Source organism: Callithrix jacchus, chromosome 13, assembly GCF_049354715.1.
Source record: "Callithrix jacchus isolate 240 chromosome 13, calJac240_pri, whole genome shotgun sequence".
Taxonomy (NCBI): Eukaryota; Metazoa; Chordata; class Mammalia; order Primates; family Cebidae; genus Callithrix; species Callithrix jacchus.
Window position 1 is genome coordinate 121,843,115 of NC_133514.1, and position 71,567 is coordinate 121,914,681.

General features: G+C 54.4%; 1 protein-coding gene across 8 annotated transcripts; it reads right to left on the minus strand.

Annotated features, from left to right (window-relative positions):
- Positions 1–4,119: 4,119 nt before the first annotated feature.
- Positions 4,120–32,508, minus strand: LOC118142817 (uncharacterized). 8 transcript variants are annotated; one of them, XR_013525964.1, is made up of 4 exons: positions 32,448–32,508; positions 23,188–23,331; positions 9,382–9,484; positions 4,120–4,608 (listed from the first exon to the last, which is right to left on the minus strand). XR_013525964.1 is itself a non-coding variant. In XM_078348305.1 (4 exons), the coding sequence occupies exons 1-3, from the start codon at positions 26,642–26,644 to the stop codon at positions 9,417–9,419; spliced, it is 231 nt and encodes a 76-aa protein (XP_078204431.1). In that variant the 5' UTR covers positions 26,645–26,924; the 3' UTR covers positions 4,120–4,608; positions 9,386–9,416. The 8 variants fall into 8 exon arrangements, 5 of the variants coding, with proteins under 5 accessions (XP_078204431.1, XP_078204430.1, XP_078204428.1 ...); XR_013525966.1 differs by lacking the exon at positions 32,448–32,508 and adding an exon at positions 26,754–26,924; XR_013525965.1 differs by lacking the exon at positions 32,448–32,508 and adding an exon at positions 26,487–26,619.
- Positions 32,509–71,567: the final 39,059 nt, after the last annotated feature.

Genomic DNA, 71,567 nt, shown 5'->3' on the forward strand with positions numbered 1-71,567 from the left:
CCCCTCGCGATGACACAGCTGCTGTGAGCACAGGTCCGTGGCCAGTGCTGGGACCCACATCTCCTGCCTCCAGCTGCGTGACTCAGGGAAGCAGGAGCCTCTCCCTCCTACTGTCCGTCCACACACCCAAGGTCACCCATGTGCACCCATGCTGTGCACTCGCTGTGTCTGTTAAGAACGCGGCGTCCTCTGCCCCTGATTTCCCAGGAAAGCTTGACCGTGGCGGTGTTCCCCCCAGGTACATGGGAATATGCGGGGCGGCAGTGGGGGGCACACGGAGACTGCACGCTGGGTCCTGAGGCTGCCTACAAAAAAGAATCCAAAATATCCATTAATTGTTTACGTTGATTGCAGATTTGAATAGTATTTTTTATAGGTTGGGTTAAACAAAATATGAAAACTAATGACACCTACTTCTTTTTCCTTTTCTAATGTGGCCACTGGAAACCTCAGACTCACATCTGTGGTTCCCATTAGGTTCCGTCAGACGGTGCGTGTCTAGAAAGTGGCTGTGAAGTGCCGCCCCTCCCGCTGGTTTTACTAGAATCGCGTCTGACCCGCAGGACTGAACATGTGGTCGGGAATTGTCCGCGCTGCGGCAGTAGAGCTGCTGGGGAGTGCGCTGGATGTTTCTTTCGTTTTGTTTCTCATTTTTGAAAATTTAATATGGAAAGACTTTGAGGTCATGCATGGTCTGCAAATGACTTCTCTGTCCTTACTCAGGACGGGCACCCACACAGGCCTATGAGGAGCATGCACGTGTTGCCTGGGCACGTGTGTATGTGAGCACGTGTGTCCACGAGCACGTATGTGGGCTTGCGTGTACCTGAGCACGCCTGCTGGCACCAGCATGGGTATAAGCTGCGGCCTCACAGGCTTGTCACTGTGCAGCTGGAAGTCCCTCTGCAGAGAGTCGGGGCAGGGCCCCGTGGCCTCATGCTGGTGTGTGGCAGCCACAGGTCCAGTGCCTATAGCCTCAGTTTGGCGCCCAGAACTGCTGCCTGTGGTGAGTGAGCTCTGCTGGAGAAAATGGAGAACCGCAAGGGGGACGGGGACGGGGCTGCTGGCTGCCTGCTCCCTCAGTAGGAGGGCCTGGGGGATGGGGACTGGCTGCTGGCTGCCTGCTCCCTCAGTAGGAGGGCCTGGGGGACTGGGACAGGGACGGGGACAGGCTGCCGGCTCCCTGCTCCCTCAGTGGGAGGGCCTGGGGGACAGGGACGGGGACGGGGCTGCCAGCTGCCTGCTCCCTCAGTTGGAGGGTCTGGGAGACGGGGACGTGGATGGGCTGCCAGCTACCAGCTCCCTCAGTGGGAGGGCCTGGCCTGTGCCGAGCTGCACTGCTGCCTTCACCCCAGGGCCTCCCGGAGAGGACAGAGCCATCAGCAGACAGCTTCTCCCTTACAGCCTAGGCAGCATCTGCACCCAGCAAGGGTATGCACCCGTGCAGGAGCCTTGGTCATCCCCATTTCGAAGTGCCCCACCACAGGCAGCCCTTAGAAGCCCCTGTGTATCAGCCACCACCATGGAGGACTGGGCATGGACAGGAGACAATGGTGGGGACAGCTGGGGTGTCCCACGGGGACTGTGTGGGGCTATCTGCCCCACAACATGGGCTGACTCCTCCCTCCCCCCCACGTCTTGAAGTTCGCACTTCATTAAGCCCCTGGGATGCAACTGCTTAGAGACCCACTTGGGTTAAATGAGATGCATCTGGATTATTTAAAGGCCCTCGGTCACTCACACGTTCATCTGAATAAGTTTGGTCTGCTTGATTTTACTTCTCTCAGTCTGACTTCTGGATGGGGATTTGGGAAGGAGCTTCTGGGGTTCAGGCAGCCCCAGGGGACGGGCCAAGGCTCTGTACTCCGGCCACCTACTTGTTCCTGCCTCTCAAAGTCTCCCTGAGCCCCAGGCTGGTGTGGACATAGGAAAGTCCCCCTGAAGGGCCCTCTTTGCATGGAGAAGCCTGAGCCCTGAGCAGCCAAGGAGGTTGTGGAAACAGGCAGCCACGGCTGGAGAAAGCATTTCTCCTCCTGCTCCTGCCTGGGCAGCGCCATTCAGATCCGAAGCCCGTCCACGTGACAGCATCCTCCGGGGCCAGATGTGAAGAGCTACTCCATGAAGGCCAGAGGTGAGCACCTGGGGACTTCTCTCCAAAGAGACAGCAGCAGGTACAGACGTGGTGGGTACTGACACTAAGCACAGCACACACACCACACGCACTGTCCTCACGCATAGCACACACGTGCACACACACCACACGCAATGTACTCACGCACAGCACACACGTGTACACACACCACAGGCACTGTACTCAAACAGCAAACACACCACACGCACTGTACTCAAACAGCACACACACCACACGCACTGTCCTCACACACAGCACACACGTGCACACACACCACATGCACTGTACTCACAAACAGTACACACACCACACGCAGTCCTCACACACAGCACACATGTACACACACGTACTGTACTCATGCACAGCACACACCACACGCACTGTCCTCATGCACAGCACACACGTGCACACACACCACACGCACTGTACTCACACACAGCACATATGTACACACCACACGCACTGTCCTCATGCACAGCACACACCACACGCACTGTCCTCATGCACAGCACACACGTGCACACACACCACACACACTGTACTCACGCACAGTACACCACATGCACTGTCCTCATGCACAGCACACATGTACACACCACATGCACTGTCCTCATGCACAGCACACATGTACACACCACATGCACTGTCCTCATGCACAGCACACACGTGCACACACAGCACACACATTGTCCTCACGCCCGGCACACACACACACACACACTACTCAGCACACACGTGCACACCGCGCACTGTCCTCACACACAGCACACACGTGCACACACACATGCACTGTCCTCATGCACAGCACACATGTGCACTCACCACACGCAGTCATGCACAGCACACACGTGCACTCACTACACGCACTGTCATGCACAGCACACACGTGCACACCACACATACTGTCCTCATGCACAGCATACACTACACGCACTGTCCTCATGCACAGCACATGTGCACACACCACACGCACTGTTCTCACGCACAGCACACACGTGCACACACCACATGCACTGTACTCAGGCACAGCACATACCATGCACTGTCCTCATGCACAGCACACGTGCACACACCACACGCACTGTCCTCACACACAGCACACACATGCACACGCACTGTACTCAGCACAGCACATGTGCACACACAACACACTGTACTCACGCACAGCACACATGTGCATACACGCACTGTACTCACGCACAGCACACGCACATATGTGCACACACGCACTGTACTCATGCACAGCACACGTGCACACACATGCACTGTCCTCATGCACAGCACATACATGCACACACACCAGACGCATTGACCTCACGCACAGCACACCACACGCACTGTACTCATGCACAGCACACACACCACATGCACTGTACTCACAACACACGTGCACACACATGCACTGTCCTCATGCACAGCACATGCATGCACACACACCACACACATTGTCCTCACGCACAGCACACGCACATATGTGCACACACGCACTGTACTCATGCACAGCACACGTGCACACACATGCACTGTCCTCATGCACAGCACATACATGCACACACACCAGACGCATTGACCTCACGCACAGCACACCACACGCACTGTACTCATGCACAGCACACACACCACATGCACTGTACTCACAACACACGTGCACACACATGCACTGTACTCACACAACACTCACCACATTCACTGTCCTCACGCACAGCACAAACATGCACACGCACCACACTGTCCTCACACACAGCAGATGTGCCCACACACTGTCCTCACGCACAGCACACACACATACTGTACTCACGCACACATCCACCTGGGTGCTTGCTGCATGCACACAGGTGCACATTCGTGTGGTCGCCGCGCCAGCCTCCCTCCCTGGGGCACTCCTGTCCATCTGTATTGTGGTTGTCCCTGGGAGCTGAGAAGGTCTGGCCTGTTTTCACTGGGATTCAGAGACACTGTTGGCGGCAGAACTGTTTCACCCCCACCTGTTTTCTCCACAAATATTCTTTATTAAGAGAACTGTAATTGAGAGCGTTAGGCAGAACCTGAAGAGACTGTGGCCTTAGTGGTGGGAACGCCTGGTGCAGCTCTGAGGCCTGGGGCGAGTCATCAGGCTTCCGCCTTGGCTTCCCCTCTGTGGGCCGACAGTGCGGCCTGCGTGGGCTCCTCAGGTGAATGCTGTGCACCCCACAGGAAAGGCTTCTCCTCAGGTGAATGCTGTGCACCCCACGGGAAAGGCTTCTCCTCGGGCGAATGCTGTGCACCCCACAGGAAAGGCTTCTCCTCGGGCGAATGCTGTGCGCCCCACGGGAAGGGCTTGTCCTTGGGTGAATGCTGTGCACCCCACGGGAAGGGCTTCTCCTCGGGCGAATGCTGTGTGCCCCACAGGAAGGGCTTGTCCTTGGGTGAATGCTGTGCGTCCCATGGGAAGGGCTTCTCTGTGCTGTTTAGCAGGTTTTTCATCACCTCTCAAGGGCCTGGAGTTGGAAGAGAAAGAGCAAAATGAAAAGGCGCCTCCGACAGCAGCCGCCACCCCGAGCCCTTCTCTCTGGGTGCAGTCAGCAGCTCTCCACAGCCCGGCCCCGGGCCCTGCACGGAGCTCAGCAGGGACCCCATCTTCTAGAGCAGATGCCAGCCCCACAGACATGCCCTGGAATCCCCCTCGGAACTCACAGGAACCACTTTTTTCTGCTTAACCCATTGTTTTAGGGTCCTGGGGCTGCCAGGTCAATGTCCCACAAACTGAGGGACTTAAAGCAAAAATTTCTCCTCTCCCTGGCCTGGATGCCAAAGTTCAAAACAGGGACAAGGTAGGCCATGGGCAGGGAGTGCTCCCCAGGTGTTCCTGGATGTGGACAGGGTGTGCTCCCCGGGTGCTCCTGGATGTGGGCAGGGAGTGCTCCCCGGGTGCTCCTGGATGTGGACAGGGTGTGCTCCCCGGGTGCTCCTGGATGTGGGCAGGGAGTGCTCCCCGGGTGCTCCTGGATGTGGGCAGGGAGTGCTCCCCGGGTGTTCCTGGGCATGGGCAGGGAGTGTTCCCTGGGTGCTCCTCCTGGGCATGGGCAGGGAGTGCTCCCTGGGTGCTCCTCCTGGGCATGGGCAGGGAGTGCTCCCTGGGTGCTCCTCCTGGGCATGGGCAGGGCTTGCTCCTGGGTGTTCCTGGGCATGGGCAGGGTGTGCTCCCCCTGTGCTCCTGGGCATGGGCAGGGTGTGCTCCCCCTGTGCTCCTGGGCATGGGCAGGGTGTGCTCCCTGGGTGCTCCTGGGCATGGGCGGGGTGTGTTCTCCAGGTGCTCCTTGGCGTGGGCAGGACGTGTAGCTCTGTCCATGCAGCGGGGTTTGGAGGAGGGGGTCCAGGGCATGGAGAGACAGGGCCCCCCTTTGACGCTGGCCACCTCTCTGTCCCTGCCCTTCCCTGCCCCGAGATGGCTGTTTGGGCCCCCCAGAAGCAGGCCCAGAGCATTTGCTGTATCTGCTTTATTTGGGGCATTAGGGAAGACAGGATGTTGGCAGCATTAACCAGGTCCCCTGCTGGCTCCTGGACTGGGCCTTGGCCCCCCTGGGCTGTTCCCACTGGCTGCTCCTGGTGGCCCCTGCTCTGGCTGATCCCCAGACAGGTTCAGTGAGGGTGGCGGGAGGCACTGCCAGAGGCACCTTGTAAACAAGTGAACCTGCCTAGGGATTTGTGGGTTGCGGGGGGTGGGTGTGGGTTTAGCATTTGCGAGCTGCCACATCTGGTGGCCCAGACAAACTGAGACACCCAGGTCCCACCCAGCCAACAAGCCCCTGTGCCCCCCAGTCCCACAGTGGCTTGGGGAGAGCATGCCTGCAGCACACTGCCTCTGAGGGCCCACTGGTGTCCAGGCAGCAAGTGGGAATTCTTTCTGCACCTAAATCAGTCTGTGCCCCGGGATCTGCCCCCCAACAGCAGGTCTCTCCTCACAGCTGCCGGGAGGTATGACCTGAGGTACACCTGGAGGAACATTCTGGAAATGAGAACAGCAGTGCAGCCCAAGAGGAGCAGCAGGTCAGCCTCGCCTCACCCCAGCAGAAGCTGGGCAGGCGCAGACCCTGGGGGCCTCAGGGCAGGACTCCATCCATCCTGGGCTGGGAAGAGCAACTCAGGTCCTGCCTGGAAACCCGAGGCCTCCGGTCCAGGGAACTCAGCAGGAAATGAAAGCCAAGGATGAAACCAGGACCCCAAAGGGCTGGTTCCCAGGCTGGAGCTGCACCCCCTGCAGAAGCTTGGATAGCAAGTGACAGTCAGCAGCCAGGTAGGAAACTCAGGGGCTCTGCACTTGGAGGGAAGCCCTGCCCATATGGAAATGCTTTTGAAGCTCGTGGTGGTGCACTGGGCCACCAGACGGCTCCGTGAGGACGGTCATCAGCCCCGTTTCTCAGGTAAGAAAACCAGGCTCAGATTTTCAGCAACTTGTGCACAGCGGCAGGTGGGTCACCCTCAGCGGCAGAACCAGCACAACACCAGCAGGTCCAGGCCTGGAGGTGCTCCCGCACCTCCCCACTGCACCCCAAACTCCCCACACCTCCCCCATAGGCTCTCACCCCACACAACTTCTCACCATACACCCAGAAACCTGGCATCCCACACGCTCCCCCCCGAACACCCCATGCCCCACACACCACACAGCCCCCACCCCCACAAACCCTGCACCATCCACCCAGCAACTCCGAATCCCACAGGCTGCCCACCCTCACCCTGCGCCCCACCCTCCCATACCCAGCACCCTGCATCCCACACCCTGCACCCCGGTGCCTCGTCCCCACTCTGCTCCATTACACTCCTGCACGGTGGACATGCTGGACACTGCTGTGCTGAGCCCTGATGCCTCCTGCCTATGCCCTTTGCTCTGAGCCTGGCCTCGCAGCCCACCTCTCCCAGGGTGTCTGGTGGTATTCAGGTTCCTGGTAGCAGCCCAGCTTGCCAGGCTCCAACACTCCCCTAGGGACCCCTGTATCCCCCCTCCATCCCCCCAGTCTTTGTGCAGGCCCAGCAACCCCTACCCAGCCCTCGTGCCCAGAGAAGGGAAAGGCTTTCAAAAGGGGAGCCCTCAGAGTCCAAGATTCTTCAAAAGTTCCAAAAGAAGTGCTGTATTTTTTAAATAACTCATTTTATCAAAAACACGTGACAGTTAAGGGATGGGAAATGGCGTGCAGAGCTGTCAGACTTTGTTTTAAAGGTACAGCACATCCACCTCCTCCCAATGCCGTAATGCAGCCACACTGAAGCTGGGGAGCACGTGCGTGTCCTCACAGGCCCGAGTTTACAGTGGGTGGAAGCACCAGGGGCTCAGGAGCCCGAGCTTAAGGCCTTCTGCACGGACAGTGTGGGGGACGTGCCATCCCTCCCATGATGCTGAGGGGACCTCACAGTGCCCCCGGGAAGTGCTGGTGGGGCGGGCAGCAAGAGCCACAGTCAGGGTCCCCGGATGGGGCTGCGGGGCCCTTGGTGTCCTTCACTGCTGTGATGGGGCTCCCTGCCGCCCCAGTACCTGTGGGCTGTGACCAGTGCCTAATGCCAGGCTGTGGCAGTGGAGCCCTAGGGTTGGTCAGCGGCCCCCTATGGAGGCTGTGCCATGTGGGTCAGGGGCCCGGCCAGGCCTGCACCAACCAGCACTGACCATCAGTGTGGACAAATGCCCACAGGAGGGGCTCTCGTTCTCCCCACCTTCCAACGGGGAAACCACGTGGGGCCAGCTCAGCACCAAGCGTGGGTCTGGCCCTGGTGGTGGCAGATTTCCCTCACTGTGGTGCAGTCCTGCTCAGTCCCTAGACTGCTGGGCTCCGTCGTGGCTGCTGCCGAAGGCTCAGTGGCATCCCCTGCTGCCACCACAGGGACAGCCTCTGTGTTTCCAGGCTGTGCTGTGGGCCCTCGGGGCAAAGCGGCCACTGAGTCAGGGGCTGTGGAGCTGGACCTGGGCCTCACTGTTCTCAGCCTGGAACATGGCAGCTCTGCCAGGGGCCCATGGGCCGACACTGCCCCGAAGGCGCTTCAGCGCCAGCCACAGGCAGATTGTAAGAAACTCAGGGAAATGTGTAGGCTTTTCTGTGACTTGGTGGCACAGCATCTTCTGAACTGCCGATGTCTCACCCACCTCTGGTCAGCGGACTCTGGAAACCCTAGGTTTCCGGTATTTGTAGGAAACTGACGTGCTAAGCCGCAGAGCTATCCCCTCCAGACGCGGCACAGCAGGGCTCACCATGAGGCAGGCACTGGTGCCAGCCCAGTTTCTGTCTGCTCTGCCCGGCGGGACTGTGGCCAGCCCAAGCACGGCTGCAGAAAGGGTTAGAGTGAGGCTTGCATTTCACTTTCTGGTCCAAGGGTTATACTGTCTGGTGAAAGTTTTTCTTTCTCCTTTTTTGGACAGTGAAGCTGCAGCAATGGGCCAGTTGGCACCAGGGTGGAGAGACAGGTATTCCTCACTTTGTGGCACCAACGTGGTTCTGGCAAAGTCTCCTCTTTTCCAGTAAAAAAGGTAGTCTCTTAGGACCAGAGGTTTGTCCCCGGGGAAGCAACCTCACTTACCGTGAGCTCTGCCATCTGGGGAAATGGCCTCGCCACTAGCGACACAGAAGCCAGAGGCGTGGCCGTGCGGGCAGCACCACCTGGCACAGCCCCTGCCCCTGCTACGAATCTCGGTGACTGCCCGCGTCCCACTCTGCCTGGCCCGCACCTCCCTCACCACCACGCTCAGTCCCTCGGAGCCAAGTGCCCACCCCGCAGCGTGCCCGAAACCCAGGGCCTCCTCTGCACTAATTCAGAGCAGAGCACACCTCTCCTGTGGCCAATGTCTTCCACACAGGCGGCTTCGAGAGGCTCAGGACAGCGCGTGGCGGGGAGGTGAGAGGAGGGCTCGGGCCGGGATGAGGGGCTCGGCCTCACCACGCAGGCTCCATTCCTCACGGAATGGCCGCCCCCAGGCCTGTGCAGGGAGAGGCCCCTCGGCCACCCCGTCCCGACTTCCATGCTGTCGCCTCCAGCCTCCCTCTTCACGTTTTGTGTAAACTCTGGCCCTGCCAGCTGAAAGCGAGTGCTGTTTTCCGGCAGCCCTGTGGCTTTTGGACTCGGACTTGAAATTAGTTCAAGGCGACCCAGGCACACAGCGCACCGGGAAGCCACGTGGGAGCCCTGCGGGTGGGGGCGCAGCCGCCGCAGCCAGACTGACATGCATCACCACGGCCTGGGCCTCATCTGGCCTTTATGACAGAGTGAAGGGAGTTGCTCTTACTCACCGACCTGCTTGGCACGGCCGCGTGGATGAGGAACATCAAGGGTCAGACAGTAGGAGTCCGTCTAGACGGTCTGTTTTGGACTCCACGCACACCCGAGGCCTTTCTGCAGTAGAAATGGTATTTGTAGAAAACCGACGTGCTAAGCCGCAGAGCTGCCCCTCCAGACGCAGCCTTTGCAACGCGGCTATTCCCGCACTACCGAGAAAGCAAGTCTCCCGCGTCAGGTGGGGCCCGCTCTCAAAACCCCATGGCAGTGTCTGCCGTGGCGTCTCCACCTCCATTTAGAACGAGGAAGCCCGACAGGGAGGCCCCTGGGAGGGACCGGCTGCTTGGGCGGAGGCCAGACCCGGGAGCTTGTCCAAGGCTCATGGCAAAAGTGCCAAGAAAGGGAAGTGGCTCATTTTTCCTCTGGGCCTGAGGGGAGGGTTCAGATTTTACAGCCGCTCTGCAGTCATTTCTCAGGTTTGAAGCAGACCTTTCTGAATGAGGGAGGAGAACACAAAAGTCTCACATGGGTCCTCACAACCCCACAGGCACTGGGGGAGACGGAGAAGGGTGGGGAGATGCCAGAGGAGGTGGTTGCCTCATAGGGGATGCCTGGCCTGCCCAGCACGGTGGGTCTGTCCCAGGGAACATGTGGCTGTGTCTGGAGGCCTCTGGCTGGCACAGTCACAAGGCAGGTACTCCTGGCATCAAGGGGTGGGTCGTGGGGACGTCACTCAGCACCCAGCAGTTCCCAGGGCAGACACATCCCGCCCAAAATGTGCACAGTGCTGCGGGCAAGAACACCCTTTCCAGAGAATGAACCCCTGCCATGAGGGAGGAAGTCATTGGCCCATCGAGACACCCCGAGGGCGGGCCTGGCCCTGTGTTTTCACCTCACTGTTGTAATGGCTGCCAGCGGGACATCCTCGGAATCGGGCTGCCCTGGACCTCTGCATGGTATCACTGGAGCCTCGGCCCCCCTGCTTGCAAGTGAGCAGATTGCGCAGAGCTGCTGGGCCGGCTACGCCATGCAGACACCTGGCAGGGGTGTGTGGCCACGCCACGCACATAGCCACACGCCGACACCACTCTCCACAGCACGTGCACAGGGTGGCGTTAAAAGAACCAGTGCACACATGGGGTGTCCGCCGCACAGGAAGGTGAAGGCTGAGCACAGGGTGGGAGCTGAACAGGGGACGGGGGGCGCTGAACATGGCGGGGGGGGTCTGCCGTGCAGGAGGGTGGAGGCTGAACACGGGGGGGACTGCCGTGCAGGAGGGTGGAGGCTGAACACAGAGGAGCCCCATGCAGGAGGGTGGAGGCTGAACACGGTGCAGGGGGGCATCTGCTGTGGAAGAGGGTGGAGGCTGAACATGGGGGCATCCGCCACGCCGGAGGGTGGGGGCCGATCACGGTGGGGGGGGGTCTGCCGCGCAGGAGGGTGGAAGCCTGAATGTTTCCACTCCCACACTCCTCCAGCAGTTTCTGTCACTGTCCTTCCTCGGGGCCCTGGCCAGATCTGGACACAGCCAGCAGATGTGTCTTTTCTCAGAGAGATGCTGCCACCTCCCCAGAGGGCAGTGCTGCGCCCTTTCCCCTAGCAGAGCGCTGCAGACCCCTCTGGGCCGTGGCTTGAGGAAATGAAGGTCCATATTACTTTGCAAAGGCACTCACGGGCCACTGCAGCGTCACCCCTGACCTGGGCGCAGACGCACATTGTGGCCCAGGAGGACAGGCCTGCCACAGCCTCATGGCCCCTTTTAACCCCACAAGCCTGGGCGGTCAGGCCGTGGGATTTTGGGTGATTCTCTTCAGTCGTTTCTGAATGAGGTAGGCAGGGTACATACTGCTTGAGGCCCACCCAAGGTCCTGAACAGGCCCGGCACCCTTTGGCAGGTGGGAGTTTGCCCCAGCAGTTCTCACTGACGTCCAGCCCCGTGCATCTCGGGAGCAGGACAGCACACCGCCCTGGGAGCTCCACAAAAGCAACCTGGGGCCAGGCTCCAAGTACAGGCAGCTTCTGTGGGAACTGATCCTGTAAACAACAGACTGTGGAGGTGAGACGAGAAAGGGAAAGTCTGCAGGGCTGCGGCCCGAGAGGAGGGAGGCTGCCCTGCCGCTGTCAGCCCCTGGGAGGGCTGCGGTGCCGCTGCCCCCACCAACCAGAGGCCTGCTGCAAGGGGCTGGGCTCCTGTATGCCCGGCCTGCATGTGGGAAGAGCGGCCGCTGTGGCCAGACACAGAAGGTGGACTCCGGCGGTTGTCCTGGACCCGGGAAGCTCAGGGCAGGGGTTGGTAAGCCCACCCAGGCTTCTCTACCCCAGCATTTTGTAAAGGCCATGCATGTCTTGCCGAGAATCACGGAGCCATGTTTAGAGTGAATTGATATGTTTGATCGATGTAGCGAAGGGACGTGCTGACATAATTTCCGAGCAAGCTAAGAAAGGCTGGGACCACTCGGCACAGAGGAGGGCCCACAGCAGCAGAAAGACTCCACCGAGATGTGGGGACGGCCGAGGAGGACCTTCCCCCAGGAGCTCTCAGAGCCGACACTGGACATTGAACCTCCCTGGCCTCAGAGCCCACCGCCTCCAGCATGCAGAGATGGGATCAGGGGCATGGGCTGGCAACCTGGCCATCTTGGAACCCCATTTCACACCACAAAGTGACAAGGACATGAGGCCTGCCCAGGACACACCCACGAGCAGGCCCATCCTGTGCACAGACATGTGTGTGAGGCCATTGCTGAGAACCCCGGGTGTTCCTGCGATTCCAGAATGGCTTTGACCCATCTCCCACATGGACCTTTTGCAAGGGAAAGGTCTGTAGAGAATGTACCACATTCAGAGATAATAAAAACGATCTATACACAGTTACCACCAAAAACAAGGAGAAATAAATGGCAAACAAAGAACTCACACCATCAGAAAATTACCCCAGAATAGATGAAAACGGAAACGGGCTCCCCTGAGAACACAAGATCAGCACATAGGACGGAATCCTCTGAGACCACGGGATCAGCACACAGAACAGGATCCTCTGAGAACACGGGATCAGCACACAGAACAGAATCCTCTGAGAACATGGGATCAGTGCACAGAACGGGCTCCTCCGAGAACACGGGATCAGCACACAGAACAGGATCCTCTGAGAACACGGGATCAGCACACAGAACAGAATCCTCTGAGAACATGGGATCAGTGCACAGAATGGGCTCCTCCGAGAACACGGGATCAGCACACAGAACGGGCTCCTCCGAGAACACAGGATCAGCACACAAAATGGGCTCCTCTGAGAACACGGGATCAGCACACAGAACGGGCTCCTCTGAGAACAAGGGATCAGCACACAGAACGGGCTCCTCTGAGAACACGGATCAGCGCACAGAACAAAATCCTCTGAGAACATGGGATCAGCATGCAGAACAGGATCCTCTGAGAACATGGGATCAGTGCACAGAACGGGCTCCTCTGAGAACACGGGATCAGCACACAGAACGGGATCCTCTGAGAACAGGGGATCAGCACACAGAACGGGCTCCTCCGAGAACATGGGATCAGTGCACAGAACGGGCTCCTCCAAGAACATGGGATCAGCACACGGAACAGGCTTCTCTGAGAACACGGGATCAGCGCATGGAACAGTCTTTCCTGTCCACTTAGTGCTGGAGCAGCTCCTGGCCAGCCCGGTGCTAGGGGAGAGGCTTGGGTTCCGTCAGAGGACGATGCCATGGACGGCCCACCTCTGTTGCCAGTTGCAGTTCAGACAGGCCGGCCTTGGTCTCCCTCCTCTGGAGCCCCAGCTCACTGCAAATCTGAGCTGCCTGTTGCCCCAGGCCTGGGATTTTGACCTGTCCGCCCCCGTCCTGCCGCCTTTCCAAGCTCTCCATCATCTGCCCCTTCCTTCAGGATTTCTGGAGAGGAGCTGGGAGAGGCAGGCTCAGGACACATTGTCAGGACGAAAAGTTGGGCATTTTGAGAACCACTTTAATCCTGTTTGGAACGGTGGGTACAAATAGATCCCTCATGCTCACTCCGAGAGTGCTCTACTCGGCCTCTGACAGTGGGGAGGTCACTGGCTGCAGACCACATAGGCTCTCAAGTCCACACAGCAGCCTTGGCAGGTCCTTGGAGCCCCTCAGCTCCCTGCAGCCTGGCACCTTCACTCTGATCCCCAGCCATCTCCCCGACATGGTCCCAAGATAAATGCCCTGCCCTCCATCCTGCTTCAGCCCTCCCTCTCCAAGGACCTGGACTGCCACGACCCTGAAAAATCTATTGACGGACACTCAGGAAAGTGGGGAAAACAGGACTATTAAAGTTTACCACTTGGCGGAGGTCAGGGGCTGGCGGGGGCCGCCTTAGGACAGCAATTGCTTTGTGATTACTTCCTGCTTCGGGTCTCCTTGTGAGAGCCGCAGGCAGACGGCTGGTCATAGGGCAGATGGGAGGCCTGTGCTGGCCGCCCCATCCCTGCCACCATGTCTCGCTCTCCATCACGCCCGAGACCCTCTGTGAGCTCTGTTTCAGCTTCCCTGCACTTCCCGGAGTGGAGGAGCCTGGAGCAGTCTGTGGGTTCCCTCTTCTTCCCTGGGCCCTGGCACCAGATCCCAGAGCTCCCAACCCAGCGATATGTTCCCCAGCCATGCAGCTCTCCTGGGGCCCCACAGGGGAGGAAGGTGAAGGTGGCTCTGCCACTCCAAAGTGTGCGAGCTCCGGCAACGTCAGCTTCCCCTGCCTCAGCTTCCTGAGCTCTGAAGGGAGGGTGCGTGACATGACGATTCCTTGGCAGAGATCTCAGGGCACAGTGAGCGCAGACCCCAGGCCTCTCTTGCCATGCACCACCCCGGGGAGTGAAAGTTCAAAATTCCGCATGCGCCTGAGGACCCAGGCAGTGGGAGCATAACTGCAGGCCAGGACATTACATCCACCCCACTGGGGGATGGCGAGGGGCACAGGCTCCCAGGCCCTGGCCCCCATGTCCAGACACCACTCTCACCTGTGCGGGAGCAGGACTTGAACGCACCTGTCTCAGCTCCTTGCACACTGCCCTTCCCACGCCCACACAGGCCCATCCCTTGCCCTAAGAACTCTGTGGGGGTGCAGGCAGAGGCTACCCAACTGCTAACCCATGAGTCTCAGAGTGGCGCAGGGTCTGCCCACGCGCCATTGCCCTCATGCTAGCCACCGTGATTGCTGTCGTGCTACTGGGAGCTGCTCTGTTTGGGAGGGGAAGCCACACTGTGGGAGGGGCCGAGGAGGAGCTGGGGCGCATGCCTGGCCCTGCCCTCCAGCTGGCCTCAGTTCCACGAGAGCCTTGCTGAGAAGGCCCTTGGGGGTGGCCCGCCGGCATCCGACATACTGCAGCTCCCCGGGTGACATCCCCTCTGTCCTCCAAAAGCAGTTATGGGACAACTTGGGGTCAAACTGAATGAAGGAGTGACAAGCCAGGCACACACACTCCTCAGGGGCAGAGGAACAGAGATGCACGCTTCACCTGCCTTCCCAGATGTCACACATGCAGGAAGAGAACGAACGAAACGTTTAAAGTGTTGAGACAGGAAAACACAGCCCACCCAGGATTCTGCACCTGTCAATTAACCTTTAACGCAAAAGAGAAAAAATGCTTTCTCAGAAAAACAAAACTTGAGGGAAGGAGTTGTCAGTAAACCTGCTCCGGGAGAGATTCTAAAGGAAGCTCTTCAGAGAGAAAGAGTAACGCTCAGAGCCAAGACAGGAAGAGCATTAGAGGAGGAAAAAGCAAAGGGAGAAAACAAACCTTTCTGATTCTCCGCCAATCCCAGAGACACGTGTGTCCAAAGTCGTAATGGCAACAATGCATTTGATCACGTGGGCCTACATGTTAAGCATGTATGCTTACCTATGTTACATAAACGTGCACAGCTAGGTGTGCTTACATATGTTATACACACGTGCACACCCAGGTGTGCCCACATGTTATACACATGCACGCCCAGGTGTGCCTACCTATGATATACACACGTGCATGCCCAGGTGTGCCTATGTTATACACACGTGCACACCCAGGTGTGCCTATGATATACACACGTGCACGCTCAGGTGTGCCTGTCATATACACGTGCACACCCAGGTGTGCCTACATACGTTATACACACATGCACGCCCAGGTGTGCCTACCTATGATATACACACGTGCACGCCCAGGTGTGCCTACCTGTGATATACACACGTGCACACCCAGGTGTGCCTATGTCATACACACGTGCACGCCCATGTGCCTACCTATGTCATACACACGTGCACGCCCAGGTGTGCCTACCTATGTCATACACACGTGCACGCCCAGGTGTGCCTACCTATGTCATACACACGTGCACGCCCAGGTGTGCCTACCTATGATATACACACGTGCACGCCCAGGTGTGCCTATGATATACACACGTGCACGCCCAGGTGTGCCTACCTATGTCATACACACGTACACGCCCAGGTGTGCCTACCTATGATATACACACGCGCACGCCCAGATGTGCCTACCTATGATATACACACGTGCACGCCCAGGTGTGCCTACCTGTGATATACACACGTGCATGCCCAGGTGTGCCTACCTATGTCATACATGCATGCCCAGCTGTGCCTACCTATGTCATACACACATGCACACCCAGGTGTGCCTATGTCATACACACGTGCACGCCCAGGTGTGCCTACCTATGTCATACACACGTGCACGCCCAGGTGTGCCTATGTCATACACACGTGCACGCCCAGGTGTGCCTATGATATACACACGTGCACACCCAGGTGTGCTTATATGCAAGTGAAACCAACCGCAGCAATGACACAAAGGATGGGAGGGAGACAGTTAAGTGACTTTGCTGGTATGAGTGTCACACTGCCCATGAAGTGCTGTCATATTTGAAAATGGGCCTGGATTCGTTGTATGTTATAAACTTTAGGATAACCACTAAAAAAAGTTTTTTTAAAAAAAAACTGTAACTGACATGCTAAGAAAGGAGAGAAAATAGAATCATAGGAAATACTCAGTGAAAACCACAAAGGACAGAAAGAGCCGAAGACAAAAGAAGGAGCAGAGAACATGGGCGACAAATAGAAACGGTTCCGGACGTGGGAGATATTAACCCAGCTGAATCCACATCACCTTGAGCATGAAAGGTGAAGACGTACCAATTAAGACGGGCTGTCTGGGAAACAAGACCCAATTATGTATTGACTGCAAGAAGCCCACTTTACATACAGCAGCACGCAGATGAAAAGTAACTGGATGGAGAGATTTATGCCTTGCTCACAGGAAGCGGGAGTCGCTACGTTGATTTCAGGCAGCACATTCAAGAGTAAGGAGAGGGTCAGGGACCAGGCAGGGCGTTCCATGATGGTGAAAGGGCCAATTCTCCAAACAGAGGTAACAGTCCTTACAGAGCATGAATCTACATAAGGACAGAAATGCCAGGAGGAATAGATGAATCTACGATCCTAGTTAGAAACTTCAATATATCTCTACCAGAAATGGATAGATCCAGTAGGCAAAAAAAATAAAAGAAATGAGTAAGGACACAGTCAAACTCAATAACACCGTCAACCAACGGAACATAATTGACAGCTCTAGACTCTGCCTCATCCCACGGCAGAACATTCTTCAGCCCACCTGGAACATTCGCCACGATTGACAACATTCTTGTGATTTAGTTCATTTTCACATGGCTATAAATGAACTACCAGGGACTGGGTAATCTGGAAAGAAAAGAGGTTTAACTGACACAGTGCTACACGGCTGGGGAGGCCTCGGGAAGCGTACAGCCATGTGGAAGGCAAAGGAGAAGCAAGGTATGTCTCACGTGGTGGCGGGGCAGGGAGAGAGAGAGGGGGAGAGTGGGGGGAGAGGGAGAGAGAGGGAAAGAGAGAGGGGGGAGACAGAGAGGGGGAAAGAGGGAGGGGGAGAAAGAGAGGGAGAAAGGAGGAGAGAGAGAGAGAGGGAGGGAGAGGGGGGAGAGAGGGAGGGCAAGAGAGAGAGAGAGGGATGAAGAGAGAGGGAGAGGGAAAGAAGGAGGGAGAGAGAGGGAGAGAAAGGGAGAGAGAGGGAGAGAGAGAGAGGGAGGGAGAGAGAGGGAAAGAGAGGGAGAGAGAGAGGAGGGGTGGAGAGAGGGAGGGAAAGAGAGGGAGAGAGAGAGGGAGAGAGAGAGGGGGGAGAGAGGGAGGGAAAGAGAGAGAGGGAGGAAAAGAGAGGGAGAGAGGGAAAGAGAAGGAGGGAGAGAGAGGGAGAGAAAGGGAGAGAGAGGGAGAGAGGGGGAGAGAGAGAGAGAGGGAGAGAGAGAGGGGGAGACAGGGAGAGAGAGAGAGAGAGAGTGAGAGAGAGGGAGAGGGAGAGTGCCACCACTTTAAAAGCATCAGCTCTCATGAGAACTCACTACCACGGAAACAGCATGGGGAAATCACCCCATGATCCAGTCACCTCCCGCAGGTCCTTCCCTGGGTGAGAGCAGACGTTGCCTGATTTCTGTTTGATATGGTTTGGCTCTGTGTCCCCACCCAAATCTCATCTCAACTGTGAGGATTACAAATTTCAGATGAGATTTGGATGGGGACACAGAGGCAAAGCATATCAAATAGAAATCAGGCAACATCTGCTCTCAGCCCGCAGTGGAGTTAAACTAAAAACCAGGAATGGAAAGGTAACTAAAAAGTCACAAAATACAGACACTAAACGACACATTTCTAGATAACACATGGGATGAAGAAGAAATACCAAGGGAAATTTAAAGATATTTTGAGCTAAATGAAAATGAAAACACAACTTATCAAAATCTGTGGGAAGCAACAAGAGCAGCACCTGAGGGACGTTCACAGCATGTACGTGTTAGAAAAAGAAGAAAGATCCAAACCAATTACCCTAAGCACCCATCTCAGGAGACTAGAAGAAGAGCAAATTGAATCCAAAGTCAGGAGAAGAAAAGACATCACACAAATTACAGCAGAAATCAACAAGATTGGAGACAGAAAATCCATAGGGAAAAGCAATGATACCAGAAGCTGGTTATTTGAAAAGACAAAAAATTGATATGCCTCTAGCCTGGCTAAGAAAATAAGAGAGAAGAGGGGACATCACTACAGAAATGGTACAATTCCTTGAAAGACAATGTGCCAAAACTCACACGAGAAGAACTAGCCAATCTAAATAGACCTGTAACTATTGAAGAAATTGAATAACTAATTAACAACTTTTCCAGGCTGGAAATGGTGGCTCATGCCTGTAATTCCAGCACTTTGGGAAGCCAAGGCAGGAGGATCACTTGGAGCCAGAAGTTCAAGACCAGCCTGGGCAACAAGGCAAAACTGCATTTCTTCTAAAAATCCCCCCCGACAAAGTTAGCCATATATGTTGGTACACATCTGTAATCCCAGTGACTTGGGAGGCTACGGCAGGAGAATTACTTGAACCTGGGAGGCAGAGGCTGCAGTGAGCTCACAGTATTGCACTCCAGCCTGGGCAACAGAGTGAGACTCTGTCTCAAAATTAATTAGGTAATTAACAAGTTTCAAAATCAGAAAACATCAAATATAGATGGGTTTACTAGTGAATTTTGCCTAACATGTAAGGAATAAATTATGCCAATTCTCTATAATCTTTTTCAGAAGATAGAAGCAGAGAGAATGTTTCCAAACTCGTTCTATGAGGCCAGCCTCACCCTACTACCAAAACCAGATAGATAAAACCACAGACCGATATATCTCATGAACACAGATGCAAAAATCCTCGGCCAAATACCACCAAATCAAATTCCATAATGTAGATAGAGAATCACACACCAAGACCACGTGGACGTACCCCAGGTGTGCAAATCTGGTTCAACATTTGGAAATCAATAATGTAATCCATCACATCAACATGCTAGGTTAGAAAATGACCACATCCAGAGATGCAGAAATAGCACTTGACAAAAACCCAGCAGCCATTCTTGATAAAAACTCAGTGAACCAGGGATACAGAAGAACTTCTCCAAGTTGCCACAGATCATCTACGATAGCAACGGTGAGAAAGTCAAAGCTTTCCTGCCAAGATCAGGAACGAGGCAGGGATGTCCTCTCTCATGTCTTCTTTTCAGTGTCAAGTCCCACCTAATGCAGTAAGACACGAAAAGGAAATTAAAAGTACACTGATTGGAAAGGAATAAAACTGTCCACAGATAACATGATTATCTATGTAGAAAACCTGAAAGAATTGATACAAAAAAAAAAAAAAACAAGAAAACCCACCAAACTCTCCTGGAACTAATAAGCAATTATAGCAAGTTTGCAGGATACAAGATTCGCATGCAGAAGTCAGTTCCTTTCATACATACTAGCAATGAACAAGGAATTTAAAATTAAAACATAATACAATCACACTGGCCCCCTCACATGAAATACTTAGGTATAAATCTAATAAAATATGATGAGATCCATGTGAGGAAAACTACAAATCTCTGATCAACAAAGTCAAACAAGAATAAAGAGACAGATGAGGAACAAGGCAACAATGTCCCCTCTTCCTGAGGACACTGCAAGGCTCACTGCAGCCTCTGCCTCCCAGATTCAGGCAATTCAAGAGGTGAGGATGTCTCTCACCTCCTCTTGTCCCATGTTCGTGGACAGGAAGATTCAACATTGTCAAGAGTTCATTCTTCGTGATTTGATCTATAGATTCAATGTTATCCCAGTCAAGGTTTCAGCAACTTATGTTGTGGATATTGACCAAACTGATTTTAAAGTTTATGTGGGGAGGAAAAAGACCCAGAATAGCCAGCACAGCTCAGTACGAAGAAAGGGTGATGCTGGCAGAGAACAGACAATAGATCAATGGAACAAAGTAGAGCTCCCACACACAGACCCACGTCGATACAGTCAGCTGATATCAGACGAGGGAATAAAGGCACAGCAGCAGAGGAAGACCATCTTCCCCAAAAACTGTGCCGAGCAACCGAGCACCCACGTGCTGATAAACGGGTCTAGACTCAGACCTTTCACCTCTCACGATTAACTCAAAATGGGCCACAGACCCAGACGTAAAACACAAAACTATAAAATTCCTATAAAATAGCACAGGAAGAACTCAGATGAGCAACGCCAAACGTATACCTTGTGAAATACTTGGCAAGCTGGACTTTCTTAAAATTAAGATTTAAGAACACTGTCAAGAGCATAAGAGAAGACAGAGACTGGGAGAAAACATTTGCAAAAGACACATTTGATAAAGGAAAAATACAAGAGCTCTTAAAAGTCAACAAAAGCCCGATTTAAAAGTGGGTCAAAGACCTCAGCAGATCCCTCACAACATGGCAGAAACCCGTAAGAGAAGATGCCCCCCGACCCGATCATCAGGGAAATACGAGGCGGCCCTCGCACGCCTGCCAGAGCAGCCACCGTCCTGCACGCGGGCAGCATCCAGTGCTGGTGAGGACGTGGCACTGCGGGGATGCCCCTTCCCTGCTGAAGGGCATGCAGATGGCACGGCCACTTTGGAGGACAGTTTGGGCGCTATTTACACATGTCAACATGGGCTCTGACCCTGTGACCCAGTGTGCACGCACCTTGGAACCTGCGCAGAAGAGCTGAACTCCTTCATCCCCATGGAAACCTGCACACAGGTGTTCACAGCAGCTCCCCTCTCACCCGCCCAAGCTGGGACAAGCAAGATGCCTGTCAGGAGGTGAGTGAGTAGCCTGGGGACACCTGGGCCGTGGAGGATTGCTGGGCACTAGAACGAGGAAGGAACCATCAAGGCACAAGAACGAACACGTAGAAGCAGCTGGAACGCGCAGTGTGGAGGGAACAAAGCCAGTCGAAGAGGCTCCGCCCTGCCTGAGTCCACCCGGATGAACTTCTGGGAAAGGCAAAACTGCGGCGGTGGTAGAAAGACGACAGGTGGCCCGGGGCAGAGCGCAGAGGGTGTTTAGTGGTGAAAGTGCTCCATGGGACAGCGCAGGGCGGACGGCCGCGATCATGCATCCAGACCCACGGAGTGAGCAGCGGGGGGAGCCCTGTGGAGAGCTCCGGGACCCTGACGGTCATGACACGTCCGTGCGGGTTCATCACCACCGTCACCAACGTGCATCTCCAGCACGGCGTGTGGAAGGTGGGGAGGCTGTGCCTGTGTGGGGGCAGGAGGCAAACGGGAACTCTCTGGACCTTTTTCTCCATGTCTCTGTGACTAAAACTACTCTGAAAAAGTAAATCCTTTTAAGAAGAATCAAACATTTAAAAGAAAACAAAAAAGAGGAACAGGCGATGTCTTTAAGATCACCCAGAACCCAGCTGGGATTTAAGCCTGCGTGGAGTGGTCCGAGGCTGAGCTGGTGGGAGGTCGCCCGGCCCAGCTGCAAGCCCTCACTGCCTGGGCTGCCTGGGTCACAGGTGTGGAGTGGGAGCATTTTCATCAGCCCAGGAGAGCAGGATGAGGACCTGCCCGTGGCTCCTGGGGAAGAAACACCCACTACCCCCAAGACAAACACCCACCATTCACCACCTCGTAAGATGGGAGGTGATTAGACAAAGGCATTTAAAACCCATGACTCGGGGGAAGCAGAGGATTATTGCTGGTTTGAGCCATAGGCCCTCCCTGCTGCTATTGTGGCCAAATGCGCAGCCAGGAGACGCAGACCTCCCCTCCCCTCCGCCCCCTGCCACACCCCCGACTTTGGGAGTCTGTGGATGAAGGTGCAATGTTACCGAGCTACATATTTTTTAATGAGGTGCAGGTAGAAGTTCATGATGGCCTCGCAGAAGATTCAGACTGGTCTGTGATGGGAAACTGAGGCTGAGCCCGGCAGCGTGGGGAATCCTGTGCTCTGTCCTTGTGGGAGCAGAGCTCATCAGAAGAGCCAAGGGCTGTGCAACCCGGAGCAGCTGCCTCTGTCTGAGCACGAGGGGGTCCCCCAGGTGCTGGACTCCCTCATCCAAAACCCTACGAAGAGGCAGAGCCAGGGAGCTGAGAATGTGCACATTTCCTGCGGGAGGCCATCCTGCCTCCTCCTGAGGAAGCGCCACTGTGGACTTCACAGGAGTGGGGGTCAGGGCAAGACCTGAAGTCGTGAGCTGGGGGCACCCATGCCCGTGCACTGAGATCAGGCAGCCGTGGTGAACCCAGTGTCACCTCCGTGGCCTGTCATCTTCGGGGCTCCGCCGAAGTGAAGAGGTGCTTGTGTCCCAGGGCAGACGGCTCCAGCCCCCAGGAGCCTGAGAGCAGTACCCGCGAGGTGCTGGGAGAGGGCCGGGAGCTCATATGGGCAAGGTGGGTACCAGGCAGAGGCCTTGGAAAATGGCAGGAACATCATCCCAAAGCCAGAAGACACACCCCTTGTAAGAGAAACTCATTCGGGAGCAACGAGAAATCGGCGTCCCTCCCTCGGCATAGGTCAACCAAGACGGCAAGTCACACCCAGGTGAAAGCCTCAGTGAGGGCCAGGTTTGGGTGGCACTGCAGCTGTGCCCTCGGCAGCCACAGGCTTCCCCATCGGACTTGGCCGAGAAGCCACTCCCACCCCCTCTGAGCTCGGGGCCGGACCCTGGAGTGGTACCTGGAGTCACTTTGCACTGGGCTGGGCGAGAGCTGTAGGAAAGCACAGCTGTGGGATGAGGGTGACTCCTGGCCACACCCCACCTCCCGTGGGCAACTCCCGGCCACACCCCACTTCCCGCGGGCAACTCACGGCGCCCCCCCCAACACCCCACCTCCTGTGGGCAACTCACGGCCACACCCCACCTCCTGCAGGCACCTAACGGTGGCCCCCCCCAACTCCCCACCTCCCGCGGACAACTCACGGTGCCTCTGGACCACAGCCCACCTCTCCAGGCTCCCATGTTCTCTCCAAGGCCTTTGTCTCCGAGAATGAGCTGCACCTCGTCGGTGGGGTTCATGGGTCTCAGGACTAGGAATGGCACTGGGTGCACGAATGGGTGAAGGCCACTGTTCCCGCTGCAGCGCACACCTGCCACCAAGAGCACAGAGCAGCGGTGTGGACACAGAACCACTCATTTGCCAAATCATTTAAATCAGACTTTTCACAGCTGAGAACGCCACAGCAAAGCACCATCGACTTTGTTCCAGAAAGAAAAGGGAGAGCAGGGCACTGAGTCAGACCACAGGAACATGAGCAGCACCTTGCACACTGTCATGGAGAGCACCCAATCAGACCATGGGAACACAATCAGTGCCTTCCACGCTGCCCGGGGAGAGCAGGGCACCCAGTCAGACTGTGGGAACACAAGCAGCGCCTTCCACACTGTCCAGGGAGAGCCAGGGCACCCAGTCAGACCACGGGAACACAAGCAGCGCCTTCCACACTGTCCAGGGAGAGCAGGGCACCCAGTCAGACCATGGGCACTCAAGCAGCGCCTTCCACACTGTCCAGGGAGAGCAGGGCACCCAGTCAGACCACGGGAACTCAAGCAGTGCCTTCCACACTGTCCTGGGAGGGCAGGGCACCCAGTCAGACCACGGGAATTCAAGTAGTGCCTTCCACACTGTCCGGGTAGGACAGGGCACCCAGTCAGACCGCAGGAACAGGAGCAGCACCTTCCACGCTGTCCGGAGAGCCCCCTTTACCAGTGAGGAAAGTGGTGCTCGAGGCCAAGAGGGAGACCGATTCCAGGTGAAAGGACCATTTTTAAAGACTCTCCAGCTGCCGGTCTGTTTCTCCATTAATTTTCCCTAGACGCCCCGCTTGTGAGACAGGCAGATAGATGCTGGCCGCTGCCGCCCACCCATCATAAACCAGCACACCCGTGGGGGAGCCGGCAGCCGGGCCTGGGAAGGCGTCGTGGGGGTGCGTGCCACGACCCACCTCCCGGGCAAGCACAGGGTTGGGGGTGTATTTTCTGCATTTTTAAAAACCACAGAAGCGTTTCTAAGGTCAAAGTGGAAGGGTTCAAATAGCGCAGCCAGAGCCCAGAGCAGCCCAGCACGTCCTCTCCACATTGACAAGAAAAACCATCTGATTTAAAGTGAGAGACTCCACAGTCACTTCTGTAATTGGCCGGAAGATCACCTCATGAAGGCAGTGTGTTGTTTGAACTATGTCTTATCCTGAAAGAATTTCATTAAAGCAATTATATTTTAATAAATGTGGGAGGTTATGGATGGCACTTCATTTTGTAACAGCCTATGCGCCTCGGCAATTAGCCTCGGAAAATGAGCAGGACCCAGCCCATCACTGTGCCTGCGCAATGTTTTCATTACAGGAGCTGCAAATAATCTATTAATCTTCGTCTAAGCACACAGCCACATGCAAGCATTCCTCACCGAAAAGCCGGTTCCCTAAAGTCGCTGTCAGGAAACAAAGTGAGACTCGGAGACGCAGCTCGTCAGCGTCAGATTTGTGGCGTGAATCGAAGGGCTCTGCGTCTGGAGACATCCCGAGCCCTTGGGAGCCAAGAGTGGCAGCACCTGGAGACGGGCAGAGCCTGCCTCACCACTGCGTGGAGCTCTGCCTGTCCGGCCGGGTCGGTCTTTCCGGAACGGTCCGTCTGCCCGGGTCCCGCCTGCCCCTGCCCCCGCCGTCCGAGGAGCCTCAGGGAGCCTCAGTGGGCCCCGCCCCTCGGGAACCAGCTGCTGCCATGGCCCCCAGGGTCACCTCAAGCCCCCTCCCAGAATGAGGGGCTCCCTCAGGAGGAGCACAAGGCAGAGGAGAAACTCCCCAAGCCTTTCAGACAAAAATGTTAGGTCCATTGAACAATTCTGAGTGGCAGACGGAATGGGATGGCCCAAATCCAAAGGGGCACCTCAAATCTCATCTTTCATCGTCTTCAGCAGAAATGGGCACCAGACTGGCTTTGCCAAGAATGCCACGCCCTGGAGTGATTTTCTTAAGATCTAAACCTTCATTGTCAATTTCCTCAAAACCAAATATTACAGAATTAGTGAGGCCGAGGCTGAAGGGGTGATGTTCGCCCAGACTCCTCTGGAGCCTCCGCTTCTGTGGGAGACCCCAACTCTCAGGACACGGCAGTGGGCAGAGTGCGGTGGGTGACGGGGATGTGGCTGGAGGACGCTGGAGCCACCATCAAACAACTGCAGGAGGATCCCTGGGAGACTCGGCCCTGGGACACGGGCAGAGGGCAGAGGGGCATCTGTGTCTGAGGTCAGGAAGCCTCTGGTCCCTAGAAGACACCTCCCTTCAGACACAGATGGCCCTTTTTGCCTTGACTGCCAGGAAGCTCAGTGTTCAACACCTGCCTTCCACCATCATCTCATCCCTGCTGAGTTGTCTGTTCCTGATTGAGAACAACATTAAATCCCTTTTGGAAAAAAATGGGTAATGAATGTGTGGTGGGAGCTCAGGCCCCCAGCCAACTAGGAGACCCTTCCCCCAAACCCAGGGGTCCCTCCACAGAGCTCCCAGGCCCCCAGCCAGCTAAAAGACCCTTATCCGCACACAGAGTGTCCCCCTCCACAGTTCCAAGGCCCCCCATCTCCCTTCTCAGACCCTTCTCCGAGAAAGACCTATGAATGTGCGGACTAAGCTCTGATTTTATCTGGCCCAAATTCCTATCTAAGGCCACTGGGGAGTCAGGCCCTTCATCAGATGGGTCTCCCTTGGCCCTATATGTCATGCCTTTCTTTCCAATCTGACTCTGGCATAACATTATAAGACAAGAAAAGAAAAATCAAAATATTTAGCCCCCTGCAGGGGACACAGACCAGACACAGCAGCCGGCAGAACCTCCAGCGGACAAGAGCATCTCCCTAACTCCCGTGCTCAGCCACTGCTACACACCAGCAACACGCAGGGGCCCGAGGGCCAGGACACGGAAAGGGACCTCTGCTCCCGGGACAGGAGCCCCATGGGAGACCCAAGGCCTGCCCGCTGTGAGCAGCTCCATCAAGGCCCGAAGGCCCGGTCTCTGTCAGGCCCAGAGGGACAGTGACTGACTGCTCTAGCCAGGTACTCCCCGCAAGCTTCCTGTCCCGCCCTCAGGACGCCAGGGAGCACCGCCCTCTCCTCACAGTGGGTCCAGGTCCAAAGGGTGCTGGGGCTGCTGGGCCTTTGGGGCAGGCCACAGGCACCCTGAGCTCCGCAGAGACACCCGAGACGCAGGGAGATGCCTTAGACAGGAGGCTCCACTCCTTGCTGGAAGCTTTCACCTGAGTGCAGACGCCGGCCGCAGTCCTCGGCCCACAGAGTAGGGCGCTGGAGTCTGAAGCCACTCTCAACGTCCTCCCCTCCAGGGCTTAAAATGCAGCCGGGGCTCACACCCTCTCTGGGGTTCCGCGTGGCCTGTACCTGTGAGGACGCAGGCCATGCGGGCTCGGTGCAGGGGTGGATCCTGGGTCAGCTCCACAGGCGCTGCCCCCACCGCGCCCCTGCAGTGCCGGAGCCCCGCTGCCCTCCCAGTGCTGGCATGCGCGCACCTCGGCCCCTCCGGGAGCCACACGGAGTTCACACCAGGTCCATCCACAGTCCAGTGCAGGAGGGGCCGGCGGCCGGGTGGCTGTGCTGGGAGGGAGGGAAACCCTTAATCTAATGATGTTTTCCTTCTCTGACAGAAACGCTTGCACGCTAGGAGCCACTCTCCGTTGATTAAGCTCAGCTCCCACATCCCTTTAACCATGCAACTTTAAATGAAACATGTATCTTTCCAAATTAACTTTGTATCTAAGAATAATCAGAGAGCAAGAGTTGTCCTAATTAAGTTACAGTCAGCCACTGAACTCATTTGCCATTGCCACACTTGATTCAAAGGGAGCCGACATTTATTCAGGGCAGAGGCGGTTCCAGGCACTGTCCCACCTGGGCATCGCCCCTTGTTTCCACAGAGCCCCGAGGGTCTCGGAAGCAAAGTTCCCACCCAGGGACAGTGCGGAGCTGGGACTCGGGTCAAGGACATCTCCCCACCCCGCCCCCAGCCCATTCTGTATTCCAGAAGGACCCAGAGCTTTCCCTCCCACATGCCAGCTCCCACACTGGAGACACTCATAGTCGTCAGACAGACTGCCTAGAATGCGTGCTTTTGATGGAAAAAGCCAGGAGAGTATCTTTTTCAAACAAAGAATGGAAACCTGTAAAAATCAGCCTGTGTGACTTACTGGGGTTCATTTCCTCAGCCCCAGTTACATTCTCGATTGTGTGTGGCCAAGGACGCCGCCTGTGCAGGCTTAGCAGGGTGAGGTGCAGGGACACAGGGTTTCCGGGACCCGGCCACAGCCACTCTTCAGGATTGGCTGCAGGACTTTCGGTTCCGAGGAGCCAGGGGAGACGGAGACACCACATCTGAGAAGTTCCCACAGCTGTTTCACAGGCCGACTGCTGGAGGATGGCAGCGCCCTTCCTCCACGCTGAGCTCCAGAGCTCAGAAGCTGAGGCTGCCAGCTCTATCCTGCCTGGCTCAGAAGGAGCAAATCACAGGGTCCACACTGGACACAGAGCGCAGGGAGAGCCCTGTTGGCCCTCGCCCATGGCATGGTGGAGCACGTGATGGCAAACGCCTCTGCTCCGAGAGAAAACGGGCAATGCCTTGCAACTGACCAAGCAAACGCAGCCGCTAGATCTGCCTTCTAAACTTCCAGCGCTGGAAATCTCACATGCCCCAGGCAGGCAGGAAAACAGAGGGCCACGGTTCCGGGTCAAGTGGAGTGTTCTGTGGGGTTGGAGGGGACTGAGCATGTAAGGAGGAGGGGCCACGTGTGCGGGCGAAGCTGGTGGCTGCGTGGCCGAGGGAAGGGGCTGAGAGGCCATCAAGGCTTGCCTGGGACATTCCGTGGCGTCCATCACTTCCCCCCCAGCCTGTAGCCGACTGCACCAATGGCTGGGCCCAGGTGGGGTTTTCCACCGTGGGAGGGGCGAGGTAGCTTCCCCAGGCTGAGTGGCTGAAGAGAGCAGCACCCAGCAGCAGGAAGCTCTGAGGTGGGAACGCAGCTCAAAGGAAATGGCAGCAGCCAGCATCCACGAGGAGACCAGCCATGTGGGCCCAGCTTAGGGGCTGAGCGAGGCCAAGTGGATCCCCAAGACTCCCCACAGAGTGAAGCTGGGCCAGGTCAGATGCAGAGACACAGCCCTGGACACACGACAGAGACACGGATGCAGAGACATGGCCCGGCCACATGAAAGAGACAGGTGCCACATGTGGCCCCAGGGCAGTGACCTTGGCATTGGTGACTGTGAAGCAGGGGCCAGCGTACTACATGTGACACTGTTTTAGTGAAAATCCTGATGTCCTGTAGAACACAAGGCCTTTGCTGTAGTTTATGGCCAGTTCTAGAGATGCCCAGGCTTTCACCACTGGTGTCCCCAGAAAACGGGGGGCTTATAGAAGAGAAGGGGTCCCTGTGATGAACAGCCGGGCCCTTCTCCCCAGGCCTTGGGAGAACGGCCCATCCGCATGCCCCAGGAAGATGGGACCCATGTGCCCTGGAATGATGAGACCACCACTGTGACCACTTGCTTTGCTACTCTGGGGCGTCTGTCTGCACAGTACACCAGGCAGTCAGGTCTGCTGCCCCCCCTGACTGAACAAGCCCCATGGCTGAGCTCCCCCACACCACCATCACCTGCTGGGTGAGGGCTTTGCCTAGGCAAGTGTTAAGTGCACGGAGGGCTAGCTCTGGGGCAGGCCGGTGTCTGTCTCAGCACCGTGGCCAGGCTGATGGCATTGGCTGGCCAACACGCCCTCCTGCTGTACCTGCTGCATGATTCAGGTCAGGACCCCAGAGTGTAGGGCTGAGCTCCAGGGCCTGCTCCACCGAAGTGCCTATCTCCATGGGAAAGCCCCCACCACTGAGCCACCCCAGGAGCAGGCTGAGCCCCTGACACTAAGAAACCAGGAGCAGGCTAAGCACCCACCACGGAGCCACCCGGAGCAGGCTGAGCACCCCCCCGCCTCTGCTGCGCTCTGAGCCCCAGCATCTGAGAGCAGAGTGTGGGGCAATGCTCAGATGCTGGGCCTGGCTCTCCTCCCAGTTCTAATCCTAGCCCTCCACTACACCCCAGGTGTCCAGCTCTCTGGGTCAGGCTCCCTGAGCCAGCACCCTCTGAATTTGCCTCCCTTCAGATCTCAGGCCAGCAGGGTGGTGAGGGACAGCAGTGCCCCACCTTTTATCTGGATCTTGCCCAGGCAGGGGCTGGCCGCAGCACCACACCGTGGCTCGGAGGAGTCTGCATGTTCTCGCTGGGGAGCCTGACACATCGGAGCTTTCCTGCACCCATCCATGTGGGTCAGGCACCTCTACCGCAGGCTGGCTTGATCTGGGCAAAGGGCCCGGTTGGCTGTGCACCTAAGCGGGCATGTGCTCTAGGAAATACATTTAGAAAACCCCCTGAGAAAGTAAAGTGGACACACCCGAGAGGGCCACTGCATGCCTCCCTTTGGGGGCCCGAGGCTGAGGCAGCTGTTTCCCGCCCCGAGCAGCGAGCAGCGTCTGGGCCGGCTGTTCACCCCAGGCTGTGAGATTCCAAGCCTGAGGCAGCGCAGGCCCTGGCACAGCCCAGAGCGGTTCCCTGATTAGGTCTAAACTCGAAGTCAGGATCAGGGAGAGCAGAAAACATCTGAGCAATCAGACGCATAGGAGGGGAGCTGCGCTCACCGTGAGAGCAGCCACTGAGTCACGTGGACCGTAGGAATGTGTGAAAACGGTTTGGTTTGCTTGCTTTGCTACTGTGGGGCGTCTGTCTGCATCTAATAATTTTCATTGTGTGCTAATGAGTGCAGTGGGTTGGCCTGCATGGAATCGCCCAGCCATCCTCTGTTATGCAAAGGTGTGAAGGGGCCCAGGACCCCCCAGCATCCAGGGAGGAGCAAAACACCTCATCTGTGTGAGATGAGGGCTGGCTCTTTCGTGGCACACCAGAAACCCAGGCAGCAAACAGATACTACTGCCCCCACGCCCCTGTGCCCTTAGGAAGGTGGCACCAACCCATGCCGGAGGGGCCCACGGGCCAAGATGGCCGCTTTCCCAAAAAGAGTTGGGGTCCCCTCTGGCAGCTCCCGTGGGTGACCGGGGGCATGGCAGCATCTGCAGGACCACAGGAACGCCTGGCTGCCCAACAGCCTTTCTTCCTTGTTCCCTCTCTGGATGGGCTAAAGGAGTTGCCACGTCTGATATCTGCTGACAACCAAGTTCCCTGAGCTGGACCATGGCCTTCCTCTCCTTAAGTTGTCTTCAGGACAGATGCGCACCAGCTGTCACACAGAAAGCAACTGGTTCAAAACTGTATTTGTCATGCAGGTTCCCAACCTCCAGGGCTGCTGTCTAAAAGAGCACATTCTCACAAAATAGGATCAAGGAAAAGCTGCTCAGTGGTGAGAGCCGGATCAGCCCTGGTACTGGGTGTGGCAGCCGCTGCTCAGGGGCCTCGTCTGCACCGTCCGCGGAGCTGGAGCCAGAAACTCACCCGGACACCACTCCTCCTGGGACAGAGGAACGGCCCAGGTCACCCCCACTCCCGCCGGCGCAGCAGCTGCTCTGCAAAGCGGGTGCCCGTACATACTTTCAGTATTGTCAGAACTAAGCTGGAGCCCTGTCCACACTCCTTGGGACTCTGCTGGGAGGCTCTGCAGCAGGAGCTGGCTGCTGGGTGGGAGGCCAGAGGGTGACTTCATCTTCCCTGAAGGCTGGGCATGCCCCTCATTGGAGCCCCAGGGTTGTCTTTGAACCTCTGTGTCAGCCAGTGGGCAAGTGTGTGTCCCTGCCCACAGACACATGTGGGCACACCTGGGCACAACCAGGTACATGGAGACACACCCAGGTACATGTGGGCACAGGTGGGCAGGGCACATGTGGGCACACATGGGCAGGGCAGCACTGGCAGATGCTCACTGTGTGTCACAAGCCACGACCTCAGCTTTCACCCTGTGGGTATGCAGGGTTCAATTCGAATGCCATGGCAACGTGTATGCATATCGTACAAGCAACGTAGCTAGAACAGTAGCTGCCTGAGGCTAAACATGGATTTTTTTTAGGTGAAAAATCAAAACGAAGGAAAATTACTGCTGTGGGGGTTGTGGCTGTGGCCAGAGCTTCTCTCCCAGTCTTGCACCCATGGTCTCTGGTGTAATCGGGCTCAGGAATTCTTTTGGCCGGAGCAGAAAGGACCTGCAGCATGGCTGGGAGGCAGCCCCGCCTCCGAGGCAGCAGCATGGCGGGGTGGGGGGAGAGCAGTCCCCACCGTCTGCTGACTCTCCCTTTCCTAAGTTTTTATTTTCACAGGGAGGAGGGAGAGGGTGCCTGAGTCTGACAAGAGGGTCTCAGCTCCCGTGCTTGCCACCCTCCTGCAAGTCACAGGGACTCCCGGGCTGTGGTGCCCTACCAGCCTACGGGGTGACAAGCTCGGAGAGTGCTGTGACGGTGCCAGCGTTCCCTCCCCTGCCTCCTGCTGCACCTGCTCTGAGCTGAGTTCTGCCCATCACAGCCGTGGGGTCTGCAAAGAGACCACCTGGCAGCCAGGCACACGTGTCTGTAAGGGACATTTGCTGATGACCCACTGGAGTGATGGTGGAACCTGCCGGCTGTGGAAAGCAGGGGCTGGTACTGGCTATAGTGCCCAGACTCCAGGCCTCCTGCCCTCAGCCCAGCTTCCTGGCCACCTCACAGCTCTAAAATGAACGCCCTGGGCAGAGACACAGCTCACCCCCGGCAGGCCCCAGCTCGTGGCTCAGCGTGGACCCCTCACATGCTCCCTGGGCAGCCCAGCCTGCACTGACAGAGCCTCCAGCGTGGCGGCCAGACCAGGTTCTGAGTGTCTTTAAAGGAGACACCAATGGGAAGTTTTGTTCACAGAAATTTAACATCAGAGAGTGAATGGAAACATCACAGGAAAGACCGACCGGTTACATTTCTTGAGTTGGGAAGAATCGGGTTCCGTCCACCCAGGAGGAACAGGGTGTGGGAGGTAGAGGGAGTCTCACGAACAGAAAGCTAGGGGCGCTGTCCTGCAGGCAGTGGCAGCAGGGCCAGGGGGGCTCTCAGTTTCACCAACTAGGAAAGGGACCCCAGCAGACATGGACTCGTCCATGTCACCCTTGGGGGAGGCTCCCCAGCCAGCTGAGGACATACCCGGGGCTCCGGCCTCACCCACAGCCTCCCTCCCAGTCCCTGGAAAACTGGTCTCACCCACAGCAGGAGAGTCTCACAGTGTGGCCTGTGGGTCCGGCATGTTCCCAGGGACACTGCCAGTAGGTCTGCAGATCAGAACTACCTTTGTGACTTTGCTAAGTGACACAGTATGACAGTGTCATTGCTTTTGTGACAATGCCTTCTCCACCAGGTGACATCTGTAGAACAGCGGCTCCATGGTGGGCACAGGGTGGCAGCTCCACACCTGCCTTCCCACTGCCGACACTGCACAGTAGAAACAACAGCTCTGCTTTAAAGAGACCCTTGGAGGAGAAAAGCTGTCCGTTCTGTCATACTTCAGCCTTGTACGCAGCACGGCAGGGCACTTGGCCACAGTGGGTGAGGACACAGAAATACACGCAGAGCACATGAGCCGCGCACAGAAACTGATGGGCCTGGAAAACATGCACTGCTGAGTCTGGAGCCATGGCCCCAACTCCCCCAACCCCTCCCTGCACCCCCGGCTGACGTCTGTACCTGAAAGAACAACCAACAAACCACAGTCACTCAGATGTGGGTGTCGGGCAGAGATTTTCTGGAAAATGAGCAAAATGAGCCTGTCGCTTTAAGGTAAACTTGCAATAGTTGTTGCCAATAACAAAATTTGAGCTTTTGAGCAAAACTTAGAAATTTGGAGAACTTGTATCCACGCTGTGAGCTCCTGTCAGCACCTCAAGACCTTTCTGAGGAAGCTGGTGGTGATATTCGCAAATGTGACTTTGATATTAAATTAAGAAATGCGTCATTTGAAAGTGCCACATGACTCGGTGAACTGACTTTTTCCAGATGACTCTTGCAGGACGCTACGAAGCCAGCCGGGTCAGCACCAGCCCGAAGCGCGTGATCGCAGCACGTCACAGCTGGGCCGAGCGCCGAGCGTGTGCGCCACAGTCTCAGCTTCCACAGCAGCTCACCTTGAAGAAACCACCACTTACCACGCGCTGTGGAACGCCGAAAGAGACGATGCACGATCATCTGAAAGGCTGGTCAACAATCCTCTCCGTCCCAGCTCAGCGTCTGTGTGTGGCCAGGTTTTCCCTCTCAGGTTCAGCCAGAGCCACGGATCACAGCGGTTCAAATGCAGAGAACCCAGTGAAAGAGGTTTGCGACATGAAAGCTAATGCCATTCTCTTCACCAAAAAGGTTATTAAAATTGTATCCTTTACGCTGACATGTAATGGGTTTTTATTGCTGTTTTTCAATGAATCAGAAAAAGATGTCACGTGTTTCGCAGCAATGTGGGTGGAAGGGTTGCCCATTCTGTAAAGCGAAACAGGAGGACACACGCTGCGTGTCTTCGCTCACCAGTGCGAGAGGAATCCCTGCGCACACTCCGCGTGGAGAGACAGGCAGCGGGGCGAGGGGTGGGGGTGAGAAAGTACTTGTGGGTGCCGTGTACTTTACTGGGGTGGGTTCCCCTAGAAGCCCCGATTTCAGCACCGTGCAATGTACGCATGGAACAAAATTACACTGTGCCCCATAAATTTACATGAATGTAAAATATATAAGGAAAAATTTTAAAGTAAATAGAAATGAAACCATAAGTATTTTTAAAATGTCTCTGTTCTAATTGCTAATATGGTATATTTTGATAGTTAAAATGCACAAAAACAAAAGCTCTGAGGGTCTTTGATAATTTTTAAAGTGTAAAAATGTCCTAAGACCAAAATGCTGAAGACCCACAGGCTACTACAGCCTGGCACAAGCTGGGGTTTCTGCGAGGCTGCCCTGGGCCCTGACTCCAAGCTCACGGACCCCAGAGGCCACCTGGCCCGCACTGGGGACTCGCCCGGTCCAGATTCTGCCGTGGCCTCTCAGAAGCCCAGCCCCTCTGCTGGCCCCTCTCTGTTCCTCTAATGCTCTTCACAACTTGGCCACTTTCCACCCGCTGGCCACAGCCAGGGACATGGGGATGGGCCCCTCAGGAAAGGGAGCAATGCCCCAGGAAGAACGGACGCCGAGCCCTGTGGCGGGACAGGCTCCGAGCGTTTCATTTAATGGGGTTGAAAAGCGAAGAACAGTGGACATTGCCCTGAACACAGGCGGCCTGTAACACACGAGCCGGGGCCCAGGGAGGAGCTCTGACCCCAGGGACCCCACAGGAGGCATTCAGGGCTCGCAGCAGGGACCCCGGGCCGGGCATCAGGGAGCCCCAGCAGCCTCCCCCTCCCCCGCCCATGGCCATGGACCCTCCCTGTGTGACACGCCCACTCCCTCAGGGGTCCCCAAAGTGCCAATAGAGAGAAAGAACCTCCTTTTCAACTTGCATCTCCCCCCAAGCCCTGCTCTCCTGCGGCCCAGCTGCCCCTTCCGCCTCTCCAGGCTCAGCCTTTCCTCCTGGGGTCTTGGCCCTGTCCCCTCCCTCTCTTGGGGGATCCCACCCAACAGAGAAGAGAAGGAAGTGCATTCTCAGGAAAGGTGGGAGGGGCCCAGCTGACAGCTCCCAGGACAGGGCTCCAGGGGTGACCCCACAGGACACAAGGAGCTGAGGATTCCCTGGCATCTGACAGGTGGAAGGAGTCCTCGGGGAGGTGTCCAGTACCTGATGGGGGCTTGGGAAGACTTAGCAATAGCAAAATAGAAAACAAGGAAGGCAGAGGCAGCAGCCAGCTCAGGAAAATGGAAGAGCCACACAAGTGGGGATGCAATTCCAGGACAGGTGGACGCCAGGCCTCAAAAGGCAGACAAGCACCAGCACGCATACAGCGGCTGCCAATGCCATCACCCTCCACAAGAAAAGGCAGCTAAGGATCCCAGATCGGGTGGCTTGGCAAGAACAAAACCTAAAAATGACAAGTTAATATAAACACGAACGTGGGCTCCCTCCAGCTGCAACTGTGCACAGCCGACTGGGGATGGAGGAGGCAACATTGCAGTAACATGCCTTCCTCCATGAGGAGCAGGATGGCAGCAGGTGCTCAGACATCAGTCAGTGTGAACACACTGTTCACATGCCAACAGATGACAGAAATGAGTCAGCATGAACATACTGTTTACATGCTAACAGATGACAGAGTCAGTGTGAACATACTGTTTACATGCTAACAGATGACAGAAATGAGTCAGCATGAACATACTGTTTACATGCTAACAGATGACAGAAATCAGTCAGTGTGAACACACTGTTTATATGCTAACAGATGACAGAGTCAGTGTGAACACACTGTTTACATGCTAACAGATGACAGAAATGAGCCAGTCTGAACACTGTTTACATGCTAACAGATGACAGAGTCGGTGTGAACACACTGTTCACATGCCAACAGATGACAGAAATGAGTCAGCATGAACATACTGTTTACATGCTAACAGATGACAGAGTCGGTGTGAACACACTGTTCACATGCCAACAGATGACAGAAATGAGTCAGCATGAACATACTGTTTACATGCTAACAGATGACAGAGTCGGTGTGAACACACTGTTCACATGCTAACAGATGACAGAAATGAGTCAGCATGAACATACTGTTTACATGCTAACAGATGACAGAGTCGGTGTGAACACACTGTTCACATGCTAACAGATGACAGAAATGAGTCAGCATGAACATACTGTTTACATGCTAACAGATGACAGAAATCAGTCAGTCTGAACACACTGTTTACATGCTAACAGATGACAGAAATCAGTCAGTCTGAACACACTGTTTACATGCTAACAGATGACAGAAATCAGTCAGTGTGAACACACTGTTTATATGCTAACAGATGACAGAAATGAGTCAGCATGAACATACTGTTTACATGCTAACAGATGACAGAAATCAGTCAGTGTGAACACACTGTTTACATGCTAACAGATGACAGAAATCAGTCAGTCTGAACACACTGTTTACATGCTAACAGATGACAGAAATCAGTCAGTCTGAACACACTGTTTACATGCTAACAGATGACAGAGTCAGTGTGAACACACTGTTTACATGCTAACAGATGACAGAAATCAGTCAGTGTGAACACACTGTTTACATGCTAACAGATGACAGAAATCAGTCAGTCTGAACACACTGTTTACATGCTAACAGATGACAGAAATCAGTCAGTCTGAACACACTGTTTACATGCTAACAGATGACAGAAATCAGTCAGTGTGAACACACTGTTTATATGCTAACAGATGACAGAGTCAGTGTGAACACACTGTTTACATGCTAACAGATGACAGAAACGAGCCAGTCTGAACACTGTTTACATGCTAACAGATGACAGAAATGAGTCAGTGTGAACACACTCTTTACATGCTAACAGATGACAGAAATGAGTTGGTGTGAACACACTCTTTACATGCTAACAGATGACAGAAATCAGTCAGTGTGAATATGCTATTTACATGCTAACAGATGACAGAAATCAGTGTGAACACACTGTTTACACACTGACAAGGTGACAGAAATCAGTCATGTGAACAGAGTGTTTAGAAACATGGATGGAGGGCCGGGTGCGGTGGCTCAAGCCTGTAATCCCAGCACTTTGGGAGGCCGAGGCGGGTGGATCACGAGGTCGAGAGATCGAGACCAACCTGGTCAACATGGTGAAACCCATCTCTACTAAAAATACAAAAAATTAGCTGGGCACGGTGGTGCGTGCCTGTAATCCCAGCTACTCAGGAGGCTGAGGCAGGAGAATTGCCTGAACCCAGGAGGTGGAGGTTGCGGTGAGCCGAGATGGCACCATTGCACTCCAGCCTGGGTAACAAGAGCGAAACTCCGTCTCAAAAAAAAAAAAAAAGAAAAGAAAAGAAACATAAATGGAAATGGCAGATGAGACAGCTGAAGCGTGTGGGGAGGTGAGCCAGAGACTATGACCTTTTTTTTACAAGTGCCACAGTCCTGTTTAATCTTGTATTTTTTTTTTTTTTTAGCATAAACTTGAAATAATGGTAAGAAAGAAAACCTATAAATCTGAGCATGTCATCCCCTATAGAAACCTTTTGGTCTTCCCCCTCACTGGGAGGCCGGGTCCACGCTCCTGCAGCCACCACTCCATGGTCATATCTTGCTAAATCCACGCCCCAGGTGTCCTGAGCACATGGCTGGCTCGGCACTGAGTCGTGATTTTCTTTAAATGCATTTACCCTGAACGAACTAATGAGCAATCTGACAGATATGGGCATGTGTGCTAAGTAGTGAAGCCAAGGCTGATTTGAGAGTTAGGCTGCTACAGCTTGGCCAACATGGTAAAACCCTGTTTCTGCTAAAAACACAAACAATTATCAGGGAGTAGTGGCCGGCACCTGTAATCCCAGCTACTCAGGAGGCTGAGGCAGGAGAATCACTTGAGCCCAGGAGGCAGAGGTTGCGGTGGGCCGGGATCACGCCATTGCACTGTAGTCTGGGTGACAGAGCAAGACTCCATCTCCAAAAATAAAATAAATGTTTAAAAAAGAAAGAAAGAAAGAAAGACTGGTACATTTGCATTAGCCTTTGACAGTAGAAGCCAGATCACTGAGGGGTGGCTGGAGAGGGCTGATTTCCCGAAAGGGTCGAAATAAGTAATTTATTGCTGACCCTGTCAACATCAGCAAGCCCTGCTGACCATACCCATCCCTCCTCTGACGGCAAAGTTCCCATGGGACTTTGGGATGGAGGCACGGGGGTGCCCAGGACACTGGAGGCTTTGGTTCTGATGGCAAAGTTCCCATGGGACTTGGGATGGAGGCACGGGGGGGCCCAGGACACTGGAGGCTTTGGTTCTGATGGCAAAGTTCCCATGGGACTTTGGGATGGAGGCATGGGGGGGCCCAGGACACTGGAGGCTTTGGTTGTGCAGATGAGCACATCTGGAAGCACAGGGCTGGCCTCCCCAGCTGACCCCTGACTCCAGTGTCATCTGAGGCCCCATCCACCCGCCATCCTGCTGCCACACACAGGGCTCGAGTGTGTGCCTCACAAGCGTGGCCTGGCTGGGGACTGTGGTTCTGAAGGGCTCCATGTCACCAAGTGGGAAGAATAGGGCAAACCAGTGCTTAGCTCAGTGCCCCTGTTAGCCTCCTAATGGAGACGTCACAGTGGCGCAGGATCCATGTACTGTGGAAAATCTCAACACAGGGAATGGGATAGAGACCCTGCTCCCCACTCCAGCAGCCAGCAAGATCCTGCATCCATAGCAACTGCCAGGACCTGCACCTGCCCTGGAAATAACTGCAGCTATTCTTTTACAGATGCACCTGCATCAATCAGTAGCATGTAATCAGATAAAAAGTCCCAAATCCACCTGTAATTTTCATGAAAATAATAGGCAGGAGTAAGAGAAGCCACAAGATGCCCCACTATTGTCTCACAGATCCTCTGCCCGGCTTCCACGGCCAGAAGGCAGATGCCCACATGCTGACACTCATGGCTAGTTACATTTTCATTGCATAGAGAGCAATTGCTTAGTTTTCATTGCTTAGAGAGGCCCAATTTAAGGAAGTTTCATATCACCACATCTAAGTGAACAAAACAGAAACTGAAGAAATTTTAAATCTCTTTTTCAAAGATACTTCTACGGGTAAATTTAGAAAGCTTTTATGTTAAGCAAAAATGGGCAACCAAAATTTGCATTGAAATAACCTTTAAGTTCACAATTTTATCTTTAGTATTTACGAGTGAAGAAACTCTGCCTCCCAGGATCTCACAGCACTAAAGCCTGATGAAGCAGAGGGTGTGATCTCAGTTCTCCTCCCTTGACCAGAGGTCGCAGTTACAACCGTGAGCCTGAACAGACCTTGCATTTCTGCTCGCACATGGCCAGATACCGCCCAAGGATCAGTGGAAGCGCGGAAGCCCCGGCTTGGCCGCTGCAACGGTCCCAGCTTCGGTTTGGTGTGAAGACCCTCACCCTTTCAATATAAGTTATTAAAGGTCATTTTCATCAGGGGTCTCTTCCTACAACTTAAAATTCGGAAAACTAGAAAGGGTAAGAAACAAACACCAACCGTTTGACAATAGCAAATAGCTCTGGAGAGCCTGAGGTCAGAGGCAAGGAGGGAGAGGAATGAAAAAAGAACCTCGAAGCAGAAAGCCAGAGACCAAGGTAGAGACTCCTCCTCAGACATAAAGACTGAGGTGTATACAATCGGAAGTAGAGAGGCTCCTGCAGATGTGGGGCTGAGGTGTACACAGTAGGAAGTGGAGAGGCTCCTGCAGATGTGAGGCTGAGGTGTACACAGTAGGAAGTGGAGAGGCTCCTGCAGATGTGGGGCTGAGGTGTACACAGTAGGAAGTAGAGAGGCTCCTCCTGCAGATGTGGGGCGGAGGTATATACAGTAGGAAGTGGAGAGGCTCCTGCAGATGTGGGGCTGAGGTGTACACAGTAGGAAGTAGAGAGGCTCCTCCTGCAGATGTGGGGCTGAGGTGCATACAGTAGGTAATAAATAGGCTCCTGCAGATGTGGGGCTGAGGTGTATACAGTAGGAAGTGGAGAGGCTCCTCCTGCAGATGTGGGGCTGAGGTGTATACAGTAGAAAGTGGAGAGGCTCCTCCTGCAGATGTGGGGCTGAGGTGTACACAGTAGGAAGTAGAGAGGCTCCTCCTGCAGATGTGGGGCTGAGGTATATACAGTAGGAAGTAGAGAACCTCCTGCAGATGTGGGGCTGAGGTGTATACAGTAGGAAGTGGAGAGGCTCCTCCTGCAGATGTGGGGCTGAGGTGTACACAGTAGGAAGTGGAGAGGCTCCTGCAGATGTGGGGCTGAGGTGTACACAGTAGGAAGTAGAGAGGCTCCTCCTGCAGATGTGGGGCTGAGGTATATACAGTAGGAAGTGGAGAACCTCCTGCAGATGTGGGGCTGAGGTATATACAGTAGGAAGTGGAGAACCTCCTGCAGATGTGGGGCTGAGGTGTACACAGTAGGAAGTAGAGAACCTCCTGCAGATGTGGGGCTGAGGTGTATAGAATATGAAGCAGAGACAGCAGGACTCATCCCCCACACCCCAGGGGCAGACGACATTCATTGTGCCACATTTCAGGGCCAGATTTTCTGGGATTTTCAGGGATGGATGAATTACACTCCAGGCTTATGGATTTAGTCTAAGGAATTTGCAGCATGATTTTCCACAAGTCATTGGCGCTGCCATTTCGACGGAAGATATTGACAAGTAATACATTATTTATAGTTCTTCCCGCAAAGATATTTCCACATTTTTCTACTGGTGGAGACAGTGATTTTCCATGAATATTTAAGCTATGCTTAGATTTAACCCGCCCTCCAGGCTTTGTGCCCTGAGGAAGCTGCTCCGGCCCCAGCTTCAGGGTGTCGCACTGCACATGGTCTTCCCTGCCTTCAAGGATAACTCGGGGCTGGAGATGTGCCCTAACACCAGCCCAGTCTGATGGTGCCTCCAAGCTCTGGCTTCTGGCACCTGGACAAGGGGATGCTCACTTTCAAGGTCCCAAGGCACTGTCAGAAACTACTTTGTGACATCATGTAGAACTAGTCTCAGGATAATGCAAAACAGAAAGATTAAAACAAGACCACATGGTTGGTGACATTACTGAGCTGCTGGGTCAAACCATCCCTGAAGCTGTCTCTTCTGGATGTCAGCTACAAAAGCCAATAGACCCCTTTTGTTATATTATGATATGTGAGTTTGAATTGTCAGCAATCTGACTGATACAGCTAAGTGAACGTTGAAAGTTTAATTTCCTGTCACCTTGAAAATCCTGCCTAGGCTAAGTGATGCAGTCAGTGGTGTCTTTTAAGGGAAGTCCCGCTGTGTGTTTGGTAAAGATGGGCTGTTTGCAGAGTGCTGTGAGGAGGAATGTCCCTGAGGCCACTGTCACAGCAGCTGTTCCTCTGTGGATGAAGACTGCTAACTTGGGACTAGGCCTCCTTCACAGGAAAGGCAACCTGATGAGAGTGGTTCCTTTGCATAGGCTAAGTCTCTGCAGACAGAGAATATTTCAGTAATAATAACAACAATATGCTTGTGAGAGCCAGCGAGGGTTGCAGCTCCAGTACACGAGGGCGACCGTGGCCAGTCTTGAAGATTTAACTCACTTGCTTCTTAAGGGGCTGTTAACTGAGAACACGGGACTTTCCGTGCTGAGAGTTCCGCCCGCGGGCCTGCATGTCTCAGCAGCGCGGAGCTATTTCTGGGGAAAGCAGAAGCAATAAACTCACTGAAAATACCCATGATTGATCCAAGCTTCCTCTTTCAAAGAAAAACTGGAAGTTCCTCCTTCCGTCTTTTTGTGGAAAGGCTGCAGGTGTGGGGCCACGCGGCCGGGGCGTCTGGGGAGCAGCCTCCTGCCACTGACTGGTCAGGCCGGCCCCGGAGTGATTAATTTCCAGGTCACATTTCTGTCGACGGCGGGGAGGTGGTGACTAAGACTTGACTGTGTTTATTCCTTTGCACTGTTACTTGAAAACATTAATTTTTTTCTTGGATAAGTAATAAGTAAAAGAAGATGAAAGCTGGGAGGGTTTGTGGGGCTGACACAGTTGAAGATGTGTAAAGGTCAGCCCGGGGGGCGTGCATGGGCAGCTGGAGGGCGATGGCGGAGGCAGCCCAGAGACACCTGGAGACTAGGTGCACATGGCCTGGGCCACGTTTCCAACACAGGCAAGAGGATGGTGTCTTCAATCCCCGGAGTAGAGGCCATTTTGGGAAAGTTAATTTGGAAGCTTATAAAATGCAAATTCCAAGTAGATTACAGTTTGCAGTGGTGGGGTTTTTGTAGACGGACTTTTCCTAGATGTCCAAAGAGCTGCTTGGGCACAGGGTTCCTGATCTGCCACTGGGCTCCACGGACAGAGCCTCGAGGTCCCGTTGGGGCTGAGGCTGAGACGCATCTGCCTCCAGAGGGGCTCACTGCCAGCTGCATTGCAGGCTGTGCTTGCCTCGTCCTCACTGCAAAATGCAAAGGCCACTCCATGTTCTGTCCAGCTGCCTCTGGGTCTAGAAAGGGGCTCGTCCACTTCATGTCTGAGTGACAGAGACCTGCCCCTGACCACACAGGGGCCTGCGTGCCACCGAGGAAAAGCCATGCTGAGAACAAAGGGGTGTGCAGGGTGCCGCGTGGAGGGGCACTTAGGAAAAGCCTCCCTGAGAACAAAGGGGTGTGCAGGGTGCCGCGTGGAGGGGCGCTTAGGAAAAGCCTCCCTGAGAACAAAGGGGTGTGCAGGGTGCCGTGTGGAGGGGCGCTTAGGAAAAGCCTCCCTTAGAACAGAGGGGTGTGCAGGGTGCCGCGTGGAGGGGCGCTTAGGGAAAGCCTCCCTGAGAACAGAGGGGTGTGCAGGGTGCCGCGTGGAGAGGCGCTTAGGAAAAGCCTCGCTGAGAACAGAGGGGTGTGCAGGATGCCGCGTGGAGGGGCGCTTAGGAAAAGCCTCCCTGAGAACAGAGGGGTGTGCAGGGTGCCGCGTGGAGGGGCGCTTAGGAAAAGCCTCCCTGAGAACAGAGGGGCGTGCAGGTGCTGCCCGGGGTGGGGGGCACTGACTCCTGCAGGAGGGGCTGGCGGGATGCCTGCCGGGGCATTTGGGGACATAAGCCACTCTGGGTGCGCCCACACAAGCAAGTTGTGCTGCAGTGAAGCGCGGCCCCTTCTTCCCCAACCGCACTGCACCCTGACATTCAGGCCCAGGCTCTCAGCCCAGCCACACACGCCGCAAACCTGTGGCAGAACCTGATTCCCCTTTGTTTGTTTTTTATTTTTATTTTATTCATTTTATTTTATGTGACCTATTTGTAATCTTTTCTGGAATTAGGCCAGTTTTTAATTATTTAACAAATTGGCTGCTTTGGGGTCTGGTAACTCCATCTTACCAGAGTCATTTCCAGGTGGATAAAGCCACCAGGTGCAAGGATTTGGGAGAAATTCTGCAACAGGATGTTTTTTACACTAATTTGTTTTGTTAATTGCAGAAGATCAGCACAGAATCTGAAACAGATTGATAGGAAGCAGCGAACACCACGCTGCAGCTGGTGCCCCCAGCCCACGCCGCTGCCCTGGGGCAGAGCCGCTGTCCGAGCGCGGAGTATGACCGACGGCACTTCCTCCCGCGCCCTCCACCCACCTCCAGAATCTTTACCAGAGCAGCCTGTGTTTAACGGCTCTGATGGACAGACGGCGGGTGGGTGTCCGCCCACATGAGGGCGGCCAGCGGACACATTGCCGGGCCACTGCACCCAGCTGGCCCTGCAGGGACTCAGGCATGCTTGGTTTGGGAGCAGCAAGAGCAGGGCACGCCCGTCTGTCACATCCAAATAAGCAGCTGTTAGTCTCCTGCCCAACTCGCAAATCAGGGCTGAAGCCTGCTCTCTTCAGCTTGCATGAGTCAGCCTAGAGCTGGGGAGCGAGTGGGGTTCAGGTGAGGTGACACTGGCCTGGCCCGCCGAGGAGAAAGGGGTCATGTGGGGCCCTCCCCAGAAACAGGGGTGCAGGTGAGGAGGGTGCAGAGTGGGGAGAAGCAGCACCGGGGAGCCCCGAGCCAGGTCCACAAGGGGAGGCACAGCTCCCCAAGGCTTCTACATGCCCACCTGGTGTGGAAAGGGTGGGGGGACCCATGTCTCCAGGGGCGGCTCCCACGGGCAAGCCCCCAAACTTGAGTGGGCTGTGAGCAACAGGGATGGCACTGTGAGCCGGGCTGGGCTGCACCCACCACTCTGCTGGGGTGGAAGAAGGTCGGCCAGGATCTGGAATTCCCGCAGGTGAGGCACAGGTGTTGGAGGATGTGGGTGGACGCTGAGGGCATCCTGGCTCTAGTGGGGCATGCTGCATCTTCCCTGCACACTCACAGTATCTCAGACCATGGCACTCCCTGCAATGAGTCCTGCCCGAGACGCATGCAGGGGGCTTCCGTGGGGGCCCATACGGGCTCCAAGATTCGAAGAACAGCATGGCTGGGTGGGACGCTGCGGTGAGAAGGTCATCGAGGGCTTTTCCACACCAGGAGGACCCTCAACTCCGGTTAAACACACAAGTCTGCAGGAGCCCTGGAGAGCGTGGGTTTCATGCATCTTAATGCCACGGGAGGCTCGTGCAGATGAACTCATAGAGCCACGGCTGCCCAGCACCCGCGGGGGGCCTGCTGACAGCACTGCTGGGTGTCGTGGGGGTGAAAGACACAAGTAGGTGTGTCTGAAGCAGCAGGGAAAGACACCAGAAGAGGTGACAGCCCCGGGGCACTTCAGGCCCAGGGTACCTGGGGGGCGAGGGAGGGGGTATTCGGGCAAAAGGAACTTTCCAGACCGTGCCGTTTTTATCCAGTCTGGGTCCGGGCTCCGCTGTGGACGATGCAGAGAAACAGTCACTCTTGTTCTGTCCTGACCTTCACCCACAGTGAAAGGATTTTGTAAAACAAAACAGCTCATACAAGGGGAACAAGGCAGTGACATCTGCAAAGTGCAGCATCTCTGTGGACCCCAGAAATGACTCTGACACAGCAGTGAGGACAGGGCACCCTGATTTAGATCCCAAAGTCCAATCCCACAGGACTGTGGCTGAGGATGATGCAGGGAGGGCTGAGGTGCAGAGGGGCCTCAGTGCCAGCGCAGGCTGAGGACAATTCCCCGCTCCTGCCACCTGGGGCCACCTCCCCTTCCTGCCTCCTCTCTGCAGAGACTGGAGCAGCCCCTGGGCCTGGGCAGCAGCAAGCTCCGGAGGGAGTCACTGTGCCCTGACCAGGCCCGGCCTCCTTCCCCGCGCTCTCCCAGGCAGGAGGGCATCTCCTCCACGGAAACTGCCCTGCTGGAAAGGAAGCCCCAGAGTGCAAGCAGACGACCAGCTCGGTTGGAACACCTGGCGAACTCTCCAGGGAAAATAAACACAGAGCACAATCATTTGGAAGTGAAGGAAAAGCACGCTGGGAGAAGAGTGTGGCCTCGCAGACCACCACCCTGGAGGGGCCTCTCCGCGGCAAGCTGTGAACAGGGAACGTGGACGGACCCACAAGCCCCCAAAACGGAACCATCACGGGAGAGAAGGACGTAAGCAGAAGGGCCGAAGTGAGAAGGCGCCAGGATTAGAGCCAGAAGACAGAGATCAAAGCTGGTATGGAAGGCAGGGTCGGAGGGCCAGTCCAGAGGCCACCTTGCGGGGACAGGCACTCCGGGGTGGGAAATGGATATGACAGAAAGGGAAAAGCCACAACCAGCCACGCAAGGACAGCCTCACAGGACTGAAGGACACACATCCTGCAGGAAGAGCTCACAGACCCAGCACACAGCACAGGAGACCACACCCGAGGCAGGAAGAGCTCGCGGACCCAGGACACGGCACGGGGGACAACGCCCAGGGCAGGAAGAGCTCGCAGACACAGGACACGGGACAGAAGACCATGTTCAACACAGAAAGAGCTCGTGGGCCCAGGACACAGCACGGGGGACCACGCCCAAGCAGCACCTCCGCAGAAGGGGAGGGTCCCACAGCTTCCAGAGACCCAGAGGGGCCGAGAGGACAGGGTCCAGCATCTCAAGGGCACCTCTGGGAGCCCAGATGAGGGCATGACCCCAGCCTCCCGGACACATCGCCCCAACCAGACTGTCCATCAAGTGCGGGGAAGCCCGACAGAGGGACCCCAGAGTGAGGGCCTCTCAGCATCACTGCTGTGGGACAGGCTCCAGACACCCCTCCAAAACAAAGTGAGTTACAGGTGTGGGAGAGGCGTCCTCAGGAAGCCAAAATTAGCAAGCGACCAAGACAAACAACTTGAGCGGAGACTGAGACACGTGGGTCCCGTTAGTGCACACACAGGAAACAAAGGTGACGGGAAAGCTCATTATTAACTTTGGGGAAACGGAAAACTGCAAGAAAAGTAATCACGGTTTGTGGGAGGCTCAGTGCTACATGGTGCTAGTGTGGTCACGGCAGTCCTGGCCGACCATTATTGGCTGTCCACGTGTCAGTGGAAAGGTGGTGGGGACAGGAGCCACGGGAGGGGAGCTGATCTTTATTGTGGGCAGTAACGGATGATGCCCCAAATTGACCTGCCCAGAGGTAGCAATAGCAGCTAGTCACACAGAGACTGGAGGTGAATGCTGAGAAAATCAGTTTAGAAATTTGGGAATGAATGCTCTGGAAAGACGTAAAGTGAGGTACGGGGTTAGGGACTCCTGTTTGCCGAACAAGCCTTAATAAAAATAAAAATAATCACATCCAAGTACAAAGTGACCCTGAAAGGGACCAGCCTCCAACAGAGACAGAGCTTTTCCTGATGGCCACAGTGCCTGGGCTGAGATTCCCAGCAAGGGCTGTCGTTAGGCACTGGGAACCTTCCCCTGAAATTGGCACCCACTCTTATTTCTGCATGCATCTCCTAGGGATGGGAAGAGGCTGGCTGCGTTGTGAAAAACTCATCTGTTAACTTCGCGTCTTCCTCATCCTCAAGATCTTATTTAAGAAGAATGCCACATTGACGCTGTGTCCCTGAGGGCCCCTCCTGCTGCTGGCGCTGCGTTAGGGAGCCTGAGGGAGGCCGAGAGGTTGAAGATGAAGCCAGAATGCTGTCCAGGCTGGTGCGGGCATCTGGTGAGCACAAGTCTGCACCCCACACGCGACACACATGCACACTGGAACTGCTGCCTGCTCAGTCACAGCCTAACTGCACCCGTGGCATCGGCTTTCTGGGCAGGCCATCCACACTTGCACTCAGTCGGGGCTGGCACTGGGTCTCTTTCTGGCCATAGACCACTACCTTCTCCAAGCAGCCCCTTCAGTGAGTCTCAGAACAATGGCCGATTCTGATTCTGGGCCTCAGTTTCCCCCTTGTGAAAGGCAAGGCAAGCGCCTGAGCCTCACAGAAAAGAAAAAGTGTCATAGAAGCCGAGGGAAGTGTGGTTTAAACCCATCAGACCACAGCAAGGGCCTGAGATCCTGCCCCCAGCAGGCACCGCAGCCTCCCCCAGTCCCAGCTGTGAGTCACAGACCTTATTCCAGGCAAGCTGGGGACTCCAGCCAGGTCCGGGTTGTTTATTATTTCTTGCCTGTGATTTTTCAGGAAGATTTGAATCTGCTGGGAATCATCAGTGACAGTTACCGTGTGCACGTGTGTCTGTACATGCCCTGTACATGAGTGTGTGCATGTATGGGTCTGTGTGTGTGTGTGTGTGCATGCACGTGCATGTGTGCGTGTTTGCATGTGCATGTGTGTGTGTCCGTGTCTGTGCATGTGTCTGTGTCCATGCATGTGCATGTCTCTGTGTGTGCATGTGTGCGTGCATGTGCACCTGTGCTCAGTGCCTGCAATGCAATGAATGAGGGTGTTGGGGCTGCGTGTCCTCTTGCCAACTGACTGTTGGAGCCAGTCTGGCCAGGCTGGTCCACACATTCTCCTCTTCAGGGATTCCCTTAGCTAAACCCTCTGCTTGTGAGTTTACATGCAAGAGAATGTTGAGTTAAAACCATTTTAGAGGTAAAAAAAAAAAAAGCTTATTTTGAGTGATACCCATGCCCTTAAAAACTGAACACAAAACTAAGAAATAACTGAGTGCCCAGAATGACGGCCTGTCTCTGCACGGTAATAAGGTCAACCGCAAACCACACGTCCAGGTGCCCCACATGCACTGGGCGGCTGTGCAGTGCTCCAGGACCTAGATGGCCTGGGGGGCGTCGGATGTGGCTTGCTGGCTGCAGGGCCTGGTCTGTGGCCGAGAGTCTGTGACGGGTTGTGGACAGGTGAGCGCTGGGCCCACAGGATGTAGCCTGCAAGGTGAGCCAAGACCTCTTATCTCCCATTGGGCCTTCAGTTCCCCTCTCAGGAAGCCCGTCGGTGGCCAGCTGAATGTTTTACCCAAGCACGGGCCAGTGAAGAGTCAAGAGGAAACCAAGGGCTCCCTGAGGTGCGTCTTGCCAGAAAGCCACCCAGACACTTGGGGAGGTTCAGGAGTCTCCATACCCTACCAAAAGCTCTTACCCAGGTCTGTGCTAAAATGTGGTTTTCCCCTCAGAAAAATAAGGCATGCTCATTATACAAATTTGTAAAGTATGAAAAAACAAAAGAAAGTAGAAGTCATTTATAGTGTCAGCACCGGAGGCAGCTCATGTTAGCATTTCTGTGGATTTTCTCCCAATTGTGAGCATGACTCTGTGTGAGCGTGTGCGTGCATGTGTGTGCATGTGCGTGTGTACACGGGGGGAAAGGATAAAGTTGTGTTGGAAACTACTCATGTCAGGCTGCTTGGGTCACAACCAGCCACCAAACAGTACAGAGTTGAGCAAGCAAGTGAACCTCTCCACGCCTGTCACGTAGAGGTGAGAGGGCTGCCCCAGCCAGGGGCGGTGGCTCACGCCTGTAATCCCATCACTTTGGGAGGCCGAGGTGGGTGGATCACAAGGTCAAGTGATCAAGATCAGCCTGGCCAACATGGTGAAACCCCATCTCTACTAAAAATACAAAATCAGCTGGGTGTGGTAGCATGCACCTGTAGTCTCAGCTACTTGGGAGGCTGAGGCAGGAGAATCGCTGGAACCCAGAAGGTTGCAGTGAGCCAAGATCACACCACTGCACTGCAGTCTGGGCAACAGAAAGAGACTCCAACTCAAAAAAAAAGAAAAAGAAAAAATCAGGGCTACCCCATGGCTGGTTGTGAAATCCCACATGACAAGCCACACGAATGCTTCACAAATGTCAGCTCTATTATGTCCATTGCGTGAACAGTCACATGCGCTGTACATACAGTTGAGTGTTGGCCCCTTCACTTAAAGTTACACTGTGCACCCCACGGCACCGCACGTTCTTTGACAACATGACTTTCAAGGGCTGCCCCTTCTGTGCATGGCTCCCATCCTGGGGCTGTTCCCACGTGCTGGACCCTGTGGCACTTGTGATGATCGTAACACTGCAGTGACAGCCTCACTAGTGAGACTCTGTGATCGTCTCTGATCATCCCTTAGAACTAGTCCTAGGATGACAGAAGGATGCATCGGGATTGACGCTGCCACTTGGCCTAGCTGGGAGAACCACCACCGAGGACCCTGCGCCTGTGAGTGCCCTCCTCACCCAGCACTCAGGCAAGAATGGGCTTTCACTGCTGCTCTCATCCGTGGCCCTGGAATTACTGTTAAAGCTGAATGTTTGAGGCTCTTCTAAATAAAGTTTCCATTTCTTTTTGTGTGAGTTCATTTTTATTAATAAGATGACTGGTCTTTCCTGATTGACATATGAATACTAGTAAACTTTGATTTAATATGTTTTACGGATTTTTTGAAGTTTATTACTGCGGTTTTGAAATTTGTTTATGGTGTTTTCTGGCTTCTTGCCTTTGCTTTGTTTTTCCTTTCATTTTTATGTTTAGAGGCTTTTCTCCATCCCCACGTTGGAAAAGATTCATTTTAATTTCTTCTAGTTGTTTTATCATTCAACTCAAAATTTTTACTTTTTAATTCATCTGTAATATATTTTGGCACAGGTCTTAAATTATATAAATCAATTTAAACCACTCTTCTCTGGTTTATTTTGTTATTGTTGGTGATGGTGGTGGTGATGGTGATGGTGGTGGTGATAGTTATAGCGATGGTGATAATGGTGATGGTAGTGATGGTGATGGTGACAGTGATGGTGGTGATAGTTATGATGGTGGTGACAATGATGGTTATGGTGATGGTGGTGACAGTTACAGTGATGGCACTGATCACCGTGATGATGGTGATGGTGGTGGTGATAGTTATAGTGATGGTGACAGTGATGGTGGTGATAGTTATGATGGTGGTGATGGTGACAGTGATGGTGATGGTGACAGTGATGGTGATGGTGGTGACAGTGATGATAGTGGTGGTGATAGTTATGATGGTGGTGATAGTTATGATGGTGGTGATAGTTATGATGATGGCGGTGATGGTGGCAGTGGTGATGGTGGTGGTGGTGATAGTTATAGTGGCGATGGTGACAGTGGTGGTGACAATGATGGTGATGATGGTGGTGACAGTTACAGTGATGGCACTGATCACAGTGATGATGGTGATGGTGATGGTGATGGTGGTGATAGTTATGATGGTGGTGATAGTGATGCTGATGGTGACAGTGATGGTGATGGTGACAGTGATGGTGATGGTGGTGACAGTGATGATAGTGGTGGTGATAGTTATGATGGTGGTGACAGTTACAGTGATGGTACTGATCACAGTGATGATGGTGATAGTGATGGTGATGGTGACAGTGGTGGTGACAGTGATGGTGGTGATGGTGGTGACAGTTACAGTGATGGCAATCACAGTGATGATGGTGATGGTGGTGATAGTTATGATGGTGGTGATGGTGACAGTGATGGTGATGGTGGTGACAGTGATGATAGTGGTGGTGATAGTTATGATGGTGGTGATAGTTATGATGGTGGTGGTGACAGTGATGGTGATGGTGGTGACAGTTACAGTGATGGCACTGATCACAGTGATGATGGTGGTGATAGTTATGATGGTGGTGATAGTTATGATGATGGCGGTGATGGTGGCAGTGGTGATGGTGGTGGTGGTGATAGTTATAGTGGTGATGGTGATAGTGATGGTGATGGTGACAGTGGTGGTGACAGTGATGGTGATGATGGTGGTGACAGTTACAGTGATGGCACTGATCACAGTGATGATGGTGATGGTGGTGGTGATGACCATGGTGATGATGGGGTTGGTGGTGGTGGTGGTGATAGTTATGATGATGGTGATAGTGATGGTGATGGTGACAGTGATGGTGGTGACAGTGATGATAGTGGTGGTGATAGTTATGATGGTGGTGATAGTTATGATGGTGGTGGTGACAGTGATGGTGGTGATGGTGGTGACAGTTACAGTGATGGCACTGATCACAGTGATGATGGTGATGGTGATGGTGATGATAGTTATGATGGTGGTGATAGTGATGATGGTGGTGATAGTTATGATGGTGGTGATAGTGATGATGGCGGTGATGGTGGCAGTGGTGATGGTGGTGATAGTTATAGTGGTGATGGTGATGGTGGTGGTGATAGTGATGGTGATGGTGACTGGTGGTGACAGTGATGGTGATGATGGTGGTGACAGTTACAGTGATGGCACTGATCACAGTGATGATGGTGATGGTGGTGGTGATGATCACGGTGATGATGGGGTTGGTGGTGGTGAGCTACAGTAGTTCTTCAGCATCTCTTTAGCAAACACTGCACATATTTGAAGACTCTATGTATCTTTCTGGGTTCAATAACCTCACTTTCTTCAGGCTGTTGGAAACGTCAAGCAGAACTCTCTAGCTCATTCTTGCCATGAGGTGAGGTCTAGCACATCTTCCCTCGGGCACCTGAGAAATATGCTATTTGGTTTCTGGCACATCCACAGAACTGGACTCCACAGCCTCCCAAAACCCTTTTCATTAGCAGACACACTCAGGAAACCTTCCTCATGTTTCGCCTGAAAACCCTTTAAGATGCACAGACTCCTGGACACCATCTCTGTGAATTAATGGCTTGCAGGTTAGGACTTCTGCTCCCTGTGGTCAGTGGCCTCATGTCCCCTGGCCCATGCTGGTCAGCCCTGCTGGCAGCTGGTCTCATCAGGCCCCATGTGCATCCCCAGCTGGAGAAGGCTGACGGGGGCACAGCACCCTCTCCAGTGAGTCCCCTTGGGATAGAGCTCGCACAGCACTCCCAGTGACCCAGGGGACCACCCGCCCCCCAGGCAACGCCCTCCAGTGTGGTCTGAAGTTCCAGGAGCTTCCTTTCTGCTGGATGGACCCTCAAGTGTATTGACCTTAGCCCCGGGTCATCCCATGGACCTGGGGATGCAGCAAGAAGCCCAGCAGGCAGGGAGAGTACTCTAGGAGCCATGTCTCCAGGAGAGCTCCTTAGTGGCTGGCAGAGAAGGACTGAGAAGACATTTTCCAGGCAGGCCTGAGCAGAACACTGGCACACCCACTCCCATCCCCAGGCCAGCGTCCTCACCCCCACCATGCCCCCAAATCCAGCCCAGCTTCTCCTCCTTGGTGATCCAAATGCACCATGTGCCCCCCTCTGCAAAGTCACTGTCTCAGTGAGCTTCTCCCTGCTGCCCTGCCCCAGCCACGGACTCCTGGCCAGTTTCCTGCACAGCCTGTGCCCTGATGACTCACGTGTCACTCACTGTCTGTCTCTGTCCTTGGTGGCACCGTGGCTCCTGAACAGCACCTGGATGCGGCCAACTGGGCTTTGCTCCCTGGGCTGCCCGGTTTCCCCTCCTGGCCTCCAGCGGGAATGACGCCCATGCAGAGAAAGGCCCACTGGGCCCCTGCCCCCTTTCTGCTGCCCTAGTGTCCCATTATGAACATCTCAAGTGTCTGTGCTGCCCACCCCAGCCTCCCAGCTGGTGCTTCCTCATTAAGTCAGTGAGCTTTCCTTCCCAGATGGTGCCTCAGCACAGCTGCTCTGCCCTGCACGGCCCCAGCACACACCCCATCCTTGGACGGTCACGCTCTGCCCTGCACAGCCCCAGCACACACCCCATCCCTGGACGGCCACACTCCTGGATATGCCCTCAGTGGACAAGGCGCAGTGTCCACTGTGTGTCTGAGCCAGGACAAATTTTCTTCCTCCTCTTTCCAACCCTGACGGAACATCCGCAGAGAGTGAAGCCTCCATGGTACTGTCTGTCCCTGCACTTGAGACAAGGGCGGGGACAGTGGTTACGGATGGCTCCCGGAGCAGCCTCTCGCACCGTGGCGCCTACATCACACCTCACGGTGTTTTTGTATTCTAAAGCCCGTGCATGTTTCAATGGCGTCACAGATTTTGTAGTAACACTAGCTTGGAACTGGTCAGAAACTAAGACAAATTAAATTCGATGATAGTTTATACTTGCATTTTAAAAGATTTTGAAAATAAAGAGCACGAAGCCCAAAGAGTGATCAAAAACTCCTCAGAAACATCAGAAAAGCCATCTGAAATTTAAAATGTGAAATACATGAGAATCCACCACGAAATAATCCGAAGTCTAAATGAACAAAGGAGTCACCTGCCACCTGCTCTGAGGCACCCTCAGCCGCTGCGGAGCCTCTCAGGGTGCTCCGCGCGGCATGCGAGTGACGAGTGTCCTTCGGGGGAAAGAAGTTCCCTTGCGCCCCCGACATCTACCACATGTGAAACTGTCTTCATAAAGTGTCACAGCTTCTGAAACGCTGCATTTTAAAACCGCATCTCTCTGTGTTTAGGGTAAATTTCCCTCCTGCAGACGCTTTCAGAGCCGGGCCTTGCTGGGACGTCGGGGTGAGGGTACCTTCCGGCCCCTCCTGCTCCACACCCCCAAGCCGCAGACTGCCCCACTGTGGACCCAGGGGGAGCCCTGGGCACTCTGTGGATGCAGCTTTCCTTCCAAGGGGTGGCCTCTGGCCCACCCCGATGAGATCCCAGCACCTGCCTCAGCTCCAGCGGAAGCACAGGCGGACCCGACTGAGACCCAGGCCAGGCAGGGAGGGAGCTGAGACCCCTCGGGGCTGCAGCTGGGGCCGCCTGCGTTGTCGAGAACCATGAATGGATGTGGGACCTCAGAGGCCACGTGGAGACCCGGGGACTGCCCAGCTTTTGGCTGCTAAGCTGTGCGCATGTGGCCACCCCAGACCTGGGCCTGTCGGGGACTACGAAGGCTCCCACCCGGTCTCAGGGGGGACTCTGCCAGGTGCAGCCAGGCCCAGGGCACTAGGCATGGACACTACTGGGTTGCTAGGGAGACGCGCATGGACTGGGGGCGGGAAGAGCAACCCCAGCCAGGCGCACAGCCAGGGACCTTCCTCACCTGGACCTGGGCAGTGCGTGGTCCCAGCGCTGGACTCTGCCCTGGGTGGGGCCGTGGCACGTGGAAACCTGGGGCTGGACATCAGCGGACATCAGTGAAGACCCCCCTCAGGGACCCAGGCTCTAGTCCCGAGTGGGAATGAACCGTGTGGACCTCATGTCCCGCAGAGCAGCTTGGAGCAGTCACCCTGAGTCTGAGCACGGAGACTTTGAAGGCCCTGGACCGAGGCATCCCTGGAGGTCCCCGGGCCCTGGTGCGCCCCGAAGCTCCTGTGCCTGGACACGGCGGGGCTGGGGCTTGGCCCTACCTAGAGCCCAAAATGTTTTAAATGTTAGTCTTTGCTTTAAGAGGAGAAAGTCTGGCTGAGTTCCTCTTCCACTGGCTGGCACCTGTGCCTCCACGGAGCTTCCAACGTCTGGACTGTGAATAGGGGACTTGGACCTGAAAGTTTTCACAAGCTTTAAAGTTCCAGTGAAAATACTTAGGCAGTGATATTTCCTGGGAAGTCTGATGCAAAACAAACAAGCAAACAGAAAACTGTGTTTTGCTTTAAGGAAGTTTGGCCGCTGCTCCCACAGCCTGGGCCCCGGGAGAACCCAGCTCTGCCATGCTGGTGTCTGCTGTCCTGACTGTAACCAAAAAGCAAAATTCTAAGCCCCCAACAGACTGAAAGCGTCCCCCTCTCTGTCAAGGGGATTTCAAAGAAACCTGAAAAAGATCAGGCCATGGCAGGGTGTGGGGGTGGGAGCTGCCTCAGTCTACCCTCCGCCCTCTGGAATTCAGGCACAACTGAGCAGTATTAACATCAAAACGGATCTTAAGACAGACACACGGGCTATAGCAGTAAGATGCCAATCCCCACTTGATGCTGGGGGAGCCTCACAGAACAGCGAGCAGGCTCTGGAAGTGCCCAAATATTTTGCCCCGTAATATATTTATTTGACCTATCTTTTCATGGCCCTGCAAAGCTGTCTCTTGTGGGAGAACTTCATATTCTGTAGAGAATCCTCTTCCCTTTCCAGGCCTTTTTCTGATGCTGAAGAGATTGGCTGAGAGTCTAGCACATTCTAAAGGTCTAAACAGGAAACACTTGCCGTCCAGTGTCTCTAAGGGCGGCCACCTATGAGACTCATCTACAGCGTAAGAACCTTGGTCTCCACACCCCTTCACCAAGACGCTCCCTTAGGTCTTTAGATAACTTAACTCCTTTGACCAATTGCCACTCAGAAAATCTTCAAGCACACCTATGACCGGGCAGTCCCCAGTTTGAGCTGTCCCACCTTTCCAGACTGAACCGGCGCACCCCTCACATGCATGATTGGTAAGAGTCTGCCTGTAACTTCTGTCTAAAGCCAGGCCGCAACCCAGCCAGCGAGCACACGTTCTCAGGACCTCTTAAGACTGTGCCTCAGGCCCCGGCCACTCATATTTGACTCAGAAGAAACTTCTCGAAATATTTTAGAGTTTGGCTTTTTCCCCTCAACAGGACCCTGCCACCCACCAACATGAGCCGATGAATAAGAACGGTCTCGGGTGTCTCCCTGCCCTCCCTCCCCCCACAGAGAAACGCGTTGTCTCAAACAGTCAGAATGTTAAGTTCACTTTCCTTGCTCCTGTTTTCAGGCACAGGTTGGGCCAGGGGTTTCCTGGAGGCCCAAGTCACCCAGAAGACACAGGGACACCCCACCCATGACCTTCCCCCATGGGAGTCTGAGTGGAAAGTGCGGGAATGGGGCACAAGAATGGGTTAGTAGGACTTACAAAGAATGACATCTTCTCAAACGAAGTGACAGACGCCTTTCACGGGGTGAAGGGAGGGCTGCCTGCCATACTCCCACGGAAGGGCCGCAGCATGAGCCAGCACACCCGAATGCTGCCGTGGGTGCCATGCAGACAGCTTGGGGCTCTTTCCTGAACAGGGGGCCCTGCGTGTGGCTACAGCGGCTGGCAGAGCTGGGGCAGGGCCTCCAGGGGTGGCTCCCTCCAGGGTCATCCCTGCAGCATGAGAAGCACAGGCTGGCATTGTTCTGGGCACATACAATGCCAGCCACACTCACTTTGGCTCTGGGATTTGTCCTTCCCATTCAAAAAGGAGAGAAAAACCACGTATCTGTATCCTTCTGACTGTGGAGTATCAGAGCACCTCAGGAGAAATTGGGGGCCCCGCAGGAGAGCCGTACTGCCCCCCAGATGCCCACTGCACCCTCTTAAGGAGCAAGCAGCCACAGCGAAGCTTTCTGAATTCCCAGATAACGGACCAGTGCAGGGAAGTCGTTCCCAGAATGGTGGAGCCTCCGCTGCACATTTATAATTGTGGTAAGACATAAATAACATAAACCATCTGCCATTTTAACCACCTGTAAGTGCACGGTCTGGTGGGTGAAGGACATTCAGTGTTCTCTGCAGTCATCGCCACCAGCCGTCTCCTGCGCTTTCTCATCCTCCCAACGGAAGCTTGTCCCTGTGAAGCGCTCATTCCCCAGTCCCCGCCCCAGCACCCCCATCTGCTTTCTGTCTCTGTGGACCTGTGGACTCCAGGGACCCGCTATGAGTGAGACCCATGCGTGACTGTCTTTTGGGGGCCTGGCTTATTTCACGGGAATGATGCCCTCGAGATTCTCCCATGTGTGGCCTGGGCCAGATGTTCCTTCCTGGTTCAAAGCTGGTTCTCCACTGCAGGACGAACCACACTGTGTTCATTCAGCCCTAGACAGAGCTTAGGCGGTGTCTGGCTTTCGGCTTTTGTGAACAGCTGTAATTGCAGTTGACCCTTGAGCACACGGGTCCATTGTCAAGCCGGTAGCTTGCACATGGCGGGTCTGCTGGCTGCAGGGACTGAATGTGGGGACTGGTCCCATACCCGAGGTTCTGGGACCCCAAGGGATGATGCCCCGTTTTTCGTATTTGCCGGCGGCGCCATCACTAAGTGGGTTTTCTGCTCATCAACAGCCTGATTGTTAGGAGGAGAGGAGAGGGCCAGGGAGGCCCAGCGCTGCCCTCGGGCAGCGGGCTCCCCTTCGCCTCCCCAGGCTGCATCCCAGCCTCCACGGCCTCCTGGCCTCGGGTTCCAGGCGTCTCGCTGTGAGGACGATGGCCGCCCCCAGCTCCCATCCGGATTTAAAGCGGCTGCGGGGCCCCCGGCAGCACCTGCTCCTCCCTGCGGCGCCGCCCCGCGCCCTCCGACCCGGGGGAACCGCGAGCGCCAGGCCCCTTCGCGAGTCTCCCACTGGTGTCTTCTCTCCTGCCGGAGCCTGGCTCCTTTCTCTCCCTCTTTACCGAGCTGGCTCCCGTCTGCTACACGGACACGGGAAAATGAATTTCATCTTTCATCTCGCACGGGCCTCTGCGGCCCAAAGCTGCCCGGTGTGCGGACAGTGCGGGGCAAACCCGGGCAGTCCCTGCGGACGTGCGGGCGGCCTCGTGTCCCCCCTCACGCCAAAACCCACGGGCGCGGCCTCGGCTGGAACGGAGCCTCCCCCGCGCACTTCGCGTCCGCTGCAGATGACTGACAACACCTTATCCATGGAATACACGGTGTTTTGTTTGTATTACTTTTTATTGTTTATTGTTATTTTTCGTCCCCTCCGGGGTTGGTGGAAACTTCAAAGGCGAACGGGAAGGCAGAGGCGGACGGTCGCTGAGGATTTGGAGACAATGAAAGGCAGCAGAGCCCCGCCAGCTTCTTTCAGAACTTCGGTTTTCATAAGCTCCATAGAAATCTTATTAGCTTGATGATTCTTTGAGACCAGGTGCTATTCTTATCTAATTTATTCGTTCATTTATTTCCTCAACAAATATTTCTTAAATGACTTTTATATTCTCCCCCAAGCATCTCAAGCAGATGCTTAATAGGAAATAACACTCCCTTTATACAATAACATTACGCAACACCATCATTTGTTCTCATAAAGGCAATTAGTACATGAATTTCCACCCCCACCCTCAAAATTGCAACACGGTGTGTGGTGGAGAAACCCTGGGTGTCTCAGGTTTCCTCACTCCACAGTTTCCCCAAGACAAAGCGGGTAGTTACCATGCTCGAAGGTGGCCAAGAGCATGTGTGTCTACTGGCAAGCACCTTACCCTCCTCGAGTGAAAACAATTCACAAAGTATAACATATGAAAGTCTGGAGTTAAAGAACCAGAGGTCACAGACCACCTCTCCAGGAACCAGAGTTACTTAAGTGCTCTGAATGTCACTTCGCTCATCTAGAAAATGGGGGGAGGCCTCTTACCTACCAGGACTGCCACTAAAATCAAACCATACCCTGAGCATGTGAAGCCTTCAAAGCCTGCAATTTTGGCTGGCAGAGACACTGCAGAGGTCAGGGCAGCCTGGGGAGCCCCCGTGGTGGGGGACACGAAGCAGGTGAACTTGCTGCCTCCCCTTCCAGCTGGTGCGTCCTGGGCAGAAAGAGGCCCCAAAACACCGAGTTACTCAACCTATTGACCATCAGGTTTGTTTCCAAAACCCTGATTTCCAGGTTTCAAAATTGTAAGCTCTGGCCCATCAATGGCCATGTGCCACCCAAGACCCCTCTCAGCCCCTCAGCCTGGATTCTCACCTCCCTAACTCCAAGCATGGCCGGCGTGGCTAATTCCATAAAGAGCCAGCTTCCCAACTGCATTATCTGAGGATTGAGGAGTTCTTCCCCGAGGCTGATCACACAGATGAATCAAAGGCCTGCTGCTTGGAGGGGAGGGGAGAACAGGTGAGGGGAGTCATCCCCAATTGGCAGGTGGACCATTCCCAGGCAGTGTGGAGCACAGATCTGTCCCTGGAAGTAGGCTTTTCCATTCTCGTGAAAGTCGAGGGATTTTTACCCAATCCTCCCACAGGCATTCTTCCTGCACTGTCCAGAGTCCAGAGCTGTGGCACCCCCCAGCCCAGGACTTAGCCATGTCCACACCTCGCCCTACAGTCACTTGTTTCTTGAATTAATTTTAAATGTGATTTTGTTTTTTAACCTAGGCTCATTCTACATAAAACGAGTGACCTCATGGACGAATGTGCCTGTTATTCTCTGTAACACATTCAAATTAATATATAATGATATATAAGAAATAAGTAACTAGTAAAATAAGGAACGTTTGTGCACATGCTGCCTAAAAAGCCTCTTATGCACGGACAGGACTAGGCCTAGGACATTTGGGGGAAGTGTCTTGAGAGAAGAGAGGGGCAAGGCATGTGCCCGGAAGCCTGCAGGTCCCACGGGGCTGGGCTCAGCACCCTGCGCGGAGTTCCGCCATCCCGCCTCCTTGGGGTGCGGGTCCCACCTGCAAGGCGGTGGAGAGACGTCCCCATCTAGTGGCCGCCTGCTTCCATTACACCGAGAAGCAAGTTTCTGATCCACAGGTGGAGGTTTCCTTCTGGTGATGGAAACCCGCTGGAATTGCACGGTGGTGATGGTTGCACAACTCTGTAAATATACTCAAAACCCCGGGGTTGGACATTTTAAAGGCATGAATTACAGGTGCGAGGTATATCTCCATTTTAAAGAGAACTTTTGTGAAGAGTTTCACTGTATGAGCAGAAAAACATTGTCTACGCCTTCCTATGGTGAAATTAAAGCATGGGAAGCATGAGTGTGTCTTTTTTACTTTGTCCTAGAAACATGAAGTTAGGAACATCCAGACCACAAGTCTTCAGGCTAGAAATTGTTTCATTTGTGCTTTTCTGCGAGCCACAGCTATAGCTGCTACTGAACACAATTCTTCCAGGCTGCCTTTCTCTGATACTCTAATAAGTTGTTTCTTTTTAAGGGCACTTCTCCCTAGAAAGTGCTTTCAGGCTGCAATTAGACAGATCTGGAACGTGCAGCACACGCCTTTGCTCTCACCCTGCAGTGGAGCCTGTGGGTGTGGTTAAATTATGATGTTTTATTCTAAGGGAGGCTGAGAAACATCTGCTTCTTGATGGAAACCATGTGTTTTTACAAGACACTACGTCAGGCGTTTTAACATGATACACTCCTTGCAATTATACTTACTAAACAGAACACCACTGCAGAACTCCCCTCATGTTCTCCTCATATGCCAGCTCAAGAAACTTCCCCTGCACCTCATATGGGATTGATCAGTACAATTATTTTGTAAAGGTCTTTGTCAGTGGATTCAAAATAACCAGAAACAATAATTATTATTATTTAGAATTCAAGTGTTGATTTTCCAGCTGAGATGCAGCCCCAGCCTTACAGTTGTGGAAAGAGTAGAAAATGAGATTATTTGTGTCCAGTGCATCTTCAGGGAGGGGAGACTCTGCGGCTGGCTCCTCATTGCCCAGCAGGGAGTGCGCTCCCCCAGAAGCGTGCTAGAACACGGCTCCATGGGAGCCAGCAGGGAGGGCGCTCCCCCAGAAGCATGCTAGAACATGCATGGCTCCATGGGAGCCGGCAGGGAGTGCGCTCCCCCAGAAGCGTGCTAGAACACGGCTCCATGGGAGCCAGCAGGGAGGGCGCTCCCCCAGAAGCATGCTAGAACATGCATGGCTCCATGGGAGCCGGCAGGGAGTGAGCTCCCCCAGAAGCGTGCTAGAACATGCATGGCTCCATGGGAGCCGGCAGGGAGTGAGCTCCCCCACAAGCGTGCTAGAACATGCATGGCTCCATGGGAGCCGGCAGGGAGTGAGCTCCCCCACAAGCGTGCTAGAACATGCATGGCTCCATGGGAGCCGGCAGGGAGTGCGCTCCCTCAGAAGCGTGCTAGAACACGGCTCCATGGGAGCCGGCAGGGAGTGCGCTCCCCCAGAAGCGTGCTAGAACATGCATGGCTCCATGGGAGCCGGCAGGGAGTGAGCTCCCCCAGAAGCGTGCTAGAACACGGCTCCATGGGAGCCGGCAGGGAGTGCGCTCCCCCAGAAGCATGCTAGAACATGCATGGCTCCATGGGAGCCGGCAGGGAGTGAGCTCCCCCAGAAGCGTGCTAGAACATGCATGGCTCCATGGGAGCCGGCAGGGAGTGAGCTCCCTCAGAAGCGTGCTAGAACACGGCTCCATGGGAGCCGGCAGGGAGTGCGCTCCCCCAGAAGCGTGCTAGAACATGCATGGCTCCATGGGAGCCGGCAGGGAGTGAGCTCCCCCAGAAGCGTGCTAGAACACGGCTCCATGGGAGCCGGCAGGGAGTGCGCTCCCCCAGAAGCATGCTAGAACATGCATGGCTCCATGGGAGCCGGCAGGGAGTGCGCTCCCCCAGAAGCGTGCTAGAACATGCATGGCTCCATGGGAGCCGGCAGGGAGTGAGCTCCCCCACAAGCGTGCTAGAACATGCATGGCTCCATGGGAGCCGGCAGGGAGTGCGCTCCCTCAGAAGCGTGCTAGAACACGGCTCCATGGGAGCCGGCAGGGAGTGCGCTCCCCCAGAAGCGTGCTAGAACATGCATGGCTCCATGGGAGCCGGCAGGGAGTGAGCTCCCCCAGAAGCGTGCTAGAACACGGCTCCATGGGAGCCGGCAGGGAGTGCGCTCCCCCAGAAGCGTGCTAGAACACGGCTCCATGGGAGCCAGCAGGGAGTGCGCTCCCCCAGAAGCGTGCTAGAACATGCATGGCTCCATGGGAGCCGGCAGGGAGTGAGCTCCCCCAGAAGCGTGCTAGAACACGGCTCCATGGGAGCCGGCAGGGAGTGCGCTCCCCCAGAAGCGTGCTAGAACACGGCTCCATGGGAGCCAGCAGGGAGTGCGCTCCCTCAGAAGCGTGCTAGAACATGCATGGCTCCATGGGAGCCGGCAGGGAGTGCGCTTCCCCAGAAGCGTGCTAGAACATGCATGGCTCCATGGGACGCAGGAATCCGTGGGACCCTTGGCTCGTCACTGTCACACTGCATGGCCCAAATGAGTCTTCCTTGTGTGTAAGCTTCAGAGAGAAGGTGCCCTCATGGGGGGAACACAGAAGTGCCACCCCAGAAAGCCTTTGCTGCCCAGCAGCAGGAACGGGGGTCCAGTCTGAGGCCCCAAGGGAGGAGGAGCTGAGCCGCATCTGCCATCCAGGGATGGGCAAGGTGGGAGGGGAAGGCTGAGCAGCGTCCAGGGAACTCTGATGGCCGCCATCCTCCGGAGCCTGACCACACTGCGATTCACTTCTGTCTCCGTGCAGCCCTGATTCCTCTCCAGCCATTGACCCTAAACACATCTGACCTGCAAAACCCATCTGCATGTCAGCCACAGTTCACAATGCACAGTGGAACTCTCAAAGACAGGATTATTCAGCCAAAATGTTGCTGGCGCCGTGGATGAGAGATCCTGAGACAGGCTGACCAAGAAGAGAGAGGAGGCACAGTCAGGCCGGTGATGAGAGGGGTATCACCACCCGGTGCTAAGGGAATGCTACGAGCAAATGTATACCAATAAAGATGAAATGCAAAAAGGCCTGGAAAGGTCAGACAACCAAGACTGACTCAAGAAGAAATGGAAACTCCCAACTGACCTGTAACAAGTAAAGAAATTTAATCCGTGATTTAAAATCTTCCCACAAAGAAAAGCCTTGTCCCCATGACTTCATTGGTCAAATTTATCAAACATTTAAAGAAGAAAATAATACCAATTATATACAACTTTTTCAGGAAAACAGTAGGTAATACTCCCAATTCATTCTATGAGCCCAGGATCACCCTGATACCAAAGCCAGATTAAACATTCCAAGAAAACCTCACACCAGTATCTCTCACGAACATAGATGCAAAAACCTCTAACAATATTAGCAAACCAAAAAAAAAAAAAATTAGCAAACCAAATCCAACAGCATATAAGAAGGGTTACAAACCAACATCCATTAGAGTCTATCCCAGAAATGACAGATTGGTTTAATACCTGAAAATCAATGAATCAACAGATGTGGGAAAAAATCGTCAACAAAATCCAAAACCTACTCATGATGAAAGTGAACAGCAAACAAGAAATAGAGAGAAGGGAATGTCCTCCACCTTTTCATGGACATGTTAAAATCCTAGAGCTAACTTCAGAGTTAGTCATGAAAGACTGAGGCTTCCTCCTGAGATGTTAAACAGGACAAGGATGGCTATTCTCACGTTGTGCTGGGGGAGAAAATACATGTTAGAACTCACTAGTTTATTCACATCCACGTAATGTACCGAGGAGACCTCAGATGACCACTGTGCCACAGAAGAGCCGGCAGGTGCCCCTAGCTCTCTGGCTGTGCCAGACAAAGGAAATTTGTCGATCAAAGCTTGGCTTGGAAACATGAATCACATACACCCTAAAATATGTTTTCTTTTCTTAATGGCTCAATTGTGACAATAATTTCTCACATTGTACTGGAGGAGAAGTGGTGAGAGCAGCCAGCCTTGTCTTGTTCGACTTCTTAGGAGGGAAGGCCTCCATCTTTCATGATTTACTCCTTTCCCAGGAGGGAGGGAGGGAGGGAGGGAGGGAGGGAGGGACGGAGGGAGTTAAAACCGTAAATACTGAAAAGAAGAAATAAAACTATCTACTAGAGATGACCTAATCCTCTATGTAGAAAATCTTAAGAAATTTACCAAAAAGAACCCTGCTGAACAAGCCTATCAAGATTGTAAGATACAATATAATTATGCAAAAATCAATTATATTTTATAGAATATCAAGAAGCAACCTGAAAATTGAATTAAGAAAACAATTCCATGTACAATTGCATTTAAAATAAAACGGTATTAAATAACAAAAGACATGCGATATTTGTTCACTGAAAGCCACAAAGCATCACTGGGTTTTCATCAGCAAAAACTACAAACGTTGCAGATCTAACAAACGGAGAAAGGTTCTGTGCTCTTTCACTGGAAGGCTCAGTATGTTTACCTGTTGTCTCCACAGATTGCTGTAATTCAATGCGATCACTATCAAAATGCCAGCATGCTTTTGTGACAACTGACAAACTGCACTATTTATTTATATGGACCTGAAGAATCCAAAGCAATTCTGAAAAAGCAGAATAAAGCTGGAGAACTTACACTCCTGGATTTCAGACTTCCTATAAAGCGACAGTGATCAGGATCATCTGGTATCAGCATAAGGACAGACATAAAGATCAATGGAACAGAACCTGAAATCCAGCATGCTCACGGTCCATGTCGTAAATGCAGCACATTAAAGCGCCACTGGAGAGCGATTTCTTTCTGTTAAGGACTCTCAAGTCCAGCCCACCCCGCGTCTATATGGTGCCGTCTGTCCCAGCTCCAATCCCTTCTCCGTTTGGAATCACATGAACACAGTCATCTGGGGACCTGCTTCTTATAAACTCTCTCCAGTGGCTGTAACAGAAACCTGGCAGCAATAAGAAGAGAAGCAAACTAGAAGGTAATTTGTATATAAATTGCAAGTTAAATTTATACAGGAAGAATATTTCCTCTAACACAACACTTTAAATGGTATATTATAAAAAGTTTCAAACATACGAGGAAAGCACCCTCTGTCCTGAGTCCCGCTGTCCCCTCCAGCCCCCTCAGTCCTCAGTCCCACTGTCCCCTCCAGCCCCCTCAGTCCTTGGTCCCACCGTCCCCTCCAGCCCCCCGAGTCCTCAGTCCCACCATCCCCTCCAGCCCCCCGAGTCCTCGGTCCCACCATCCCCTCCAGCCCCCTCAGTCCTCGGTCCCACCGTCCCCTCCAGCCCCCTGAGTCCTCGGTCCCACTGTCCCCTCCAGCCCCCTCAGTCCTCGGTCCCACCGTCCCCTCCAGCCCCCTCAGTCCTCGGTCCCACCGTCCCCTCCAGCCCCCCGAGTCCTCGGTCCCACCATTCCCTCCAGCCCCAAGTCCTCGGTCCCACCGTCCCCTCCAGCCCCCTCAGTCCTCGGTCCCACCGTCCCCTCCAGCCCCCTCAGTCCTCGGTCCCACCGTCCCTTCCAGCCCCCTCAGTCCTTGGTCCCACTGTCCCCTCCAGCCCCCTCAGTGCAGCCCCATTTATCTCAGTCATACCCACTAGTCCCTAAACCAAGTTACTTTGAAATAAATCTCAGGTATCATACTATTTCATCCCAAATATTTCAGCATATATCTCTAAATGAGAATAATCTTGTTTAGCAATATTCAAATAAGTCATCAGTTTTATGTTTTGGAATTATTTTTAAATAAACAAGAAATCCTCCCTCAAGTTGCACGGACAATCCGCACTCAGCGTATGAAGCCTAGAGATCTCTTTTGAAAGGCTTCTTAAGACTCATCTGGTGGTTTAAAGTCAAATGAGTCCTATGCTTATCTGCAATCGCAAATAGCCTGTTGCCGTATGGCCGGAACAACTGTGTTAGGAAAATACATGTTAGAAGTCATTAGTTTATTCACGTCCACGTAATACAGCGAGGAGACCTCAGGTGATGACTGTGCCACAGAAGACTGGGGAGGTGCCAGGAGCTCTCGGGCTGTGCCAGACAAAGGGAATTTTTAAATGAAAGTTGGGCTTGGAGACGTGAATCAGATTCACCCTAAAATATGTTTTCTTTTCTTAATACCTGACTTGTAATGACAATGTCATAAATTAAACCCAAGCTGTACAGGAGCCTCAAATAGCAAAACATTCAATGCCGTCTCTTCCTGCTGTAAGTGAAAACACACGTGGTGGGAATCCTAAGACAAATGGGACCCTTCCAACTCGGAGTCACTAGAATTGCCACCACAGTCCAAAGCACCCTAGAAGCTTTCAGGGTGCATGTGCCTGGGCTCAGGAGCCTACTCTCTGTTCTAGCCCACGTTTTTGACGAATGATCAGAAAGTAGCTTGTCCTATCCTCATTTCCAATCACCTGCGTGGCACACTAGCTGCTCTCCTGGGCGACAGAATCTCAGATGCCATCCTCACCCCGTGGGAGCTGCCTTCTCCTAGACACCACATGAGCCATTTATGCCTTCCCAGGTGTCTTTCTTTCCAAAGCCCACATGTGCACTATCTCCTCCTTCAAAACAAAAAAGCAGAGAAGAAAACGACGACGAAAAAGGTAGCACATTCCCTTCAGCCAAAGTGCAGCACGTTTGTTTTCATTATCCATTTTACTGAAAGTAAAGTACCATCTAGACAGGCCCACGGGAGCAGTAAAAAAAGCCAGTGAATAGTCAATTGAGCTGGAACGGTGCCCGTACTCACACCTTAGAGAGCAGGAACGGTGCCTGTACTCACACACCTTAGAGAGCAGGAACGGTCCCTGTACTCACACCTTAGAGAGCAGGAACGGTGCCCGTACTCACACCTTAGAGAGCAAAAACGGTCCCCGTACTCACACACCTTAGAGAGCAGGAACGGTCCCTGTACTCACACACCTTAGAGAGCAGGAACGGTGCCTGTACTCACACACCTTAGAGAGCAGGAACGGTCCCCGTACTCACACACCTTAGAGAGCAGGAACGGTCCCCGTACTCACACACCTTAGAGAGCAGGAACAGCCCCCGTACTCACACACCTTAGAGAGCAGGAACAGCCCCCGTACTCACACACCTTAGAGAGCAGGAACGGTCCCTGTACTCACACACCGTAGAGAGCAGGAACAGCCCCCGTACTCACACACCTTAGAGAGCAGGAACGGTGCCCGTACTCACACACCTTAGAGAGCAGGAACAGCCCCCGTACTCACACACCTTAGAGAGCAGGAACGGTCCCCGTACTCACACACCTTAGAGAGCAGGAACGGTCCCCGTACTCACACACCTTAGAGAGCAGGAACGGTCCCCGTACTCACACACCTTAGAGAGCAGGAACGGTGCCCGTACTCACACACCTTAGAGAGCAGGAACGGTCCCCGTACTCACACACCTTAGAGAGCAGGAACGGTCCCTGTACTCACACACCTTAGAGAGCAGGAACGGCCCCCGTACTCACACACCTTAGAGAGCAGGAACGGCCCCCGTACTCACACACCTTAGAGAGCAGGAACAGCCCCCGTACTCACACACCGTAGAGAGCAGGAACGGTCCCCGTACTCACACACCTTAGAGAGCAGGAACGGTCCCCGTACTCACACACCTTAGAGAGCAGGAACGGTCCCCGTACTCACACACCTTAGAGAGCAGGAACGGTGCCCGTACTCACACACCTTAGAGAGCAGGAACGGTCCCCGTACTCACACACCTTAGAGAGCAGGAACGGCCCCCGTACTCACACACCTTAGAGAGCAGGAACGGCCCCCGTACTCACACACCTTAGAGAGCAGGAACGGCCCCCGTACTCACACACCTTAGAGAGCAGGAACGGTCCCCGTACTCACACACCTTAGAGAGCAGGAACAGCCCCCGTACTCACACACCTTAGAGAGCAGGAACGGCGCCCGTACTCACACACCTTAGAGAGCAGGAACGGTCCCCGTACTCACACACCTTAGAGAGCAGGAACGGTCCCTGTACTCACACACCTTAGAGAGCAGGAACGGCGCCCGTACTCACACCTTAGAGAGCAGGAACGGCCCCCGTACTCACACACCTTAGAGAGCAGGAACGGTCCCCGTACTCACACACCTTAGAGAGCAGGAACGGCCCCCGTACTCACACACCTTAGAGAGCAGGAACGGCCCCCGTACTCACACACCTTAGAGAGCAGGAATGGTCCCCGTACTCACACACCTTAGAGAGCAGGAACAGCCCCCGTACTCACACACCGTAGAGAGCAGGAACGGTCCCCGTACTCACACACCTTAGAGAGCAGGAATGGTCCCCGTACTCACACACCTTAGAGAGCAGGAACGGTCCCCGTACTCACACACCTTAGAGAGCAGGAACGGTGCCTGTACTCACACACCTTAGAGAGCAGGAACGGTCCCCGTACTCACACACCTTAGAGAGCAGGAACGGTCCCCGTACTCACACACCTTAGAGAGCAGGAACGGTCCCCGTACTCACACACCTTAGAGAGCAGGAACGGTGCCTGTACTCACACACCTTAGAGAGCAGGAACGGTCCCCGTACTCACACACCTTAGAGAGCAGGAACGGTGCCCGTACTCACACACCTTAGAGAGCAGGAACGGTCCCCGTACTCACACACCTTAGAGAGCAGGAACAGCCCCCGTACTCACACACCGTAGAGAGCAGGAACGGTCCCCGTACTCACACACCTTAGAGAGCAGGAACGGTCCCTGTACTCACACACCTTAGAGAGCAGGAACGGTGCCTGTACTCACAAACCTTAGAGAGCAGGAACGGTCCCCGTACTCACACACCTTAGAGAGCAGGAACGGTCCCCGTACTCACACACCTTAGAGAGCAGGAACAGCCCCCGTACTCACACACCGTAGAGAGCAGGAACGGTCCCCGTACTCACACACCGTAGAGAGCAGGAACGGCCCCCGTACTCACACACCGTAGAGAGCAGGAACGGTCCCCGTACTCACACACCTTAGAGAGCAGGAACGGTCCCTGTACTCACACACCTTAGAGAGCAGGAACGGTCCCCGTACTCACACACCTTAGAGAGCAGGAACGGTCCCCGTACTCACACACCTTAGAGAGCAGGAACGGTCCCCGTACTCACACACCTTAGAGAGCAGGAACGGTGCCTGTACTCACACACCTTAGAGAGCAGGAACGGTCCCTGTACTCACACCTTAGAGAGCAGGAACGGTCCCCGTACTCACACACCTTAGAGAGCAGGAACGGTCCCTGTACTCACACACCTTAGAGAGCAGGAACGGTCCCTGTACTCACACACCTTAGAGAGCAGGAACGGTGCCCGTACTCACACACCTTAGAGAGCAGGAACGGTCTCTGTACTCACACACCTTAGAGAGCAGGAATGGTGCCTGTACTCACACACCTTAGAGAGCAGGAACGGCCCCCGTACTCACACACCTTAGAGAGCAGGAACGGTCCCCGTACTCACACACCTTAGAGAGCAGGAACGGTCCCCGTACTCACACACCTTAGAGAGCAGGAACAGCCCCCGTACTCACACACCTTAGAGAGCAGGAACGGTCCCCGTACTCACACACCTTAGAGAGCAGGAACGGTCCCTGTACTCACACACCTTAGAGAGCAGGAACGGTCCCCGTACTCACACACCTTAGAGAGCAGGAACGGTCCCTGTACTCACACACCTTAGAGAGCAGGAACGGTCCCTGTACTCACACACCTTAGAGAGCAGGAACGGTGCCCGTACTCACACACCTTAGAGAGCTGGAACGGTCCCTGTACTCACACCTTAGAGAGAAGGAACGGTGCCCGTACTCACACACCTTAGAGAGCAGGAACGGTGCCCGTACTCACACACCTTAGAGAGCAGGAACGGTGCCCGTACTCACACACCTTAGAGAGCAGGAACGGTGCCCGTACTCACACACCTTAGAGAGCAGGAACGGTGCCCGTACTCACACACCTTAGAGAGCAGGAACGGTGCCCGTACTCACACACCTTAGAGAGCAGGAACGGTGCCCGTACTCACACACCTTAGAGAGCAGGAACGGTGCCTGTACTCACACACCTTAGAGAGCAGGAACGGTCCCCGTACTCACACCTTAGAGAGCAGGAACGGTCCCTGTACTCACACACCTTAGAGAGCAGGAACGGTGCTCGTACTCACACACCTTAGAGAGCAGGAACAGCCCCCGTACTCACACACCTTAGAGAGCAGGAACGGTCCCCGTACTCACACACCTTAGAGAGCAGGAACGGTCCCCGTACTCACACACCTTAGAGAGCAGGAACGGTGCCTGTACACACACACCTTAGAGAGCAGGAACGGTCCCTGTACTCACACACCTTAGAGAGCAGGAACGGTGCCTGTACTCACACACCTTAGAGAGCAGGAACGGTGCCTGTACTCACACACCTTAGAGAGCAGGAACGGTCCCTGTACTCACACACCTTAGAGAGCAGGAACGGTCTCTGTACTCACACACCTTAGAGAGCAGGAACGGTCTCTGTACTCACACACCTTAGAGAGCTGGAACGGTCCCTGTACTCACACCTTAGAGAGCAGGAACGGTGCCCGTACTCACACACCTTAGAGAGCAGGAACGGTCCCTGTACTCACACACCTTAGAGAGCAGGAACGGTCCCTGTACTCACACACCTTAGAGAGCAGGAACAGCCCCCGTACTCACACACCTTAGAGAGCAGGAATGGTCCCTGTACTCACACACCTTAGAGAGCAGGAACAGCCCCCGTACTCACACACCTTAGAGAGCAGGAACGGTCCCCGTACTCACACACCTTAGAGAGCAGGAACGGTCCCTGTACTCACACACCTTAGAGAGCAGGAACGGTCCCTGTACTCACACACCTTAGAGAGCAGGAACAGCCCCCGTACTCACACACCGTAGAGAGCAGGAATGGTCCCTGTACTCACACACCTTAGAGAGCAGGAACGGTCCCTGTACTCACACACCTTAGACAGCAGGAACGGTCCCTGTACTCACACACCTTAGAGAGCAGGAACGGTCCCCGTACTCACACACCTTAGAGAGCAGGAACGGTCCCCGTACTCACACACCTTAGAGAGCAGGAACGGTCCCTGTACTCACACACCTTAGAGAGCAGGAACGGCCCCCGTACTCACACACCTTAGAGAGCAGGAACAGCCCCCGTACTCACACACCGTAGAGAGCAGGAATGGTCCCCGTACTCACACACCTTAGAGAGCAGGAACGGTCCCCGTACTCACACACCTTAGAGAGCAGGAACGGTCCCCGTACTCACACACCTTAGAGAGCAGGAACGGTGCCCGTACTCACACACCTTAGAGAGCAGGAACGGTCCCTGTACTCACACCTTAGAGAGCAGGAACGGTGCCCGTACTCACACCTTAGAGAGCAGGAACGGTCCCTGTACTCACACCTTAGAGAGCAGGAACGGTGCCCGTACTCACACACCTTAGAGAGCAGGAACGGTCCCTGTACTCACACACCTTAGAGAGCAGGAACGGTCCCCGTACTCACACACCTTAGAGAGCAGGAACGGTCCCCGTACTCACACACCTTAGAGAGCAGGAACGGTGCCCGTACTCACACAACTTAGAGAGCAGGCACGGTCCCCGTACTCACACACCTTAGAGAGCAGGAACGGTCCCCGTACTCACACACCTTAGAGAGCAGGAACGGTGCCTGTACACACACACCTTAGAGAGCAGGAACGGTGCCTGTACTCACACACCTTAGAGAGCAGGAACGGTCCCCGTACTCACACACCTTAGAGAGCAGGAACGGTGCCCGTACTAACACACCTTAGAGAGCAGGAACGGTCCCCGTACTCACACACCTTAGAGAGCAGGAACGGTCCCTGTACTCACACCTTAGAGAGCAGGAATGGTCCCCGTACTCACACACCTTAGAGAGCAGGAACGGTCCCTGTACTCACACACCTTAGAGAGCAGGAACAGCCCCCGTACTCACACACCTTAGAGAGCAGGAACAGCCCCCGTACTCACACCTTAGAGAGCAGGAACGGTGCCCGTACTCACACACCTTAGAGAGCAGGAACAGCCCCCGTACTCACACCTTAGAGAGCAGGAACGGTCCCCGTACTCACACACCTTAGAGAGCAGGAACGGTCCCTGTACTCACACACCTTAGAGAGCAGGAACA

Coding starts and splice junctions, on each gene's coding strand:
- LOC118142817 (XM_078348302.1), bottom strand. CDS start 26,224: ATGGAGCTGCTCACAGCGGGCAGGCCTTGGGTCTCCCATGGGGCTCCT. Junction 23,332..26,118: donor CGGGCCCCTGCGTGTTGCTG/GTGTGTAGCAGT, acceptor TCTTGGTGGCAG/GTGTGCGCTGCAGCGGGAAC. Junction 9,485..23,187: donor GAACATGGGAGCCTGGAGAG/GTGGGCTGTGGT, acceptor TTTCTACTGCAG/AAAGGCCTCGGGTGTGCGTG.